Raw genomic sequence first — 69735 nt, 5'->3', positions numbered from 1 at the left:
CGGATGAATTTAGACATTCAAGTTTTTACATTGTAATGTAATGTAGGTCATCGTGTAGATATGTAATGTAGGTCAAAAACCCTTGCTACACGTACTGCGTTAGACTTCACTTAGACCAAGTCATTAGACTAAATTCATAAAAATATGAATTTATTCGAGACCTACTACAGCGCATGCGCTTAAAATATCCACTACGTAGTGGATATAGTCCAGTTACGTCATCGTGCTGCAGGCTGCAGCGAGGACAGACTCGAATAAACAGAAGATTTAAATGTTTTCGTTGATTCAGCGTGACTAATAAACACACGACTATGGCAATATATGGTTTATCTGAGTTCTTATTATTATAATTTTCATTATAATAAAGTATATCTATAATGCAATGCTAATCGACATAGCCTTTATCACGGCTTGGAATACTATGAAATATGTTGAGTGCCTTATTCTGTGTAAGAAGCCACATCATCTCACAGAAGGATTTATTTCAAACACTCGACTGACGTTATGAAGTGAGTTTGGAGTAAAAACATGTTATTAAATGTGGTATTTTAATTTACTACACAGAGCCGTAGTTCACTGAGAAGCTACGCAAACAGCTGTCATTATCGCAAACAATTTCATAATCGTACGATTATATCGTCTGCGATTTTTTTGTATAGCTTGTCAGAGATCTACGGCTCTGTGTAGTAAATGCTACTCCATCTAAAAGCAGGTGATGGAGATTTACTAATCACAGAACCGGCTTTACTGACAAGATGTGCATGACAATCGCATTCAATTAATCCTGCAGCCCTATGAGAAACATTTCTTCATAATACGTCTTCAGCACTCACTTGATATTTTCATCATGTTCACTGAACTCCTCATCATTAAAACCAAACTGATCCACAAAGTTGGCGGTCATCTGCTGAATCTGGTAATCAGAGAACGCCTGAAAGCAAAAAAAAAAAAAAAATCATGCTTAAATGTTAGCCAATCAGCTGTTAGGAGTTTAAAGCAGACTCATGCTGGCTATTTATTTGTTGCTTCTTACCTGTTGGATGGACAGATCATTGGGGAAAGGGCTCTCCATGTCATCATCTTCACTAGATGAGTGTAAGTTATGGGTGCTCACCTGGAACACAGGATGAGAACCAATCAGAAATCAGCATCAAACCATGTAACATGCTCTTAATGAAGGTGAAAGTGACAAAAATAAGATATATTAAAATAGTTCACAATGAACTGTGATAACTGGTTTCCTCGAAAGTAAAGGTTTTAAAGCCATTTTGACCAATTAGGGAGTGATGTTACATCTTTTTATTATGAAAATAAAGAAGCACTAAGCATCTCTGAAATATTTACTGTTATAATCTATTGCAGGGAACATATTTGTAACTCTCTCTAAACATATCTTAAAAGGAAAAAAATAACATGATCATTATATTAGCTATTTAAATATCTTATCCAATATTATTCATCGGTCCAATAAAATGAAATGTGTGTAAATGCTTTCCTCACCAAATCCACTGTGTTTCTCCTGTTGGTCTCTCTCAGAGTGTCACCCACAAAACTCTCCCAGCGGCCTCTGCAGTCTTCTGGCAGCTCTGTGGATATACAAGTGATTATGATCTCAGGTATCATCAGTTCATAAACTCTGTGGTTCTTTTGACATATTCCTGCACAACAAACCTTTAATTAGGTCATTCATTTGAGAGTGAGCCAGCCCTTTCTCCAGGTTTTGAACCACAGTGTTTGCAATTCTTGTCAGGTGTCCCATGTTTCCCCTTCGTCTTCCTCCTTCAGCCCTGGAGATTAAGGTAGAGAAAATACAATCAGCCAACAACAGAAACAAACAGACAGACAACAAACATACTGACGACATGACGGATTCAAGTTGAGCTTCATGGGACTATCACACATGCTTATAAATCAATGACAACAAAGAAATGAGAGGCTCTTACTGAATTTTATCATTTTCCTCCCAAGCATCCAGAATCCTTTGCACCAGCCGGCAATGCTGGAAGAGCTGAGGAAAGCAAACAGCCAGACATTGAGAATAATGAACAAAAAGGAAACACAAAAGAGCGTAGATTACAAAAAAGGCAGTCAAAAAAAGGATAACAAAGAATATGCAGAAAACAAAACTGACACACCTCTACTCAACAAACCACATGACTTGAGATATCATTCAAGGTGGGGGATGAACCAAAGGTAATTACTTAGGGTCAATGGTTTGTTCAAATCCCTGAACCAAAGTGTGTGCAATACATTACCGTTCAAAAGTTTTTTTCATGAAAAGAACAGCATTTATTAGATTTTTTTTTCATTATTTATGTCTTTACGGTCACTTTTGATCAATTTTATGCATTCTTGCTAAATAGTAAAAAAAAATCTATCTGACCCAAAATTTTGACTTTGGGGCTGTTTTTCTGCAAAGGGACCAGGACGACTGATCCGTGTAAACGAAAGAATGAATGGGGCCATGTATCGTGAGATTTTGAGTGAAAACCTCCTTCCATCAGCAGGGGCATTGAAGATGAAATGTGGCTGGGTCTTTCAGCATGACAATGATCCCAAACACACCGCCCGGGCAACGAAGGAGTGGCTTCGTAAGAAGCATTTCAAGGTCCTGGAGTGGCCTAGCCAGTCTCCAGATCTCAACCCCATAGAAAATCTTTGGAGGGGGTTGAAAATCTGTGTTGCCCAGCGACAGCCCCAAAACATTACTGCTCTTGAGGAATGGGCCAAAATACCAGCAACCGTGTGTGAAAACCTTGTGAAGACTTACAGAAAATGTTTGACCTCTGTCATTGCCAACAAAGTGTATATAACAAAGTATTGAGATGAAATTTTGTTATTGACCAAATACTTATTTTCCACCTTAATTTGCAAATAAATTCTTTAAAAATCCTACAATGTGATTTTCTGGATTTTTTTTTCTCATTTTGTCTCTCATAGTTGAGGTATACCTATGATGAAAATTACAGGCCTCTCTCATCTTTTTAAGTGGGAGAACTTGCACAATTGGTGGCTGACTAAATACTTTTTTTCCCCACTGTACGTGTTTAGTAGTGAAAATGATGCTTGCATTCATGAGCACCACTAACAAGGCCCACTACCCTGTTTCCTGTAAGTCAATATGAAAATAGGGACCAAAAGGAAGCAGTCATGAACGAAAACATATAAACTAAAGCTGATGACCTACATTGGCAACAAGAGCATCTTGAATGGGCGTGTTTGCTGGGTCTAAGGTGCTGTTCTGGTCAGGTGTTCCCTCTTCTGCTTGGTTGCCTGTGCCTGTAGCTGGTCTCTCCTCGTGGTTCTGCAGACCTGGGTTCTGGAGGTCTGCATGGGCAGAGTGGTTCAGGATGGATGCCACACACAGCTCCACTTGCAAGTGCAAGAAATTATTCCAGGTGTATTTAAAGAATAAATCCTGCAACCAGAGAGAGTTGAAGAAAAAAAAATTATGAAAAACAAGATCGCCCACTCACAGCCAGCTCATAGTATTGAGTCTGCGATATTCGATGTGTGTGCGTAAGTGATTTACCAACAGCAGGTCCATGGTGTTGAGTCTGCAGATCTCTTGGCAGATGCTGAGGTCGCAAGTCTGCAGCAGAGAAGCCACCAGTCTGGCCACATGAAGGCGGGCACTCCCCAGGGGCTGCTCCAGAACGCCCACTGTAGTGAGTATTGCACTTCTCTGTTCCACAGCAAGTGGCGGGAGATTGACACATTGTTAGAGGGCTGTCACTCTCAGGATTGCACAGTGATTGTTGAGACAGAAGCTCTGTTCCAGAACTTACTGTGCTGCCAACAAAGACTGACACATTTTACAGCATTAAAATTATGCTCCTGAAGGCTGTTCCACAAAATTCAGCAGCAATATTATGTTACCTTCAAAGACTTAATAAAGTCACAAGGAAAACGAAGTAGCTACTGATTGTTTCTTTCGTATTGCAATGTACATCCGAGTGCAACAGATTATCGAAAAAGAAAAAAAAATGTAGGGCAGGAACTTGGTTCTGCCCATCGGTTGCTGACTGGATTTTGAGATGTGGGCATTGCACCCAAAAATTAATGTGAGCTTGCAATCGATTGTGAAGAGGCGTGGTTTAGCTAGAGAAGTTTGTCATTTCACAGGAAGACTGAGTTAGGACATTTGGTTTAAATTTTCAAAAAATTATGAAAAAAATGACATGCATGAATGAATCATTTGAACTAAGATCAATAACATGCATTTTCATACCGACTTTCCTGAAAACTTGTGATTCCTTCAAATATTTGGGTGTGGCATGTATTTTGATGCATAATGAAGTAAATTAGCTTAAAAAAAAACACTAACTCATGCAAGTTTCTCAATGAGCTTCTTGTGAAGAGTGACACCAATGTAGATTTTTCCAAATCAGTCACTTATGAGGTTTTACTTTAGTTATGCATACAGCAAGGCAGCTTAAGTTTGGAAAAAGAGCAACAAACTTTAGCTTAACACACACAAAAGTGGTTCAAAAGCCCTGAGATGACATTTACGCCCAGATGGAGTTGCTTGTGAGTGTGTGTGTGCATGCTGGTACCATAGGAGGGTTCAGTAGGAGCTGCTGGAAGTCCTTTAGATGAGGCTCAATAGCACGTAAAATACTGCTGTTGACAGTGTAAGACCTTTCACATCCCTGAGAATACAGGTCCATCAGACCCTCCAGCCTAATAACATCAGATACAGAGATAAAAGAAGGTCAAAGAAAGATAAAAATAAAAAAAAAGAGGAAGAACAGCAAGCGTCCAAGCATGGCTGTTTATTTTAGGATTATTAGGCCCTGTAATGGATGAACTCACCCTGACCTTCGTGACTCCAGTAATGTAAGAAGCACTTGCGTTCCATTGACGACAGACGCTTCAGTCATTTCCCCTTCAAACATGTTCTTCAAAAGCTCCGCCACATTCTCTTGTCTACAAATACACAAACATAAACGGATGAGATACATAAACAGCCTTTTTGTACAAAAATAGCAGTCTTTACAGAGTGTGTAAATTCTTACACATGGCCCACTATGTTACAGGACTGAGATCTTAGCTAATCTGATTTGGCACTTACGACTCCAGGACAGCGAGTAAGGGGTCTGGTTCGGTGACCTCTGACAGCTGATTGGCCTGGTCTCGACTAAGTCGAATGATGTCACAAAGAGTCTGGGATGCATTAGATTGTCTCTGCAGAACAACAAGAATGTCCTTTTTTTTTTAAACTTCCATAACTGAAATCATGTGGGCTGGGGTTGAAAAGTTCAGCAAAGTGAGGGATATTTTGTACCTCTTCATCTCTCCCTGTGTGCATGAGCTCTGTGAGTCTCTGGATGAGTCTCTCCTCATTCAGCCACTGCAAATACATTCATTCACAGACTAGAATCACAGCCCCGTAATGATGAGTGAGGATTCAGCCACGGCTTGGAGGATAACAGTCAGGCTAAATGCAGGTCAATGTCTTATTTAGCAACTAAATCACTTATTAATGTTCCTTAAAGGCATAATTTCTACAAATGGTTCAGGCTCCAAGAGGTAGGGCAATGTAAAATGCTTTTGAACAAGATTAACTATCATATAACCCCCAAATTCACTTGTAGAGTCAACAACACATGGAAACATTCACACAGTGCATGTTACTGCTTTTAGATATAGCTGAACAGAACACAGTTTATAAGTGCCCCTTTAAATCGGTTCATTCTCATTTATATATAAATATTAGTGTGCTTACATTGAGGACCTCCATCCTCAAGGGGGCAGGCTCTACACAGCTGATGAGGCGCAGCAAAAGGTCCATCATGGCCGAGGCATCAATGTGATTCAGCACCAGACTGATAAAGTTGTGTTTTTTCCTTAGGAAAGAGATTACCTGCATGTGCAATGACAGACAACTTACTAACTAAACAAATCAAACAAATAACCCCCATATTTTCTTTATGCCATGTAGTGTGTGTTCATATTCGGAGTTGTATGGATCAGGTGTGCGTACCTGGTCTGTTTTACGTGCAATCAAGTTGCCGATGGTTTTGCTGAAGAAGGACGCCAGCAGGGGATTAAGGGGCGGCTCTTGCTCCAGAAAGTGGTAGAGCTTCTCCAAAAGGGATTCATCTCCACCCAGCTTATCATTGATAAGAGCCACATCAGAGGTCAGGAGCTCACAGGCTATGTTTGGACACCTATATAAACGAATCAAAATGTCTATATTAGTTACAAGTAACATGTGACGACACAATCAAACCGCAACAGGCCAAAAAAAGGTCTATGGTGACTTGGCCTTTAGCATTACAAACTAAGGCACTTTCTGAGGGTCCAATGAAGGCATTTCAAAACTAACAGAAAGTTGCTCAGTAGCACTACTTATCTTCTGTTACTCAGACAGCACTAAAGTAAATACTGGTCAACTCAGTGGTGCAGTGTCGTCTGAGCCACAAGAGAAAGTTATAAACTCTGCGGCAGTGCATTATATCCTATTGCAGGATTCTGCATTTGACAAAAATATCACCAAACAAAAAATCTGGATCAGTGCTGCTGACAACATATTTCACTCAACGTAATAACATTTCACAATACTTGGAGAGAAAAGACATTTTGAGTGAATCCGCTTGCTCATTTCAAGACAAATGATTCTGCCTCCTACACACAGAGAAGCAAATGATTAGTTTTAAATGAACTCTAATATCTTTCTCTCTCTCTAACCATATGGTCCCAACAGAGAGTGCTAAACCTGATAGATTTCAACCCTTCAGAACATGAGTTTTTTCATATATTTTGTTAAACAGCACACCCCTCACAAAGCAACTCTGATTTAAAACATAAAAGTAGCAGAACACAAGAGTTTACACATCACCTTTCAACTCACTAATTTCTATTTTCCTGTTCCTCTTCCTTCATTTGTCAATTTAACTCCACTTCTCTGCACTTCTACATCTTCACTGTCAGTTTTATAGCCCTCCCGTAACCAGGAGCTCCAGACATGCAGGGCTACCAGTGAACAACACGTATGTCCTACCATCATAATTTAGCAATTCTCAGTACCAGTTGGAATACTTTTACTGCCAGCCATATTTACATCTAGGCTACAAGTTAATTGCTGTGAATGAACATTTAAAGTGCAGTCACACTAGCTTAAAAAGTACACTGTTTACTGTCAAAAGTGTAGCAATGTATAAAGCCCAGCTCTTAAACCAAGCAGCTTTCTTTTGGTCAACACATTAAACACATGCAAAATCTGCACAGGGAACTTTTACCCTCTCGTGCAAAACTCTAAATTGTGCAGATTCCTATTTTGCTCATGAAATTTTGCCGGGCAACAGTAAATGTAGCTACAGACACCCTGTCCCAAACTCAAGCAATTGGCTGAGCCAATGCTGCAGTGTCTGGTTGGTCAAAACTAGCAAAATAAGGTGCAAAGCCGTGTCTCTGTCTTACTTGAAGCGAGTTTTCTCCTCCAGGTCAGAAGGGGGCTCCTCCGTAATAAGGGTGACCAGCTCCAGCATACAGTGATCCTTGGAGAGGAAGAGCAGGAGCTTGCGGTTCTGTGCTTTGCACTCCTGCAGGACATCCTCCTCTTCCATCAACTCTCTCAGAGTCACTCCCTCTCGATCCAGCAGCTGGTCGATATGGGAGGTGTTGTTCAGGTCAAACTTCCAGAACATGATGGCGGCGGCGGTGGCTGCTGCAGCAGGAAGCCCAGGCCTGAAGAGAAGACTTGAATGTGAGGAGAAATATCTATTGCAGAGAAGGTGATCCTAGACTGAGACGGCGATAAACACAATGAAAAAATCCAAAGTAGATATGCAGAATTGTCTAAACTTTTTGAGTCAAATGTCCCATTATATCTACATAAACATGTAATATTACGTTTTTCTGCATAATTATGACAAAGCTGCCTGGGTTTAAACTTTTTTATTAACAGAAACTAGGAGTATAAACAATGTTGTGTTTTCAGACATTTTTAAGAATGCTGTCAAACAACAGTTATTGTTACATTTTTATTCAGAGTTAGATTATTTTAAAATATTAGCAATAATTAATTAATTTAAATGCTTTTTAATGATCTTGAATGCCCCTTGGAGGTTTGCTGAAGCCCCCTAGTGGGCCACCGGCCCCGTGGTTGAGAACCACTGTGTTCAAAATCAGTCGCTTATGAAGTTCTATTATGGTTAGGGAGTTGTCTTAAAAAGCAGCTGTCTATGTAGGCACTAGGCAGCCTAATAGGTTTTGGAACAACGCTATAGAATGAGTGGGAGGGGGGGGAAGAATAGCGATGGAAAGCAGAACTAACAGATAAAAGAGAATCTGGAGAACAGACGAACAAGGAAGGGGACAGAAATAATTGATAGACCTTTAAAGCATCCAACTAACAAATCCCACTCAAAACAAAACATGAGGCAACTGGAACATGAAGAGCAACTTTCCTTCTTTCAGTACTGATTGAAATCACCTGGGCTGTGAAGATTTTCTAACAACTCTGGTCATGAACAAAGCAGACCTTTCCCACAAGATGACTGATACCCACGCATCACACCCTGGGCGATACATTTCACACAGCTTGATAGGCTTTGCTTGCGCAAAGAGATGTGATCTGTTAGTGAGCCTATATAAAAGACTCTTCAGGAATTCGAGCGCTGGAATCTGGAATATTAATAGCATTTGTTAAATAAATATATTTTTACCAGCTGATGAAACGTGTGAATCCTTAGTTACACCTCCTCCACAGGCAGACAGAACAAGGAAGGGGACAGAAATAATTGATAGACCTTTAAAGCATCCAACTAACAAATCCCACTCAAAACAAAACATGAGGCAACTGGAACATGAAGAGCAACTTTCCTTCTTTCAGTACTGATTGAAATCACCTGGGCTGTGAAGATTTTCTAACAACTCTGGTCATGAACAAAGCAGACCTTTCCCACAAGATGACTGATACCCACGCATCACACCCTGGGCGATACATTTCACACAGCCTGATAGGCTTTGCTTGCGCAAAGAGATGTGATCTGTTAGTGAGCCTATATAAAAGACTCTTCAGGAATTCGAGCGCTGGAACATTAATAGCATTTGTTAAATAAATATATTTTTACCAGCTGATGAAACGTGTGAATCCTTAGTTACACCTCCTCCACAGGCAGACAGGCATTTGAGTGGCAGAATGCAGACAGCACAGAATGACCTAGCATTAATCTGCATGAGGTCCACTTCCCACCAGGCCTTCCTCGAATACACGCACGCCTCAGACGGTCTGACACTGGGGAAAAGAAACGAGATAACGCAAACCTTCAAAAATAATGCAGGCAGAGGTGAAAAACACTTTAAACCAATGTAACAAATAATGCAAAGTGGGTATTATACATCAACAATGTATAAAAACACATTACATCATATAGTCTAGGAACCTTGGAGCTAGAAAACACACAACAGACTGTGCAAGACTAAAATCAGAACTATGGAAGGTCTCGTGAACTGAAAATGTTTTCTAACAACTCTGGTCATGAACAAAGCAGACCTTTCCCACAAGATGACTGATACCCACGCATCACACCCTGGGCGATACATTTCACACAGCCTGATAGGCTTTGCTTGCGCAAAGAGATGTGATCTGTTAGTGAGCCTATATAAAAGACTCTTCAGGAATTCGAGCGCTGGAACATTAATAGCATTTGTTAAATAAATATATTTTTACCAGCTGATGAAACGTGTGAATCCTTAGTTACACCTCCTCCACAGGCAGACAGGCATTTGAGTGGCAGAATGCAGACAGCACAGAATGACCTAGCATTAATCTGCATGAGGTCCACTTCCCACCAGGCCTTCCTCGAATACACGCACGCCTCAGACGGTCTGACACTGGGGAAAAGAAACGAGATAATGCAAACCCTTCAAAAATAATGCAGGCAGAGGTGAAAAACACTTTAAACCAATGTAAAAAATAATGCAAAGTGGGTATTATACATCAACAATGTATAAAAACACATTATATTATATAGTCTAGGAACCTTGGAGCTAGAAAACACACAACAGACTGTGCAAGACTAAAATCAGAACTATGGAAGGTCTCGTGAACTGAAAATTCAGTGTACAAACGTCATTTCCTTATCAACAGTGAACAAATGCACATAAACGCTCTCTTCCTCAAATTTACCCCTATACTGACTCTCTAGCAGACATGCAAACAGTTATTTTAAGAGATTGCTTAAATGGCACTACAGTGGTTTGTACAACAAATAAATATGAGTCTTGAGATCAGACTTCAAGCATTAAAGGAACAGTTCACCAAAAAATTTAAATATGCAGAAAATGTACTCGTCCTCAGACCATCCAAGATGTAGATGAGTTTGTTTCTTCATCAGAACAGATTTGTAGAAATGTAGCATCACATTACTTGCTCACTAGTGCATCCTCTGCAGTGAATGGGTGCCGTCAGAATGAGAGTCCAAACAGCTGATAAATAATCACAATAATCCACACCACTCCAGTCCATCAATTAACGTCTTGTAAAGCCAAAAGCTGCATGTTTGTAATTAACAAATACATCTTTAAAAAATGTTAAATTCCAACCATTTCTTCCACTATACATAATTTAGCTTTCTCCAGTCAAAAAGTGATCTTGTCTGAATCAAGAGAGAAATATGCACAGATAAGCACCGCTTACAATCGAAAACACTCCTAAACAAATATATGGGCATGGATTTTGATGTGAGAGGACAAGAGGGGATGGAGTTTTCCATTGGAAGAAGTGTTATTATGGATTATGGACTCGTATTTTTGGCCAAAAGTGACAGTTTAAAGTAAAAACGCCTGGAGAACAGACGAACAAGGAAGGGGACAGAAATAATTGATAGACCTTTAAAGCATCCAACTAACAAATCCCACTCAAAACAAAACATGAGGCAACTGGAACATGAAGAGCAACTTTCCTTCTTTCAGTACTAATTGAAATCACCTGGGCTGTGAAGATTTTCTAACAACTCTGGTCATGAACAAAGCAGACCTTTCCCACAAGATGACTGATACCCACGCATCACACCCTGGGCGATACATTTCACACAGCCTGATAGGCTTTGCTTGCGCAAAGAGATGTGATCTGTTAGTGAGCCTATATAAAAGACTCTTCAGGAATTCGAGCGCTGGAACATTAATAGCATTTGTTAAATAAATATATTTTTACCAGCTGATGAAACGTGTGAATCCTTAGTTACACCTCCTCCACAGGCAGACAGGCATTTGAGTGGCAGAATGCAGACAGCACAGAATGACCTAGCATTAATCTGCATGAGGTCCACTTCCCACCAGGCCTTCCTCGAATACACGCACGCCTCAGACGGTCTGACACTGGGGAAAAGAAACGAGATAATGCAAACCCTTCAAAAATAATGCAGGCAGAGGTGAAAAACACTTTAAACCAATGTAACAAATAATGCAAAGTGGGTATTATACATCAACAATGTATAAAAACACATTATATTATATAGTCTAGGAACCTTGGAGCTAGAAAACACACAACAGACTGTGCAAGACTAAAATCAGAACTATGGAAGGTCTCGTGAACTGAAAATTCAGTGTACAAACGTCATTTCCTTATCAACAGTGAACAAATGCACATAAACGCTCTCTTCCTCAAATTTACCCCTATACTGACTCTCTAGCAGACATGCAAACAGTTATTTTAAGAGATTGCTTAAATGGCACTACAGTGGTTTGTACAACAAATAAATATGAGTCTTGAGATCAGACTTCAAGCATTAAAGGAACAGTTCACCAAAAAATTTAAATATGCAGAAAATGTACTCGTCCTCAGACCATCCAAGATGTAGATGAGTTTGTTTCTTCATCAGAACAGATTTGTAGAAATGTAGCATCACATTACTTGCTCACTAGTGCATCCTCTGCAGTGAATGGGTGCCGTCAGAATGAGAGTCCAAACAGCTGATAAATAATCACAATAATCCACACCACTCCAGTCCATCAATTAACGTCTTGTAAAGCCAAAAGCTGCATGTTTGTAATTAACAAATACATCTTTAAAAAATGTTAAATTCCAACCATTTCTTCCACTATACATAATTTAGCTTTCTCCAGTCAAAAAGTGATCTTGTCTGAATCAAGAGAGAAATATGCACAGATAAGCACCGCTTACAATCGAAAACACTCCTAAACAAATATATGGGCATGGATTTTGATGTGAGAGGACAAGAGGGGATGGAGTTTTCCATTGGAAGAAGTGTTATTATGGATTATGGACTCGTATTTTTGGCCAAAAGTGACAGTTTAAAGTAAAAACGCCTGGAGAACAGACGAACAAGGAAGGGGACAGAAATAATTGATGGACCTTTAAAGCATCCAACTAACAAATCCCACTCAAAACAAAACATGAGGCAATTGGAACATGAAGAGCAAGTCACCTTAATGATGAATTTGTTTCTTACAAACACGCAGCTTTTCACTTCACCAGGCATTAATTAATCGACTGGACTTGCGTGGATTAGTGTGTTGTTTTTATCAGCTGTTTGGAATCATATTCTGATGGCACCCATCCACTACAAAGGATGCACTGGTGAACAATTGATGTAATACATTTCTCAAAATCCGTTCCAACAAAGAAACTCTTTTACATCTTGGATGGGCTGAGGGTGATACATTTTCAGCAAATTTTCATTTTTTGGGATGAACTTTTCCTTTAAGTGCAGTCATGTTTACTATTGTTCGGTGAATTTTTTTGCGGGCGAAATACAGTAATAATTCCATAAGGACGAACAATTCCCCCATGCAGTTTTCGCAAGAGGTTCAAGTTTAACATTTACCGCATTGACCAACACATAGTGAATTGAAAAAAAGCTTCATTCTACTTCATCACTACATTATTAACTAAAGACAATGGACCTTTTTTTGCCTGCAAAATTTCACTGAAATTTTGACGTTTAGAGCAAATTCTAGGAAGTTAAAACAAAAGGTGCTACTAGAAGCACTTTCTTCCTAAATGTAATGCGCACCTACTCCACATCTCGTGCGCATATGGCACACTCAAAACAGCAGCTGGTAACAGCTTCCTTGAGCACTACAGACTCATCTGATGACAAACGACACAGAGAACACATACCGGAAAGAATATCTATCATTGATCTGCAGCTGTGCAACCTGAAGCGCTTCTTTCATTAAAAAAAAAAAAGTGGCCAAAAATAGACAAGGGGACTTGTTTCCTTCTTTTCTGTGGACATGGCTGTGTGCACGTGCAGAGCTTACTGCGACAATAACAAGCAGAGAACTCCCCAGTGAACTCTACACAGGAAAGCAAATGTCTCTGCTCTACAATTCATCAAAAATAGTAACAGACAGCAGCATTTGCACACAATATAAGCTGCCGCACACAGCAGACACGAGCGGGGATGTTGCATGAGATCTCTGACAGCAGCTGAGATCAAATAAGCTGGCATTGATTGCACAACTGTCCAGAAGCTGCCTACTTAGGAAGTTGATCCAGCAACTTGTCCTGACCCCTGGACCCCCAGAGGGGGTCTTCCTGCATTACAAAACTACAAATGAGATTGCACTCGTCATACTGAACGATCGTGTTTTACAACTCAATAGTTAAATAGCTGAAGAGGATGAACTTATGAATTACTCGTGTGGCTGGCTGCTAATGACAACATGATTTGAATCAAATGGTTACAACAGACGTCAATAACATACCAGAGCAGTTTTCACACCTTTTAAAGCCAGGACGGGTAACGAAGACGTATTACTATTAAATTCACACATAGGACGATGATTTTAAATGCAGAATAACGGTTTCAGCAGAAAATCTCGGCGGTTGCATGTTTACAACTGGGCCCCGCAAGCAACCGTTAGCATAAGCGGCTAACATTAGCGACACAACTGATTTCCGTATTTTCAAAACAATCCCAAACTCGACCGAAACAACTCAATCAAACACTCATTTATAGCTCAAAATTGGTTGCTAGAGATGTAAAGTGTTATTTAACGCCAAAGAATGGGATGTTTTCGGTTTGTTTGCTAGCTCGCTCGTCTGGCTAACTTCAGCTGAACCTCTCTCTTACAGAAGTTTCTTCCGATCTGAAGAGGATAAAAACGACACAATTTCTAAGCGAAACATTTCAAAACAAGCATGGTTTGGCGTACGGCAGAGAGGGTCGGCCCCAGCAGTGCTATCTGCGCATGTAAACAGGCTATGCATGTACGCTTACCCCGCTGTGAGCGTAATAAGACGGGCTGCTGCTGCTGCTGCTGCTGCTGCTGCCCCGCGCGCGCTCTGTGAAACCCCGCAGCTGCCACGAGACCGTTTTCCTCTCAACTATCTGCCCAGAGCGCGAGCCATCGTCCTCACTAAAGTTGCTTTTCTGCTCCCTCTAATCGATAAATGAGTTTATTGGGGAAATTATTCTGCTCTTAGTCTCTACGCAGAGTTATCTCGGCCGCTCACGCGCAAGGCGAGGGAGAGGGGGGGTCGGAAAATAAAAATCGTTCATATGTTTGTGTTCAAAATGGCGAAACTCTGTCATAGACGCGCGCGTGCGCGTGCTGTCAGATCACTGTGCCTGCGAGTCGAGCGCGCGCTTCCCCGCGTTTATTTCCACAAGCCTTGATAAGATGAACGTAGATTAAAATAATAAATAATACTAATAATGATGATAACAACAACAACTGGAGTTTGTTGTCATATTATATTATTCAAATAAACTAGGCTAATGCGTTAAACAATTTATTATAATTAATGTCAAGATTTTTTTCGGGAATTTTTTCCAGGCACAGTCTATTTCAATAACCTTAAAATTCCCCTCAGATTCCAGATTTTCAAATAGTTGTATCTCAGCCAAATATTGTCCTATCCTAACAAACCCATACATCAACGGAAAGCGTATTTATTCAGCTTATTTATTTCAGCTTTCAGATGATGTATAAATCTCAATTTCAAAGAACTGAACCTTATGACTGGTGGTCCTGGGTCACATTTAAGAGTAAGTCATTCCTCCCCGCGGGAGGGCGCTGTTCAGCCTCAATGGCTCCTAAACGATGACCGAGGACGCGACCGTTCACTAAAGCAAGCGGTTCTCAAATGGATTTTTAGGTCACAATGGACCCATTTGACAGCTCCGATGCTCTGGAAGGGCCATCAAAGGCTGCGGCGACAAACACAGAGGTACCGGTGCCGTGGACACGCTTCTCTGCCTGGCTCGAGTGTGTGTGCGTCGTTACCTTCGACCTCGAGCTCGGACAAGCCATAGAGGTACACAAATTATGTGCACGTACCAACATCTGACATTGTTTGTTTAAGTGGTTGTTACAAGCGGGGGGAAATCTGATTGTGAGAAAACGCAGGGACAGTGCAAACGTTCTGATTGTAATATCGCCACACTGTAACCACAGCAACAGCAGCATCACTGTGTATCTCTAACATTCTTTCGGTTGTTATCAGCTCGTTTACCCTCATGATGTCAAACTCACAGAGAAAGAGGTAAGATGAATTTGACAGTATTATAAATGTATAGAGCGCAATGTGTTACGACGAAAACACTAATTTCTTTCTAAAGTGCCTCTAAAAGTACTTAAACCCTTCGCTTCCTTCTGTCTTTTAGAAAACAAGCATCTGTTACTTATCGTTTCCTGACTCATACTCAGGTAATGTGCTGGCACAGGCTGATCTGATCCGTGCTTTCATGATAAACCGCTGAAACATGAGCATTACAGTGCATGTCTATCCCAGGATGCCTCGGGGACACTCAGTTCAGCTTCAGACTGCGGCAGTCGGTGGGCCGCAGTAGCTCTTGGTTTGGACAGGAGGATGTGTACAACAAGGATGCACCTGTGACCCTGCAGGTTAGAAATAGAGTTGCTCTGAATTACTTTTCCCAGCATCACAACTGATTGGCATGTGCTTTGAACCAATAAATTCCATAAATAAGGTGTGCATGTAAATGACCGCACTGTTTTTTCAGAAGGAGCATGCACATTTGCACGGGTATGTGTATTTCAGGCAAGTGAAAGATGCGTCTGTCAAAAGGGGCTACTTTCAGAAGGTGTGTAACTGAAATGAAAGATACACATGCTTGTTCTGGTTTTTCACAATGAGCTTTTCCAGTCTATTTAGACTTTACACGTGAATTGAATGCGTTTAGTCAAGGTCCTTCTTGTTAAATAATATACTGGAAATAATGACTGTTTTGTGCCGTAAATGATTTCAGTATTTCTATATCCCTAGTCTCTGGTGGTGGTGTCCAGATTGCCGTTTGTGAACCTTTTCCATTCGCTGCTGAAGGTCATTGCTCCTGAGTACTTTGAAAAGCAAGAACCTTGTCTGGAGACTGGTGAGACCAGCTTAACTTGGAAAAAAAACACACTTTTGACCACTTTACATGTCCATATCACTTTGCCAAATGATTTCAGTTATTTCAAAGGTCCTTACAGTAACAATAGGATAAAGACAACAGATTATTTCCATCTTTTTGCCACAACAAAATTCTGTTTTATAATGTAAAGCACATACTCTATTTGTGACCCTGGACCACAAAACCGGTCTTAAGTCGCTGAGGTATATTTGTAGCAATAGCCAAAAACACATTGTATGGGTCAAAATTATAGATTTTTCTTTTATGCCAAAAATCATTAGGATGTAAAGATCATCTTCCATGAAAATATTTTGTACACTTCCTACTGTAAATATATTAAAACTGAATTTTTGATTAGTAATATACATTGCTAAGAACTTCATTTGGACAACTTTAAAGGTGGTTTTCTCGATATTTTCACTTTTTTGCACCCTCAGATTCCAGATTTTCAAATAGTTGTATCTCGGCCAAATATTGTCCTATCATAACAAACCACACATCAATGGAAAGCTTATTTATTCAGCTTTGATGATGATGATGTATAAATCTCAATTTCAAACACTTAAGACTGGTTTTGTGGTCCAGGGTCACATTTCTCCCACTCTCTCTCCCTTACAGACGCACACACATAGGCAACCCTTTGGAAGTTTGGGGTCAAGAGTTTTTTTTTAATGAAATTAATTCTTTTATTCAGCAAGAATGACAGTAAAATAAATGCTGTTCTTTTGAACTTTCTGTTCATCAGAAGTATATCTACAAAATATGAAGCACCACAATTATTTTTAACATTGCTAATAACAAAAATGTTTCTTGAGCACCAAATCAGCATATTAGAATGATTTCTGAAGGATCGTGTGACACTGAAGACTGGCTGCTGAAAACATCATAGGAAAAAATGACATTTTAAAATGTATTAGAAAACAGTTATTTTAAATTGTAATAATAGTTCACAGTAGTACTGTTTTTTAAATTGTATTTTTGATCCAATAAATGCAGCCTAAATGAGCATGAGAGACACTTTCTGAAAAAAATCTTACTCCAAATTGGGAATGGTAGTGTTTATATAATATATGTGTATGTGTATTTACATAAATCAACTGGGTAATGGTAATTCAGTAAAGATGTGCATAAACATGAAAGCCACCCAAATAAACAAACATTTGCATGCCAGCAATCATATACTGCTTTTAAAATATCAAACAGAAAGCTCAAGTTATTATGGAGTGTTAAATCTCAAATCTTCAGTCATATTGGTTAATATCTTTCAGTCTGTAATGAGATTGAGCAATGGCCCGCACCAGTACCAGGACAGACACTCAACCTACCTGTGATGGGTGTGGTGATGCAGGTGAGAAGATTTTGGATGGTAAAACTCTTTTCCAAACCCTTTTTAAATCCATTCAGTTTATCAAATGCTGATGTTGGATTTGCAGGTCAGAATTCCCTCAAAAGTCGAAACACCAGCAAGAAGCCCTGTAAGACAACCACAAACAGAGGTGCCTGTCTCATTTTACTATGACAATCATGCACATATGCTTTTATTTTAACATATGCTTAATACGTGGTTGTATTTTTGCAGAATCTGCTCCCTGCCCCCACGGTTCTTCCATCAGTTCACGAGTTGGATCTTTTCAAGTGAGTATTACACTGGTTGTACATGTTATCTGTAATTACTAAACCATCTGTTGATTTTACAGCACTCACTAATAGCAGCCCTAATTGACCTTCATGTAATCAGATGTTTCCAGTCAGTCCTGATTCACGTGCAGATGCTCTGGGAGCTCATGTTGCTAGGAGAGCCTGTGGTTGTTATGGCACCCTCTCCAACCGTCTCCTCAGAGACTGTGTTGACCCTGGTCAGGTATGGATATTGCGTTTTCAAAGCTCTCCTTCCAGAAGCACGTAAACAACATAAGTAATTGCTAGGAACTTATAATAATGACAATAAGAGCTGATAGCGTTTCTATTGGTCTGTTTCTATTAAAGTTTATGCCTATGTTTATTCATCAGCAAAGTCCAAACCCCACACCATTTCAGAACTGTTTGGATGTTTATTTAACATTATGGTTTTTGTGAAATTGCAAAAGCTTTATAAACACAAATAGTTTCTTCTTAACCAGTTTTTAACAGTTTTTGATAGGACATAGTGTAGTTTTGCATGTATTTGATATGTTTTATGCTCACTGTTTAGCACTATCGCCCCACTGCACTACTGTGGTGATTACAGACCATACTTCACCATTCATGACAGTGAATTCAAGGAGTACACGACCAGGACTCAGGCTCCGTAAGCAAAAACTCACATGCCACCTAAAGTCTCTCTTTAAAGGATCATTTCTTAAAAAATTCTGTAATTGTTAACTGACCATCATGTCTTTCCAAACTCATGATTTTCTTTAACAAAAGATGAATTTTTGAAGAATGATCTAAGCCATTCTTTCGTATAATGAAAATGAATGGGGACTGGAACTGTCAAACTGCAAAATGACACAAAGGCATTGTTCTGTTGCTCCGGCAAAGCTATCATGGCTTTAAAATATAGCACACAAATGTATAGACTGCTTTTTGTTATTTAGTAGTTGACAGCAGCCATGATATTCTTCAAAAATGCACCTTTAGGTTTGGTCTAAACGTGAGCTACATGTGCAAAACAACATTTGTGGGGCAGGATATGACTCTTCAGTCTATTTTCTGCTTTCAGGCCCAATGTGATACTTGGTGTCACAAACCCTTTCTTTATAAAGACCTTTCAGTGCTGGCCACACATTATTCGCCTCGGAGACCTGAAGATGTCTGGTAAATTATGCTCCATTTTAGCAGCAAGGCTCATCTGACAGCCCTTTTTTTTAACATATGATTTTGGTATATTGCACGAGCGAGGTCTGAATGGAGTTTCTTTGCAGGTGATTTACCAAAGCAAGTGAAGGTCAAGAAACTGGCAAAGTTAAAAACACTAGATACTAAAACAGGTACGCAAGTAATCTTATGTGCTGAATAAAACATGAGCGTGTGTGTGTATATATATATATACACAGTGACTAAATACTTTTTTGCCCCACTGTGTATATATATATATATATATATATATATATATATATATATATATAATTTTATTTTTCTCTTATACCATAAAGGTATATACACAGCATACAAGACCTTTCTACACAAAGATAAAGCCCTCATCAAGCAACTTTTAAAGGTAGGCTGCAAATGTTCATTCTTGAAAAATGACATTTAAGTTTAAAGTAAAATTACGTCTAACTCCTTCCTTTGGTTTTTCATTTTTACTTTTAGGGTATCCAGAAAAAAAGGCCATCAGAGGTGCAGAGCACCATTTTGAGGCGGCATCTGTTGGAGCAAACGCAGAGTTTCATTCTTCCGCTGGTAACCAGTTTAAAAACATTTTTGCACCTTTGTTCAGAGCTTAATGACAGCTTTACCATTTCATTTCATTCACTAAGCAGTATTGAGCGCCGCACCCATTCTTTTCTTTAGGAACGGTATCTGGAAAGCCTCATGCCGCCACAGAGATCTATGTCTCCGTGGAAGGTTGGTAAATCAGAATAAGGAGATGTGTATAAGCCATTTCCATTGATTGTTATGTTGGACCTCAAATATGAAGTGAAGTCTCGGAATTCCAAGTGGCAATGAAACAGTTGTGTATGTATGTGTCAGACCCCTCCTCAGATCCGGTCTTTCAGTCAGGATGAGTTCATGAAGACCCTGGAGCAAGCAGGGCCACAACTAAATCTGAAAGGAGATTGGACAGGCCTGTACAGGTAACATGCCAGGGCTGCGTTTCCCAAAAGCATCATGAACCCATTGGCATCAATAATCTGTACAATCTATCTAGGCTTATGCTCCTTTGATGAGAAACACAGCCCAGGACATTCGGGATCTAAAGACTGAAACTTCCTGTTAATCGTGCTTATAATAAATGTTTATATATGACATTCAGGCGTTTCTTCCGTTCACCAAACTTTGATGGCTGGTATCGGTTCAGGCACAGAGAGATGACTCAGAAAGTGGAATGTCTTCATTTAGAGGCCATCTGTGCGGCTGTGAGTATGATTTTGGATCTGGATTCGGTCATTGCTTATACCACTATACCTCTTAAATATTTGTTTGCAAATAAAAGAATGTTTAAAGGATTCATTCACCCAAAAATTATACGCTCTCAAATCGTTCCAAACCCTTATGATTTCTTCTGTTTAACACAAAAAGAGGATTTTTTTTTTTGAGGAACTGAACTGGTCGCTCTTTTTCATGCAATTGCCATGAATGTAAACAGAGGCTTTGAAGCTTCAAAAAGGACGCAAAAGCACCATCAAAAGCATCATAAAAGGATAATAATAGTATATGTTACTAACACTACCGTTCAAAAGTGTGGGGTCAGCCAGAATAGTTTTTCTTGAAAGAAATGAATGCTTTTATTTAGTAAGTATAGTTAAATAAATGAAAATGAAAGTACATACATTTTATAATGTTACAAAAAATCTATTCAGCCAAACAAAATAAAAATCCTAAACAAAATATATCATGGTTTTCACAAAAATATTAAGCACAGTTGTTTTTAATAATAATAATGTTTCCTGAGCACCAAATCAGCATATTAGAATGATTTCTGAAGAATCATGTGGAGTAATGATGCTGAAAATTCAGCTTTGCATCACAGGAATAAATTACATTTGAAAATTTGCATTAAAGCAGTTATTTTAAATTGTAATAGTATTTCATTTTTACTGTATTTTTTTTTTATCAAATAAATGCAGCTTTGTTGCACATAAGAGCATTAAAAAAATCTTATTGACCCCAAACTTTTTAACAAAAATGAGGAACAGACTAAAATTGAAGTTATTTACAATCTTCTCCCCCAGTCTGCTGTTAACTTCTGTGACTAGATTTTGTGAACGAATCATTCAATAATGTTTTTTTAAAAACTGGATTAACCAGTTATTAAAAAGAACACAAAGTAATGATTAAATAACATCTCCTTTTCTCTCATGAACTTTAATAAACACACCTAAGAAATCAAGACCTGAAGATTTTCAATGAATAACGACTTCAATTTCAGTCTGTTTTTAGTTGCATGGAAAAGCGCGGCCAGTACAATTCTTCAAAATCCTTCTTTTGTGTTCCACAGAAGAACGAAAACCCTACGAGTTCAGAACAACATGAGGGTGAGTTAATAATAAGTCATTTTAAATGTTGAATTACTCTTTTAATGGCTCATTTAATTTTTGTTTTCATTAATTCAGGATCTGCTGACATGGACCAAAGACAAATCAGAAGTAGAGATTGTTGACCTCATCCTGAAGCTTCGGGAGAAACTGGCGAGTTAAACCACTTTTTGAGTATGAAGCAGGTAAAAGTGAAGTATTTGTGTTTTACGTTAAAACATTTGCCTGAAGCTTCTATCTCTTCTTCTATATGTCCTACCCAGACAAGAGCTCGAAAACACCAGCTTCCAGTTAAAGAAGAACTCCTGGAGAGATTAGAGCAGTCCATCCAGACCATCATCAGCTCCTTGCCAGAGGATCTACAGACATTATTACACAGACAATGACAATCAGACCCACGTGAACAACACTGACCAGCAGATCCACTGATGCATACACAGAGACTGTCTTTCCAGTATATACCAGCTATATTTGAACTCATAACACCTGTCCTGCACAGGTATCAGCCCACATCTCTTCTTCTGGTAAACCCATACACTACCTGAGAGGCCTTTCATTTTGGATGTACAGTAACAACAGATACTGCTGCTATACAGGGTCCAAGATGACACATGAAGAACACAGAAAACATTGATACTTGGATTAAAATCATTTGAAGTCCTCCGCTAGACTTCACACTAGATTTTAGATGTCTGCTAAATTACATTTTAATGTGCACCAAGTATTTAAAGCCTGCAGTCAGTTAGCACTGCATGAACAAGGCATTTATTTTATAAATCAACATTTAGTCAAATAGATTAATGAAAGGATCAACAAATTGACTTTTAATTAGCATATGCAGCATTTATTTAGCATATGCAGTGAAGTTCATAAATATGGATGACTTGTTAGTTTAAGATGCTTTTATGATTATTTATTAAGTATCAATGCTTTTATTTCAGTGATGTTGTTTGTTATTATTTAGGGACATTAATAAGCACATTAGTAAATACACAGCAGTGCTTTTGGCTATTATTTATTTACACCTTACCTGACCTTTAACCTTTGCACAGGAGCACCTCTACTGCATTGTTTAGCTTGTTTTTACTATTTTTATGTTAGAAGCTGATTGTCTAGGTGTTTTTTTTTTTACAATTTAGATTCAATCTTATTTAGAGTTGGATTAACAAACTCTGGATTAAGATATATCTAAAACTAAACAGAATTGTCGAGCTCAATGTCATTAATATGCAATACAATCATGTATAAGCTAGTCAGTCTGTATATATATATTTTTTTGATCCAACCTGAACCTTACTTGAAAAAGGAAATGGTTGTTCTTTCTTTATTTGTGCCATTTACAGTTTTGAACCTCGCACTGCACTTTGCCCATTTTTACTTTTTCATTTGTAGTTTGTGTAGCTGCTTTTTCTGTGTTTTTTGTTTAATTATTTTTTTGAAATGGTTGTAAGTTTTACTTTAAAGTTTGCCGCTTCTGCAGTATTTTAAAATGTTTATTTGAAAGAGCCATACTATGTTTTTATGGTTGGGACTGTATTATTAAAATGTTTTAACAAACCAGCAGTAATACTTCTGCTCATCTGCCTGTTAGTAGAGAGCTCATAAACTGAACCGAGTGTATCAATGGAGCCACATACAAAATGTGCAGGTGGGAAACTCCAAGACCACTTTTGAATAGCATACTATTCTTATTTTTTTCATATTTTTAAATGGCAGAAATATAAAGAGTAGTATCTTCTCTCAAATTCAGCCACTGTCTTAAATTATGCAAGAAGCACCTATCTTTCTAATAACAAGTCCTCACATTGCAGATTCTTTAACATACTGTAGTTTTCATAATAATTATCTGAACATGAACTATTAGAGAAAACAATTTGCCAAGTTTTCTTTTTTTATTATAGTTGCCATATAATTATTCCAAACAATATTTTTATTGTTAAAAATTTGCTTATGCAGTGGAGTGATGGATTTTACAAATCATAATCTGAAGATGAAATGTTTTTAAATATATCATAATATATCAAATAAAATGCTAAAGAGAGCAAAATAGTTTGTTTTGGTCAAGATTGAAAATATACATTTACCTGACTGACTGATAAAATGTACTTACAAGACAACTGTGAAAATGATCTGTAATTAGTTCTCAAAAAAGCATAATGTATATTCAGCTTAGATAAAGGAATAACGGTGTAGCCATCAAATGTCAGGGAACAATAGAGCCAACCAAAATCTATCCAAAAAAACTATAATAAAGTCGCTCACATCCTTCTTAAGTTAAATACAAACTGCTATACGTTTACAAACTCAAAGCAACTAATGATTTTTACATTTATTTTTTAATTGATAATATATTCCCATTAAAAACCCTGGAATTAGTTGTGTGTGTTAAATATATACATAGATTTCATCATGACAATACATGAAAAGTGCTGCTGTCTGATGGCATTACTTGCTGGATTCCCTCTAAAAAACCTGTTGGAGCTTTTTAAGAGCATTTTCTTTGGTATAATCCATTCTGTAAATGTCAACCTTTCAACTAAACCAAATAGTGTTACGTTACGTCTCCAGTTATTATACAAAATCAATAGCAACAGTTTGGTGCACTGTCAATATCTAATATTATGTTGCACACACAGAAGAGAAGTTTGGGATGATAGGTCAGCTGTGTTACGTGATCCAACACTGGATTCAAACCATTCATAAACTGTTTAGTATCCTGTCATGCAAAAGCTGGAGTATATATGTCATTATCGGAAACATATCCAACATTGTTGCTCCTGTTATTTGGTACCTTCTCACACTGCACACAAAAAGTGGTCAATAAAAATAAAGGAATATTTATCTCAGCACAGTAGAACCGTAAAGTCACTCTTCTTAACTCATTTGCATCATCTCATCCCTGCCATCCACCAGCCGTGTTGTTGCTGCTTTAGCACAGCCTGTTTCTCTTGAGGACTAAAGTGCAAAATGGTCAAAATGGCCGTGAGTGTCTGCTGGCGCCCTCTGGTGTCGTGGAGCGTGAGAAACCTATAAATGACGTTTTTGAGATACTCAAGGTTGGCCCCATCTCTCCCCTGGTCCCGATTACGTTTGTCCAACTGGCACCGTAGCTCAGCGACCTCTTCTTCATGCCTCTCCCCATTAGCAATCAGCTTTCCTTGTAGCTGATGCAAGTCCTCCTCTAAACGATGCTTTTGTTTGCGCAAGGCGGCCACTTCCACCTCCTTGCGCGCCAGTTGTTCGGCGTACAACAATAAAGTCGGCTCATTGGGCCCAGCTAGTTTTAGAGCTTGAGCGATAATGTCACTTTCTTCTTGTTCTGGATCAGCTTCCTCTGGGTCACCTCCTTCCATCGCTGTGCTGTTATTTGTAGCGTGTTTCTGATGGCTACCAAAGCCGATCACCGTGGCCGCCCGGAGTCGCTCCAGCTCAAGGTCTTTTTCTGCAAGAAGAGCCATGGTGCGATCTCTCTGTTTGTGCAACTCTTCCTCAAGCCGCAAGAAGTTCTCCCTGTGTTGAGCCTCCAGCCTCTCGACTTCCTGTTTGTGGGTCTGCTGGAGCACTACAAGCGCTTGTTGCCGCTTCTCCAGGTCTCGTTTGTGCTGGACTTCCGCTTCGTCTGAAATGATACGAAGGTTGATGTACTTCTCCTTCAGCTCGGCCAGCTGGTCACGTGCTTCTTCTAACTCTTTGGCCTGGTTGCCATCTTTCGTGTTCTTGTTTTTCAGAACACCCTGCACCCTCATTTTGTAGCGCTCAAACTCCTCCCTAAGCTGCCGGAGCTCTTGTTGGTAGTGAAGCACTGAAGCCTTCTCGCTCTCTGAGACTTCCTGGTTCTTTTCTCCTTCCAGTAGCCTTTCGATGTCCAGACTCTGGTCTTGAGATCTTTGCGCAGCCAGGAGGAGTAACTTCTTCACCTTGTCGAGTTTGTCCTTTAACACGTCCACGTTCAAGTTGGTGTCATCGAGGTTTAGATCGGAAGTCGTTGACCTGTTGACTGCTGCGATGGCGAGGGTTTTGTTCTCGGTGTCGAGTTGAAGGATACGTTCTCGTAGCCTCTGAGCGTTTTGTTGGTCCTTCTGCCTGGCCTTCTCACAGGCACCCAGTAGTTCGGAGAGCTCAGACACTCGCTCCTCAAGGCTGGCAACTCGTGCTTCCTCCATCTGTGCCTGTTCTCGGAGACGCTCATCTGCTTGTGCCACCTGCAAAAAAAAAAAAAAGGAAATTAGAATAAATGTTTAGATTAGCAAGAGACCAGGGGTGTCCTATCCTGCTCCTGGAGGGTGAGTATCCTTCAGAGTTTAGCTTTCAAATCTGCCTCAACAACCAATGGACTGAACCAAGTCTCCTCCCAACACTTCACTCACATGCAAGTACGTCACAATACGGAAGAAAGATCTATTCTTCTGCTACATGTGCTACTTGCATTACATTGCAAAACAAAACAGCCTGTTAAATTAAGTGAGGAGACATGAATTAATGTTATAAACCTAATATGTGGATTTCAAGACAAAACTGTAAGATACGTCATATTCAAAATAGGGTTGGGCCGATAGACGATGCTGTCGTCCATCGCCGATGGCTGATAGACATCACGATGTTGAGCCAGCATCGTACACCTCGTATCCACCGCAACCCTATACCATGTTCGGAAAGAAAATGACGTGTACTACGGAACCCCTAAAGAGAATAAATACGAGATGGGAGGAATATATATATTTCAATATTTTCTCTCGCAGTTAGAGAGAGTTAGCTGCCAATCTCCACAATCTCTTTTTAGTTTCACTTTTACTTTGGAGATTCGCGATCGCACGTACTGTTAGCGGCAGTACTTACCACACATTTTGCAAATCATTCGTCATCGTCCTCAGTCATCTCTCCTTACTCTGTTTATGTGGTGAAATAAACAGAAAGTGAAATTTTATGTAGCTACTGTAATTTAACAGGCAACCGTTAGCAATCCTTATTTGTTTTCTGTGCCTTTCTGAATACGGATTCACGCTTCGGGCCCCCCCCCAATGTCATCGTCCATCGCGATGTTTCACTGTAGACATCGTCCGATGCCAATTTTATAGACATCGCCCAACCCCAATTCAAAACATACCTTTCTGATTTCCTGCTGAAGCTGCTGGTTGAAGTGAGCTTTGAGCTCTGCCATCTCTTGCTGGAGCTCCTCCACACGTGGATCAGGTTTGCTCTTCTCCGCCGCTGCAGCCTTCAGGCTTTTCCTCAGCTCCTCCCGTTCTTGAGTGATTTCTTTCAGCTGCGTTTCATAATCTATCCCTCGGTCTGCCACCTGCATGGCTTCAGCCAACGCCTCTCGCGAATCCTCCAGTTTGAGTTCGGCGTCCTGTCTCAGTCCCCTCTCCTCCTGCAGGAGTTTCTGGAGCTCTCGGAGCATGAGCGCATGATCGCCCTGCTCCTGCTCCCGTTCATGTTGCTGGGTTATGACACGGGCTTTGCTCTCCGCCAGCTGCTCCAGCAGGCTCTGATGCTCCAGCTGGTGCTGCTTCTGCTCTTCCTCCATCCTGGCCTGCAGCTGTTCCAGCTCCTGCTTCATCTTGCGCTTGTCCGCCTGGAATGAAGCTTCCATTCTGGACTTTTCTTGAGTGACGGTGGCTAAGGAACTGGTCAGAGTGGAGAGCTGCGTCTTTAGTTGGAAGATACGGCGGTCTGTGTCCGCTGCAGGTGGCGGCGGCTCCATACATCCACCGCTGCTGCTGCTGCTGCTGCTGATGCCACTTTCAGACCCACTTGCCTCCTCAGATTGCTGAGGCAATGCGTTTGCGACAGTCCCAGCGGTGGCTCCATCTACAGCACAGCTTTGGTCCTCCTCTATTTGGTCTCCTTTCGTGCTGTTGCTGGTCACGCTAGTGGCCGTTTCAGCAGAGGCCGCTGTATCCAGGCTGTCTTCGCTGTGAAGTGAAGATCGGTCATCCCCAAGGTCAGAGGGCAAAGGTCGTTCAGCGTTTTCTGTACCTCCACCAAATGACAGGTTATGACCACACTGGCTTAAATCGACCTCCTGCGAAATGGTCAGCACCTTCAGGCTGGCTTCCAAGGCCTCTTTTTCCTTGAGTAGGCTTTGGTACGCTCTGACAACATCTTTAAAGCGCGTCTGATACTTCACAAGCTGTTTCTTCTGCACTTCGATGGTTTCCAGCAGCTCCTTCTTGCCTGGGCCTCCACCAAAGCTCATACCGAACTTCTCCATGGTGTATCAGTGTCAGTCAGTTTGCATACTCTCTGATGTGATCTCCACCTGTGAAGTAAACACAGATTTATGACTGTGAAATACAAGAAGAGCAACGAAGAAAATCATTTAGCAGCATTTCACAATATTTGGAGTTTGCTTAAACCTAAACATTTCCAAAAAGCTTTTGTGAGTAATGTTTGTTTCACACTTTAGTACTATCAGTGGAAAGCACAAATAATAAAATGAAAATAAAACAAACTTTAAACTTTTTCGTGTTTTGTTGTTAGTCTTTGAGACTGCTTTTGCCCGGTATTTTAAGATAATACTGACTATATTTACAGCTCATATCGGTGATAGCTGTCTTTAGCTAATTAGTTAGCAAGTTGTAAAGGTGTAAGAAAACATACATTACATGAAATCCCACATTATGATATTTATGTCTAAAGCACTGTGCAAAACACGTTAACCGAATGTGCTCTTAATAACGCTTGTTGTTCATATAAGCGTTTTTAACAGCAGAAATATCGCATTACCGGAGTACGTGTCCTGTTCACTTGCAGCCGTCGCTTCCTGGTTGGGAAGTGACGTTTGACTTCAAATTAAACGTTAAAGTTTAATTTAAAAAACATCTTACAAGTGCATTACAAATCGGTTTTATATGCCAGATTATTCGATTTTTAAATATCATCTATAAGAATACGCATATAACAAATACGAATCGTTATATTAGCTGGAAAAATATATCGTCTATTGATTTCACTTCTTTGTTTGTTGTGGTTAATGTTGTTCTCAAACGTAAACAGTGACTACCGCCATCTATAGTTAATGTAGAATAAGACTGAAAAGAGTAGGCTACATTACTTTCAAAATCATTTGATATACACTCGAAATTATGTACTCTTACACCACAACAAAATTGCATACTTTTATGGCATAGTATACTATTCGGCTGTGGCATATTAGCCATGTTCAATAGTAGTATTTTTTTCTTTTGTAATGGAAGTTTATCAAACCTTTAGACAAAATATAAAACCTTGCTTTTTTGTATCATATTTGATAGATATCCGGCTTTTCTGACCCATGTACTGTGAGAATATAGTGATATACTTGAGATCCCACTCAAGGAGAAAAAAAAAAAAAAACCTACATTTTGTTCAGAGACCCAAGCCAGTATCATTTTTGTAACATTTAGATGGTATTTTAGTTTTTATAAAAATTTTGAAATAGCTTTCATTTTTAGGTTTTGCTTTCAATTGAACTTTAGTTTAAATTTGAGTCATTTTGTCTTGTGTTTTTGACATTTGTACTATATTTTTAGTTATTCTACATCAGCTACACAACAATAAGAAATGTTTCCAGCAAGCTTTTGTATAGTTTATTTTATTTAGTTAATGTTTATTTTATTTCAAGTAACGAAAATGTCTATTAGTTTTTCATTTAACTATAATAACCCTTGCTAAAATGAGCAAAAATATGCAATTTGGTGCAGTTGTTGTTATTTATATGGTGAAAATGTAATAAATTCTGATAGTTTGTAATGTAAATTACTGATATCTTTGTAACCGCACACATAAAATGCATATCAATGTCAGTTGTCACTCTATATCTCCCAATATGTCCTAATATTTTAATGTTTAGTTAAGTTTTATGATCAAAGTTCTGCTATTTTCATTATAAGTTGAATAATGCAATGCAATGCAATACAAATGATTGAGAGATGCACAAATAAATGTTCCTTAAAAGCCTGTTGTATCATTTTATACTCGCACTTTAACATTTTTCTAAACCATGATATGTTTACTTTATAAAAATAATAAAGTAAATATTTTTTTACACTATTTTTCTGTGGACAACCTTGCACTCTCGTGCGCCCTCTCAAAAACCCATGACACAGGCCATGTAAACTCTCTAAAACTTCAGGAGTGATGTGTTATAACGTCTGATACATTCTAGTTTCGAAAAGCATCTCCCTTTGGTTTTATTCAGCTACAGGAGGTTGAACTGAGAGAGGCAGTGTTGCTAGTGTTTGCTAACAAACAGGTCCTTCCCAATGCCATGACAGTGAGTGACCTGACAGACAAACTAGGCCTCTGGATTGGTTATCTAAAAAAACTATCAAACTATTAAGAACAGAGAATTGCTAAAAAGTGCTCGAGCAGAAATCAGATGCAAATAAATAACATATGAGATGCCAGACATGTGTTGCAGTACAGGACATGTCGAAATGCTCTTTGCTTGTTTCAACTTCATATTCAGGATTTTGTAATCAGTTCCTGTTCTAACGGACTTTTCCGTATTTTCCATCCCAATTTCTTCTCCTTTGTCACCCATTCCATATATTCTTTTTTTAAAGCTTCCTCATTTTATTAGTCATTTAACCCTGTATAGTATAAGTATGTTTTGCAATAAAACAAAGATGAAAGATGAAGGTAAATATTGTATTTTTTTAGGGGTAGACAGGGATAAAAGCATAAAGGAATTGTGAAACAATGAGTAAGATTAGTAATTTCCAAAATTACTCTCATAAAGCATATCATTCCAGACTACGAACAGGAAAACCAGTTTTCTTCTAGTGTATGAATGACTATTACATTTTAATATGCAGTAACAGTCATTCAGTCAAGATTGACAGACAAAAGCACTTTTGTCAATTCAGTAAAATTTGTAAAAGAAAAACTAATCTTGTTCTACATTATGCTCATGAGTGGAATCATTTAAACATATATATATTATTTTAAGAATTCAGGAATTCAGTATAAAATGTAAAAATAGTTTTTGACAGTATATATATATATATATATATTTTTTTTTTTTACTTTATGCATGGTAAGACCATGGCCGACATACAGTTTAAGCTCCAAAAAAAAAAGGTTATAGTACAATATTTTATTATTAAACATTTATTGTATGTATCCACAATTCAATGCTTATTTTCTACAACCAAAGAAGAAAGTAAAATATGCATAGTACTTTATTTAATATATTATTGTTAATGCAATTATTCAAAGATGCGATTTCAAGCCTGTTTGGAAATAGACTGCAAGACGCATTCAGTGCACTTAAATTTCTGCTTTCACAGATCCCAGGGAAAATAACTTCATATTATAACACCTTACTACAAGGTTTCACACTTTACGTTAAGACTGGAATATGAAATTTATAATGAAATTATAACACCCAGTGTAACATTGTTGAAGAAAAACTGCTTCCGTGGCTAATGCATGTGTTTGTATACATAATTCGAGTCTATTACAATTCCTGCATAAAAATAGGATGTTATAAGCAGGTCCTTAAGGTCATGTATTTGTATGAGGAAATCATATGTTAATGGACTGTATGGATTAAATGTAAATACACACACATAATGAACTCCAGTAATACCTTAAATGTGACCACTCAAGCATAAATGGGGGCAAAAAAATATCGATAGCATTTACTCTTGCATTAAAAGACATAAGATAAATCCCTTAACCAGTTTGTAACATTATAATCATAAAAGAAAAACACATTAACTTACTCTGGTTCAGGTCAAATACACCTGACACCACCCCCAAATCGGCGTAATAAAGTCTTTACAAAAGAAATTGATTGTGATTGTGCTAAACATCAGATAGTTGTAATGGCTGGGTCATTTCAATGTGAGGGCACCATTTTGAGCTTGTAATAATGGGTAAGATCAGTCCATACTGTCCTCTTTACTACACAATAACAGGTTCTCGCTGGTTGTTCTGCCTTTTGACTACAAAAACTTTCTGTCCAGAGATGGTCACAGCATAAACGTAGTCTTCGAACATCACTGTAAACAAAAAAACACAAAATAACATTAGGATATTTACTAAGTGATAGATTTAGGGCTGCAACAACTAATCGATAAAATCGATTATTATCGATAATGAAAATAATCGACAACGATTCTCGATATCGATTAATCGGGTCTGCCCACAGTGCACGTCCAGCTTCAGCCGGTCGTGTCAAATTACAGCACTGAATTACAAAATGCATCTAAAAATAGTGGAGGAAACAGAATGAGATGCTGCGGGAGAAGTAGGTGAACCAAGCTGCCCAAAACATGAGAATTATTTATTTTAAGCTTTAAATTAACTTAATGCATTAGCGTATGGCTTGACAGGCTGTCAGGCAGTTTGACAGATGCGTGTGCGTATGCTTAACTGTTAATGTCACAAATTCACGCAAGCATTTCCATTTTTGCATAAAGTCCCGCCCTGACAATCTGCGTTAAGTTTAAATCTGAATGACAGAGGACAGAGGGATACAATTAATATTCAGCGCAAAACATTCATTGTGCTGACATATCTGCTGTTGAACGTTACATTTAGGTTTAAAAGTCAACATGAAGTGCACACATTTTATGAGAGTAGGAACTGATAACAGCGTGCAATTGTCTGATTATAAATATCAGACGCTTCATAACCGTCTTTTATAGGATAAAGAAATGACAGTAAGACATGACTGTGATCAAAGTGAACGTGTGTTCCTGCAGAACATTACTCTTACATATTGGTTACCACTGAGTTTGTGATTTTACTTGTCTTTATTATCTTTACTATTATTTGAATTTTTAATGTAGAGATTTAAACTATATTCACTATACAGTGCTTAAATTTATTTTAAAAATATGTATGTAAGGTTTTTAACAAATTAGGTAAGGTTTGTGCCACTGCTACTCTAAACTAACTGTATTGGTGATTACCAAAATCATTTTTTAGCTTTCTGTATAAGTTAGTCCTCCAATTTGTGTAAGCTCTTTAGTAACAGTAGTAGGTTATTTCTAATTATTGCTGTTGTCTGTGAATGAAAGGCAGTATAGTGTTTTTCCAGATGCCCAATTACAGTGTAAAAGTGGCTAAACAATGGCAGCAAGAATGCAAGCTGTTATGAAAGGCATATTAGGCTATTTTTGTTATTATGTGAATGAATACTATTTATTTGTTTCAGTTTGTTATTTGCCTAATAAATGACATTAACATTTTTAGATTTAAACTATTTTTTGACAGATTCCGAAAATATTTGTGTTTTCTCTTATGACAGGTGGTCTAATAAATTAAGCACTGTATGTTTTCATAGCATTCAGTTGGCACATTCATTTGAAGGACATTGGACAGAATGTGGAATAGTGTTTTTTGTCAATAAAACAAACAAAAAAAGAAAATTGGGCTTTTTAAAAATCTGATTAATCGGAAAAAATAATCGGCCAACTAATCGATTATCAGAATAATCGTTAGTTGCAGCCCAAGATAGATTTACATAGATTTTTGAAAACAATTTACTGTAGTATAAAAATCCAGACACCATTGTTTTAATTACAATTAAGCAAGCATAATTTTGTTAATATAAAAATAGTTGAGATATATATATATATATACACATACACACAAACCGATTCCAAAAAAGTTGGGACACTGTACAAATCTACTAAATACTGAGCAAAGGGTCTGAATACTTAGGACCATGTGATATTTCAGTTTTTCTTTTTTAATAAATCTGCAAAAATGTCAACAATTCTGTGTTTTTCTGTCAATATGGGGTGCTGTGTGTACATTGAGGAAAAAAAAATAACTTAAATAATTTTAGCAAATGGCTGCAATATAACAAAGAGTGAAAAATTTAAGGGGGTCTGAATACTTTCCGTACCCACTGTATATATACACACATACATACACACACACACTATAGTAATGACAGTTGAGGGGAAATTGTATAATAAAAATAATGCTAAATATATAATTTCTTAATTTTCTCTTGAAATTAGGGTGAAATATTCTAAACAAACATTTCTGACAGGCTTTAATAGATTCATCTAGGTGGAAATATGCATGTTTCTTACCTGACATGCGTTTGAAAGGGGGCTCAGCTGTCCCATGCAATCTGAAACGACAAGCTGTTCTGACCATCTGCATGATCACTCCTGCTGTGTGCTCGTCATTCTCCAGCTCTCCTGCGGACTGTAACAGGACAGGATTTATCATCTGTATATCTATCCATCTACGAAGAGTTCAGAGGCAAAAGCCTCTAAGTGCCGTCTGAAATTTTCTTCTAAAATGAGCATTTTTATCAGGCTCCTATATTTATATTCAGTTATTTCACTTTAATTGCATAGAAAAGGACCTAAACATTGCCATTAAAGTAAAATTACCAAACCTAAACATCAGAGCCTGATAAAAATGCTCATTTTAGATGAAAATTTCAGACGGCACTTGGAGGCTTTTACATCTGAACTCATCACACACACACACACACACACACACACACACACACACACACACACACACACACACACACACACACACACACACACACACTTGTACTTTTATTTGACATAAGTATATTATATTAAATGAATTGTTTGGAATTGGAATTTCCTCTTCAAAACTCAAGATTCTTTTTCCAACACATTTCATCTCATTATGTCAATAGGTTGCAATATATAATGAACTTTACTGCATGTTAAGTGTTTAATAACTTACCGCAAGTACACCTTCCTCACTAATAACCAAATACCCAATCTGATCGGGTATTCTCTCTAAACCTTGGGTCAGAGCGGTGGTCTGCAATTCAACACAAGACAATGCAGCAAATAAACATTAGCAGAGCTCATCTAGCTAACAGTTTCTTATAGCCTACTGCTTTTTATCACATGATTTATAATCTGTATCACTTTTCCATACGCATACGCACACCACATCAAACCCTTTTCATCACAAGAAACATTAAGCTCGACAAATGCCCCCCAAAGTGGAAATTAAATGTAACTTTAACGTACCATTTCTAGGCAGTGCAGATGAATTAACACTGTTGTCTTCCTTCACACCACGCCTCACGTGACCGAGCAAGCGTCGCGTGTTTATAACGTCATATCACAAGGTCGATGGATTTATCAATTTGACATCACTTAGGTTCTTATGCCACAACACGTGATAAAATCCGCAAAATGATTCGCATATGTGTTATAGTTACAGAATTCTGCCAGTGTTTAGGCGGTCACAATCACCACATGAACACGAGCAGCACAGACTCCAGATCAGCTGTCTACACGAAGCGCTTACGGTTTAGTCAAAGCGGAAGTGCAGTAGTCAGCTGATTAAAGCATATGATCCAGCAGGACGGAAAAACATTTCATCCATTCTGTCTGTCATTTGAGCAAATATAAGCAAACGCCAAAATGCCTGGACGGGGGAAATTAATCGCCGTTATAGGGGACGAAGACACATGTACCGGATTCCTCCTCGGAGGGATCGGAGAACTGAACAAAAACCGAAAACCGAATTTCTTGGTGGTGGAAAAGGACACTAGCATCACAGAGATAGAGGAGACCTTCAAGTAAGAGACAGGATTTGAAACGCCTGAATGATTTAAGATCATATATTACAATCCAAATAATTGTGCAATAATAAATATATGAAATCTTAAGGTTATATTAAGGTTTATCATTGTGATAACGTGTATCACTCTTAAATATGCAAATGCAATATCTATCTATCTATCTATCTATCTATCTATCTATCTATCTATCTATTACTTTAGCATTTTATAGTTTTCAAATAATCCCATTTTTACTCAGAATAGACGTTTGCATAATTTATAATACACTGTGTCATTTTGGTTACTTGAATTTTAACATCAGTTATATCTGTTCTTCATTTCCAGGAGTTTCCTGGCTCGCAGTGACATTGGCATCATCCTCATCAACCAGTTCATCGCAGAGATGATTCGCCATGCTATAGATGCCCACATGGAGTCAATCCCGGCCGTTCTGGAGATTCCGTCAAAAGAGCATCCTTATGACGCCTCCAAAGATTCCATCCTGAGACGGGCCAAGGGCATGTTTTCAGCAGAGGACTTCCGATAAGCCGATACACCTGTGGGGTCACGGTCTGGCCTGGTCAGGGCAGGTGTGAGAGTAAACGAGTTTTACTTCTTGATCTCATCCATCTTGTTGAAGCTGGAACCCGTATTATAAAGATTAAATAATGATGTGTTGTTAATGTGATGTTCTGTGATTTTTGCCATTCCCAAGTTTGAAGAAGAGGAAATAGTTTGTCAGTGCTCCTAATAATAATTGTTTAAATGTATATAATATAATATCATTAATTATATTATATATAAAAATGACAAAAAAAAGGATACGTGTTATTTTACCCCTTGTGCAACAGACATTATATACCACAAGAAATTAAGTTAAAAGAATTTATTATATTGTACTGTCTCTATACCGTTAATATTTAAGTTCTTTCATCTCAAAGCTGACAATATTGGACTGCAAAGCCACTGTTCCCCATTTAAATCGGTATCAAATAACTTAAAATGCTATCTGTAACTGTATTTTCTGTCACTTTGAGCACTGGATGTGGTTTAATTCCAGGTTTCAACAAAAGTCAGACTGTGCAAACAAAGTCTGGTGCACTGAAACAAAGATTCTTACAGCTAATAATTGTACAAAAATGTAAATATTTATTTTCAATTAATTTTAACTTTGAACGATAATATATATATATATATATATATATATATATATATATATATATATAAATAATTATACCACATGGATTAGAAGAAACCAAGGTGAAAAATTCAATCAAGGTGAAATATATTTAGTTTGGCTTAATATATTAAATACATGCTCTTGCAAAAAAGTAAGATACACATTAGGATAATCAACCATGCGTAAAAACAACATGAGGTAAATCATTGTATTTTCTGTCACTTTGAGCACTGCAAAGAGCTTTAGGCTACATGATGTGATGTAATTAAATGTGTTAACTTATGTCTTCAGAACTGTGACTTGCAGTTTATTAAAAGAAATGGAGTCTGACACTCTTGCTTTTGTGTGATGACTATCTGATGTCTAAAAAAAATATATATATTTTACATTAAATTAGTATACAATAACAAATATTTAAAAAGCCAAAAAGTACATCAAAATACTTATAATAAATATTAAACGATAATATATATATATATATATATATATATATATATTTAGGCCTAAATTCAGTAAAATTTCAGTGTCACCTTTAACTTCATCAAGTTTTTTTTCTTGTTCCTGTGTTTCCTTCAGTTTAGTTCCTGTTTCTTTAATTACTAATTATATGTGTATAAGTACTCCTGGTTTTTTTTCCATTTTTGCAGTTGGTTATTGTGTTTGAGTATGTGTTCCTGCGTATTGTGGATTAAAGACTATTTAGATTAAATTTCTTTGTCTTTCGTTTTGGATTGCAAAACCATATGACAAATCCATAAGTGAAAACATATATGCTAAGTTTTATTCATGCATGTTTATAGGATATGTTTATAATTTTTTTTTAACCTATAGTGTCTTTCCTTTATTTTCTTAAGGAACATGTATTTTATTGACATGTTTCTTTTCTAAATATTTGTTATTAATAATGAATTTACACAATATTTCAACTCAGCTCAGAAAAAAAGAAAGATCCTCTCACATTCAACAGCTTTTATTTCCAGCAAATTACTTAACATGCATAAATATAAACATAAAAAGTTAAACAACTGAGACATAAAAAACAGTTTACTCTTGTTTCACAGGTGCATATGCAATAATTGCTTATGGCTCATTGAACAAGCATGAAAAAAAAACGTTATTTAAACCCTTGCCAATAAAGATCTGTAAAGCTTATTTGGATTTTACAAGATTACTTTAGTACAGTACAGTACCCCACACACCACTAAGCTCATAATTTCCAGCAAATTACTTAACATGCATAAATATAAACATAAAAAGTTAAACAACTGAGACACAAAAAACAGTTTACTCTTGTTTCACAGGTGCATATGCAATAATTGCTTATGGCTCATTGAACAAGCATGAAAAAAAAACGTTATTTAAACCCTTGCCAATAAAGATCTGTAAAGCTTATTTGGATTTTACAAGATTACTTTAGTACAGTACAGTACCCCACACACCACTAAGCTCATGATAATGGGTTGCAGAAGCTAACATACATTCCTCATTGAATCTGTAAATAACTATAAATTATAACTGGACATCTAATTGTAATACTGTATAATGTGCTATAAATGCACTTTTTGTCATTGTCATATGTCGTCTAAAAGGTTCAACCTTTCGAAGCTGTTTTCAAATATCATCTAATTTTTTGATTACGTGAAGTAACATTATGTTGTCCAGTAATCATAGGAGATATATGAGAACTGATTATGAAAACATCACATCCCCAGTGCTGTAAAAAGGGTCATTCATATATAAAAGGCTATTGAAACTCATACAATCTCATGTATCTACAGCCCTGAAACAACTGATAATAGATCGATTAAGCCAGTTATAGCTTGGTTTGATGTTAACAAAAGATATGGCTGACACAATGTTCTTTCTCAATATAAAATGTTAAAAACTAACTTTGTTGATAGAGCTGTTAAGTAAAAGAATATCCACACACACGTCAGACACAAATCAGACATTTTCCCATGATTATTGTCCAACATTGTGACTTTTGGAATTGATTTATTTGTGGTAAATTATTGTCTCTCTTTACTACAAAACATTGATAAGGTCTCATCAATCGTCTTTTAAATGTGTGTCCCTGTCTTATTCAAGGACTGTAATGTTGGTGTTGAAACAAGTTCAAATTCTCAAATTCTCATTGTAAATGTGATGCTGCAGTCTTTCTTTTTTTAAAGTAAACCAATGTCACAATGCTTAAAATATAAAATACTTTTGTGCCTATATTATCTTTTTTATTTTTTTTTAGATTTTTGACATGTACAACATTGTCTCACATTCTCAGATCGAAAAAGTACCTAGATGCACGTTTGTTTACTTATATTATTTCATGCTGAATCATTAAAACAACATGCGATTAAAGAATTCAACATACTAAACAATTCTGAGTGCATCCCAATGATAGTAAAACACATTTTTGTGTTTTGGATGTTTGTTATGCTTTTAATATTGACCTGTTTTTGTTTGTTTGTTTCTTTTTCGATCAATTGATGAGTTAATCAACTGAGAATTTATAATTAACATTATAACATTCAAATATGAATTTGCCTGTTCATAAACGCGTTAATGAGTAGCCCAATTTTTTCTAGGAATAACTATGGCATCCAAACTGTGAGCTAATTTTCATCTGTACTTCACAGGGGATCAGGTCCAGGATGCTTTTTGTCTACCTGTGCCACACAAAATCTGGTCCACAGGATGTAGACTGGGGATGAGAAAGCAGGGGAGAGCGCAAGTGATGCATGGGGGTCTGGGAAAAAATAAGATATGTATAGGAGAATAAAGTTTACTTTTATTTGATTGCTTTTATGACACATTTACTTGTAAGATATATTTCCATTGATCATTTATTTTACCATACATTTATTCCTTTCTTTATTTTGGTGAAGAAACATACAAAACTCACATAGTTTCATTAATGTTTCAATTACTCACAGTGTCAACAGTAGGAAATAAAAAGATTGTGGGGGAGATAAATAAATAAACGCTTCTGATAACTGGAGATCAGCCTTTCACGGCTCTGTGGTTTAATTTTGACCCCAAAACAAACACATTACAACACCCAAATGCATTGTTGTCCATGTTTGCACACAAATTGTATATTCAATCAGGAAGTATGTACAGTAGGTGCACCTTCTCCTGTCTAACAGAGAGCCTCAGCTGCAGGCCTCAGTAGCCCAAAAAGGAAGAAACCCCTAATTTACAATTTCTTCCTGCTCTCTCTCCCACACCTTATTAAGAATAAAAAGAAATAAGTCTGCCTTTGTTGAATCCCTGTCTTGTGGACCTTTGACATTAAATACCATTGAAACCGAAAAACGGATGTATCTACAGCCCTGAAACAACTGATGATAGATAAATTAAGGCAGTTATGTAGCGTGGTTTGACTTTAACAAAAAATAGGCTGTCCATGGACCTAATGTTCCTTATCAATATACAACGTTAAAAACAAACTTTGTTGATAGACCTTTTAAGTAAACTGAAACCGAATATCCACACACACTTCAGACAAAAATCAGACGTGTTCCCATGATTATTGTCCAACATTGTGACTCTTGGAATTTATTTATTTAATATTTATTATACATGGTGACTTATTTTCTCTCTTTATACTGCAAAACATTGATAAGGTCTCATCAATCATCCCTGTCTTATTCGAGGACAAAACCAACCTGCCTGTGGGAATCACACACATATACAGATCACTAAAAGACTAATGTGCTTTTGCATAGTCAGGGAATTGTATATAAGCTTAAATCAGTTTGGATCTGCTTCATTCACTGTGTTGTTCAGTAAGCCAGTGCTGGTGATGAACATCATGATTCTTGTCTGGACTCTCAGCTCTCTCATCCTCAGCTATGCTTTTGGGTTCCCCTTTCTTAATAGCACAAGGTAAGATATTTTCAAGCATATTTGAAACATTGTCCATAAAAATGACCACATTCTACTTCATAACTGTGATATATTTGTTTTCAGCCATGGATCTTACATGTTTCCCAATGTCACAGAGAGGAACATCACTTGGTATAATAATAATACCAATCAGACCAGGTATATACACGCACGTGTTTGACAGAACAGAAACTGTGTGAATGATGAGTTTTGCTGGGAAAGAAATACTTACTTGGACCTTAGTAAAATGGCCAAAAGTTGCCCATTTTACAAATTTTTGGCAGTTGATTACTTAAGTTCTTAAATGATTGTTTAAAACAGTATAATGGATACTTTTTTCGCTCTGATAGGCTTTTCATATACAGTGTTTTTGTGTTTCGTATACAGAATTTCTTAATATAAGCAGGTTTATATGTGTGTGTGTGTTTGTGTAATAAAACAGAATTTTAGGTTTATAATAAAATAGCTCTTCTTTTCTCACAGAGATATCATTGAGAGAGTAAATTACAACATTCAAGCAATTTTCTTATACATATATTCCTAATAGCTTTTCTTTTTTTACAGTCACCAATTCCAGTTAGAACGGTTTCCCACGTAAGTCTTTTCCTTTTCAAATTCTCTTTATTGGAATTCCTAATTTGCTGAGTAATGCATGCTTATGACATGCCAAACAAACCTCTACGCATCCTGTGTCATTCTCTGTCTTTAAGCCACTCTCTCTCTCTTTGATATCGGACAACAGCTTGTTCAATCACAATTCAAACTCTAGCAAATATATTTCAAATGATTAAGAGCTAAAAGTCAGAAACCCATAATAGCCTCTGGAATTATAAGCTTGTTTTCCTTGGTCATTTCAGCCTAACAAATCATATACACATATTATCATGTTTTTGTGTATAGATTTATGTGGATAGGTTGTTTTTAGGTGGTGTTGACTTGTTTTTGACTATGAATTTCAGTGGGTTTATGAAATGTACATGAGTACAATAAGTTTAAGCAAACAAGATTCTCTGTAGCCCAATTTCTTCTAGGAAAAACTATGACATCCAAATGTAAGCTAATATTCATCTGTACTTCACAGGGGAGGAAAACCAGGATGTTCTTTGGCTACCTGTGCCACCCAAAATCTGGTCGACCGCATACAGACTGGGGATGAGAAGGCAGGGAAGAGCGCAAGTGACCCATGGGGGCCTGGGAAAAAATAAGAGATGAAGAGGAGAAAGAGGGTTACTTTTATTTGATTGCTTTCATGTAATTTTAAAATGTCTTTACTTTGAACCTTGCTTTGATTCAAAAGCGCTAACTTTCATTAAAGAAAGGTGTTATCAACACTTTGCTAATGTCATCTCACCAATGAAGAATAAAATAATTTTTATTACTATCCATAGACTCCTTTTCTTTCTTTCTATTTTTGTTTTATCATATGTAAACAAATGTAAAATAAATAGTCGTTTTTGTATATAACAGGAAAGGTATCCATGCAAATAAATGTTCAGCAAAATTTATGAATTAAATCTGTCAAACATAACTAGGCATCATATTTTCATAAATATATCAGTTACTCACTGTAAAACATGTCACTCCCAGTACAGTGAAAAAAAAAAAACTGGTCTAGGATTTACTTTGAAACAATCTACACTTTAGAAATAGCTTGAAACTTTCACAAATAAATACAAAGAAATGGCAAGCAACACACTGAATTGAACACAAAACTAGAAAGACTTAAATAGTATTTTCTTGTAAAACATACTCCAATAATCTTTGTTTCATTTACAGGGAAGGAACGAAAGATTGTGGCAAAATACATTTCTAACTGCAACGGCATGTGATTACCAAAAGAGGGCCCCATAATATTAGAAGCATGTCTGTGCAACTGTGAAGGTGTTCTAATGGGCTCATCATGAGAAATTCATTAAGATGTAAAACAATAAACCTCATTTTATTATTGAACACTGTATTAAATACTTAAACTTTATTTCTCATATTTCCACCTATATTTATTGTAAATATTCTGCTCAATTTTATATTTTATACTTGAGTTTATATCTCACATTTGCATCTAAAAAATGCAGCATTATGTCTCCTTAGTCCTAACTGCAATTTTATATCTCACAAAAAAAATCCCCAATATGACAATTTACAGTTGCGACTTTACTGTTTGAAATCACAACCCCCCCCCCTCAGAATTATGCCTTTATTTTTTTGGGATTGTCACTTGTATTTTACATGTTGTGGAATATTTAAAATATTAAAATAATATTTGAGCAAGGTTCTAAAAAAAGAAACATGGTCTATGATCAAAATATTGTTATACCACCCTCAAAAACAAAACAGCGTATACAATACAATATCATGTTTGGGCATATATATATATCAGTCACATAAAAATATTTTGATAATGCACATTTAATCTAACAATTCAATTTTAATTTGAGACTTTAATTTTTTAAAGTCTTTAATGACCAGGTATTAGTCACTAATTTCAAAGACACAAGATCCCAGAGCATCATACTGTTTTTGAACTATCATCGGACTCCAGATTTACGACAAAGAGCGCTGTGGAAGAATGAGTTGTGACCGATTAGTTCCACCCCTTTCCAACCTTCTGAACGATTCCAATAATTCTTTGGAATCCAGCAGATTTACTGAATATTGAGTTCTCAGAAGGGAAAGACCCAATTAACTGTGATTACTTTGAGTTAATCAGGGTCTTCATCATCAGATCCACTCGTCAATCAAAGCTGAACGTGACACGTCAAGTTGCTTGTGATTATCAGCTTGCTATAAACTAAAGAAAAGGGGCCTCAAATGGTTTATGTGTGTCCCCGGAAGACTTATGTATTCCACCTACATGTTCGTCCTCGGCAAAGGGCAACACACACACACACACACACACATACTGGTATCCATTTTTTTGTGGGGACATTCCATACGTGTAATGGTTTTTATACTGTCCAAACTGTATTTTCTATCCCCTTACCCTAGCCCTAAACCTACCCCTCACACAAAACTTTCTGCTATTTTAGATTTTCAAAACATTTCATGCTATATGATTTTTAAGCTGTTTTTCTCATGGGGACCAAAAAACAATGTCCCCACAAGGTCAGAATTGACTAGTATTACTATCCTCGTGGGGACATTTGGTCCCCATAACGTGATAAATACAGGTACACACACACACACACACACACACACACACACACACACACACACACAATGATATGGATGCTGTACTGCATTCTTGGGAGTCAACCTGATGGTCCTCTGGCATTTCTGCAAATAAACATATTAAAAATAATAATAAATCAGCCTAAGGTGGTTTTCTGGTCTTAGCTGGTTTAAGATGGTTTAGCTGGTCTCCTAGCCTAAGTTCAAACAGTTAGTTTTTGGGATTGACAGATTTATTTAAGAGGTGCGATACTCTTCCCAAACACACTTAATGTTTAGTAATATTATCAATTTAACTGCACTGACACTATCGGATGAGAGCTGAATTCAGCTGAATAATGACACTATTGTAGAGCTGCTGTATAGCTAAATTGAATTGGTTTCATAATTGACCAATTTTGCAACACTGACACTATTACTGAACTGATTCTACAGCTGAATAACCACACTACAGCTGATAGAGCTGATTATAGATGAATTAAACTGGTTTCATAATTCATTAACTTTTCATTGAACTGAACTGAATGAACACTGAAGCAGAATAAGACACTATTGTCTTTTCAGAGCATGCTTCAGAGCAGAATTGGAATTTGTCTCATAGTTGATGACATTTGCATAATTGATTGTTTATTACTCTTAAGCTGCTTTAAAACAATTTGTATTTTATAAAGCACTATATAAATGAAGGTGATTTGACCTGAATCTCAAACTGTCCTGCTCACACAACAGTTTACATACAGTATTCAAAACAAGGCTAACTAAGGCTAACCAAAAGGCCAGTGTTAATCCCTTTTCTGTTCTCACCATAACTATGAATATCACCTGACCAATTACTAATATGGCAATATCCATAACACTGGAAAGTCTTATAACAGTTGGCGTGCAACAAGTCCAATTAAATTTTTTTTCTCTCCATGTTCCTGGTTTCTAGACTGGTGCTTGCAGGGTAAATGTATTTCCGGTAACAGCAATTGCAGAGCCTAACAAGAATAAGATTTGGATAGCATTTAATTTTCTCACAGAATGAGTTAGTGTTACGCAAACTCTCTCTGGTGATGTTTAATCTCCTGCATTTTATCACCTAGAAAACATTTTGGTCTAATGTGAACAGTTGCAGACATCTGTTACTTAGGTTTCCTTCCATGTACCTTTTCTTGTATGCCTTTCATTCTCTTCTTTAATCGTTTCTTTCAGTAAACCTAAGGGTAGTCTGCTAGATTTTAATGGTTTGGATTACTTTCCTCTGTGGCAAACAACAGCTTTTCATGCCACAGTGAGGTCAGCACAAAGTGGATTAAGACAAAGTGAAGCTCTCATGCTGTGCTACGAAAGTGGACGACTGCCACAAACACGCACCTACTCACACATAATAACTGCTGAATTTTGGAGTCGCACTTCACAGCCGGGCCAATTTCACGTCATTACTAAAAATGCAGATGAAAAGTATCTTAGTTTTTTTAATCCTGCCATAAGGCACTCTCAAAAGAGAAAGAAAAATGGGTAAGCAGAACTTTCTAGAAGTTTCTTTCACTAACCCACTCCCACACACAACATTTCCTCTTCATGTTTTTTTTAATGTAATCAAGGATTGTTAGTTTCAGACTGAAATGCCTATCACTGCCTCATTGCAATCTCTTATTGGCCATTCACTTGAGTTGCCCAAGTCCTTCCTCTCTTTTAAAAAATAACCCTGGTCGAGTCCATATCAGTCCATCTTTCTCCCCTTATCTTCATCAATCACTTCCTGATGGAGCAGTCAATGTAGGCTGATCATTAGGGGTTATAATGAGAGTGTACCTGTCTCTGCTGAGATCTGAAACAGCCACTGACCTGCCTCTATCCACTGTGACTCATTGGAGGCCTCCTCATTTTCTAAAGAACAAGCCAGACCTCACTACACCCACACAATCCCTGTTATTATTGATGTGTGTTGGATTGTAATTTGTCATTGAGCAGATGCTTCTAATTCCAAAGCGACTTATATTACACTTAAACCTATTGAGAAGCATGTGGATAAGTGTCAGATAAATACAGTGATGATGGTTCATATAGCTCATCTCATTTAATTTAATTTAATCTCAATCTTATCTCATCTCATCTCAACTAATCTCATTTCATCTCATCTCATCTCATCATCTTATCTCATCTCATCATCTCATCTCATCTCATCTCAACTAATCTCATTTCATCTCATCATCTCATCTCAACTAATCTCATTTCATCTAATCTCATCTCAACTAAATTAATTTCATCTCATCTAATCTCATCATCTCATCTCAACTAATCTCATTTCATCTCATCTCATCATCTCATCTCATCTCATCTCATCATCTCATCTCATCTCATCTCATCTCATCTCATCTCATCTAATCTAATCTAATCTAATCTCAAATAATTTAAACTCCATTTTACCTAATTCTCAGTCTCATCTAGATGCCATTTAAAAAAATCACCTCATCTCCACTAAACTCCACCTTGTCTCATCCTTAATCTTATCTCAATCTAAATCTCAATCTGATCTAATTCTCAGTCTCAACCCATCTTCAGTCTTATCTCAATTGTTATATCATCCAACTCTCCATCTAAACTAATCTCTGTTTCTATCTAATGTAATCTCATCTCATCTCATTCCACCTCATCTCATCCTCAGTCTCACATCTTTTTCAAGATCATCTCATTTTAATCTCAAACTGAACTAATTTAACCTCCATCTAATCTCACACCATCTCATCTGTAGTCTTTGTCAGCATTTATCTCATCTCATTTGATCTCATCTCATATAATCATCTAATTTTATCTAATTTCATCTTATCTCATCTCAACTCATCTCACACCATTTTAACACCATCTCATCTCACCCTTCACCTCAATCAATGTCTTAATGTCATTTTTGTCAGCATTTATCTAATCTCATCTAATCTCATCTTCACCTTATCTTATCTCATCTCATCTCATCTCATCTTCACCTTATTTTATCTCATCCTTAATCTCATACCAATCTAAATCTCAGTCTAAAATCATACTCAATCTCATCTAAATTGTTATGTCATTCAACTCTCCATCTCAACTCATCTCTCTCTCTCCATCTCATCTTAATCTCATCTCAGTCTCCACCTGATCTCACCTTCAGTCTCAAATCATCCTCAGTTTTAATCACATCTTCAACTCCTCCTTAATATCATAACATCTCCTCAACTGAAGCTCATCTTCATGACTTTAATTGCATGTACCCCCTTTGTTCGGTCTTAAACCTGGCCTATCAGTGGGGTAATTATGTGAAAGATGGAAACAAATTACAGTTCATTTCTGCAAATGAATCTCACAGGCAGCTGGCTGACAGCCACCCTGGCAATGATTTCACACGGCTCACAATCAAAAGACCAAATGCCTTCACACTCCCTACAGGCACATCCATGCCAACTGAGCCTCCTTGGTATTTGTAGTCTCTCCCACATATGAAATATGGCAAACATTATACAGTGATACAGAGGAGCCATATGCCCACAGAGATTGTTGGAGTGTTAAATCCTCCGCCAACATGTGAGCAAGTTAACATGAGAACTTACCATAAAGGTTATTAATGATTAGAAACTCAAAAGAAAAAAAGTCAGATGAACTTGAATCCTATTACAGGCCTCACTGTTAATTTAATACACAAATCAGATTGTAAAGTGCAAGCTTATAAAAAGGATAGAACAAATACTGGATCATGTCACCTTGTTGTTACCTTCAGAGTACAAGAGCTTACGTACAGCGACTGCAAATTAGAAATCCTTGATAAAGTAAAATTGACATGTTTTTATGCACATAGTCAGGCCATCAACTCCATAATACATAATCCTGTTTTCATTTTCCCTGCATCTCTTCATTTATTTTCCTCCCATTCATCTGTTTTTCACACGTTATTGACTCATCTGCTTTAATACTCTGTTACTCTCCCCGGGCTACGGCTGTGGCCTCTCTCCCAAACTCTATCTTTTGTGTAATGTCCCTGTAGAGCCCAGATGAATATAAATGTGAAATGTCAGGGTGTCGCCTCTCAGCTGTGTTGGATGACTTTTGTCACTCTGCTCTGCCAGAGAGCAACGTTTGCCTGCTTTCAGCTAGATATCTGCCCCGCCTCAGGTGTTTACAGTCCTGCCCACAGACGTGCTGGAACCGGAGCCAACAAGTGAACGTGGGCGCCACATGTTGTTGGTGGCCTGGCCGCCAGTCACATCCTTCAAAACACGAAAGCAGTTAATCCATCCAAATGTCAAGAAAAGTGCTACGTTGTATGATTATAGGCTTCTAGATGAAATTTATCCATCTTCACCTTGAACTAGGAATAACATGCTTTACATAAACACTTAACATTAACTACAAAGATATTCAGAATTGAATTGTGTTTTAAAAATGTAGCTTTGTAGTAGGTAGTTCCAGTCTTTGATTTTGATTGGCTGAGTGGCCTATACATTAATGTGTGTATTTTTGTATTTATGTAAGAGCACTAAGACTTTTCACTCTTCCTGTTAGCTAGCTACTTGGCTTGTCTGTATCGCGCTTTTCAGACAGACTGTTAGTTTGGGCATTAGTAGTAGTGCTAACTTTCAGCAAGTTACATCGATACGCCAGTAGGTGGCAATGGAGCAATAGTGAGTCACTGAATCATTCATTCAACCGATTCATTTAAAACACTGATCCAATGAGGAATGAAACTCCCCTGCTGTGTTTTGTTTGGAGACTCAAGAGAGTCAGGACATTTGATTCTGCTGCAGTTTGTTTGGAACTGTTACTGACCAAAAATAGAGGTTATCTGACAAGTCTCTAAAAGGTAAGCCACTCAATATCTTGTTTATTTAACAGTTGTTTAAAATCAGTATCACAATCACAGATATGCAGATGGTATGAATAGGCTATCTAAACAAAATGACTCTTATGCATGGTATAGGCTATACTGCTTAATTAAAAAAATGTAGAGTATGAATAAATTAATACTGTTACATCAGGTTACATATTCTAAGGAGTAATTTCAGGTATTCATGTAGTGTTCTTATATAAGTACAACTCAACTCACCGACTAAGTTCCAGCCATTTATTTGTTTGTTTATTTATTTGGTATGAAAAGTAGGTCATAGGGCGCTGATGGGCATTGTTCTCTACAAATACATCTTTGAATAACATTTTATATGAAGCACATGTTGAAATTTTATGAGCTACGAAAGGTGCATTGTCCATTATAAATTATGTAGAGAAGCATGAAAACTCAAGAGGTTACTTACAAATTAAGTAGATTTATTCACCAATGCAGCAGATTCGAATGGTCAGTTAAACAAATTTCAATCCTATGCTAAATCTGCATGGAGACATTTTTCAAAATTCCATATAGCACAGATACCTACTGAGATAACTGTACTTTCCCCACAGAATTTCACTTGACAAAGGTATAGTCGGTCACATTAATGAAATTTCAGCAAAACCATTGTCACTAGTGTAGCGATGTATGGAATCCTACTGAAATGACTGGAATTCGCCCACAAAATTTTGCAGATAAATGACAAATGTGACTTCTCCCCAAAATGTCTGCCCACATTACCGCTGCTCGATGAAATTTCACTGATGAAATCCAGCAATTTTAACAGGAGTCTGTACAATAAGGAGTTTTAAGTTTCAAGTTGGTAATGCAGCTTCACTGCATTGACCAACAGAAAGCTGGTGCTTCTGCAGCATTTATAATGATTTTAAAAGACCAGAAAAAAAAAATAGGGAGCTGTCATGGGAGTGCTCAATGGCTGTTTAAGAAAGTTGTAGATGACCTCAAATTAAATTAATACAAAAATCACAAACAATGCAATGCCTTTAAGCAGTAATATGAACAATTTCCCAGCATCATAAGACTTTCCAGCTGTCTTATCATCACTCCTCATACACAGTCATGGTCTTCCTGTTTTAATTAATGGTGCTGATGGCAGCTGAACTGGGTACCTTCAGAACAGTGAGTGAATCAGGGTGAAGGAGGGTTAACTGATTGGAAAAGCAATCACAACCCACCGTAGCTGCCTGATTAGATGATTATCTGCAGGGGTTGGGAGCTCCAGGAGCAATCAGCCGTGGCTGAGGGGGAGACAGGAGCAGGTGCGAGGGAGCTGCTTTCATGGGGAGATGTGAACATGGAAGCTGACGAAGCCTGGAATACCAAACATCAAATATGTAGCGTGATCCAGGGAACTGCCTCCAACTGGCAGTGTGATGTAACAAGTTGTTGGATTAGGACAGTAATGGGAGGCAAACAGGCAGGAGAGGGTAACGTGAATGCACGCACAAAAGACCAGATGGCATCAGACAGCAAACACCTAGAAACAACCCAACAATTTTAGTTAAACTATATTACATTATACAAGTTAACTACATTTTTAGCAGCGGTACAGCAGCTGTTTTGATGTTGTTTAGCTTTTTCAGCAGCAAGCTATCTTTAGCATCACTGTTTTTAAGCCACATTATTAGGCACACAGCCGAACAACCTGAGGAGTTTAGATAATGAAACACACTCTCCTAGAATGTCTCAATAGCTTCAGCTCATTTAAGGGAATTGGCTCAATCAGATGGTTCATTTCAATGAAACCATGGTAAGGTTATATATATGTACGCTGACAGGAGTGTGTTTCGATTATAAACCTGCATCACAGTATACAATTTCAAAGACAAAATACACGATGACAATAATATACCCAATGACCTGAAGGATCATGTGTGTTCATTCAAAGAAAGGTTTTCCTATTAATTAATTAGCAAAGAAAAGTCCTTCCCTTGTGGATTTTCCTTATGGGCAAGGAAGCGATTTTCTTCACCTAAATTCCAGGAGGTCGTAAATGTATCGGGTGTCAGCATTGCTATGGAACCAGGGGCCTGTTCAGCTTCCTGGGGTGTTACAGAGTATTTGTTAAATCTAGCTAACAAAATATATATTGTGTGTTTGAGTGGTCCAGACGCTACACTGTTTAAAAAATACCTAGAACACAATGTTTTTCAGTAGTATTTCAGACCCAATCTTCTGTACACCAATATAATAAAAGGTCCCTGCATTTATTTTGGTAGGAAATACCAAAATAAATACCTTTTTTTTTTTTTAAATAAACAGTTTAATGATGGTGGTTCTGTTAGACTTTGCACTTCTTAGGATAATACGGCCTATTACTATAATTATTCATTTGATTTATCGTTTGACAATTTACATAATTAGTTGAAATGGTTTGTGTCTAACTAATTTGTTAGTAAAGAACACTAAGAACATACACTTATACACACACAGATTATATATATATATATATATATATATATATATGTGTGTGTGTGTGTGTGTGTGTGTGTGTGTGTGTGTAGGTGGACTGCAGTTTAACTACTTTAATTTTAGCACTGAAATGGAGACACCAGTAATCTGTGTCGCTCCTGAGAAACACTACACTTATACACTTATACACACACAGATTATATATATATATATATATATATATATATATGTGTGTGTGTGTGTGTGTGTGTGTGTGTGTGTGTGTGTAGGTGGACTGCAGTTTAACTACTTTAATTTTAGCACTGAAATGGAGACACCAGTAAACTGTGTCGCTCCTGAGAAATACGAGGAAATGTGAGGTCCCATCAGTCACTGCTAAATGAATTAGCTGACTGACACCAGGGGATTTTTAAATGGCTGTCGATATGTCCACCACAGGAGGATGACTAATGGACATTGTGGGGTGCAAACACCATTTGGAAACTCATAAAAGGTTCTGCCACAGTAATGATTGGCCAAAGAAAAAAAAAACATTCCTGCACGTTAATGACCAAACTGCCATGATTGACATTTTTTTGTGCTAGTAATGAATGGACTAACTGCTAAACCCTGTGGATCGCTGAGGGTCATCTAGCCCCTTATTAGAGGCATCACTGAATAGCAAGAAACAAGTAGATACAATAATATGCCTAACTGAAAGGTACTCTCATGGGACTAACAACAATTATCATTCAGATAGATGCCTTGCCCTTGTGAAAAAGTAAAAGTTTAGCCTTAGTTAGTAAGGGTAGCAACATATTTAATTGTTGACAGGAATGAAGACAAACATCTAATCATTCGAAGCTGCTGTGCATAGTTCACGTGTGTGCAAATACTGCAATGATCCTCATTAAATGACATGTAAAGCCATTATACTCTTATTTCACACATGCTGAGTTTATAGGATGTTGATTGCTTGCACAGCTAGGTGAATTTCCTGAAAGGTAGAGTCAAGCTTATTAAAGTCCCTCCTGCTGCTTGAGTTGGCCTGCGATGCAGTCTGCTTAGAGCTTTGGTTCTCTAGAAGGAGCTATGACAGCATCTGTCAGATAGATCTTTCTCTCTGTCTCTGCTTCTTTCATCTGCATTTATTCATCTTTTTGTGACATTTTATGAATAGTATATTCAGTTTCAGTGTTGAAAATGTACAATTGTTTGTGTGATGTTTCAGCAGACAGTTCCTTTGACATATGAAAGCTGATCAAATTTTGGACTAATTTATGCAGTAAATTCACAGAGGTTCAGATACTTTTTCCTGCGATTGTTTATTTGGCAGATGATTTTATCCAAAGCACTTTTAAGGTAATTTTATCATCACATGCTTTTCCTGCATCAAGTTTATAACTTTAAGTGCCAGTAATTAGACTAAAACCAATTTTTAAAAAAAGTAAGTCCCATAAATTATTATAATACTGTACATTGATAAAGCAAAATAAGAAATGGTGGCAGTTGTGATACCATATGCAAACACCTTTTTGATATAGCAAGTAAAATTTAAGTACATATTTAAGTACATTATTAAATAAATCATAAACACATACTTGGAAAGGCTATATAACCTGCAACATATTAACACGCAACATTCTGTCTTGTGTTTTTTCTTAACATGTATGTGTTTAAGAACATACTGCTGCTATTTAGTGCTTTGGAAGAAAATCAATTGGACTTTTTTCCCCGGGGCTTTTAACCCTGTACCATATATAATTTATTGGACTTATTTTTTTTTGAAGGAAGGATGAGATTTAGCTCAGGAAATTACAGCTGTCCCTTCTGTCTGTGCTCTAAAATTCCATTTCACAGTCCGAGTCTAATCCAGATGCCCTCATCCAGGGCCTAGTCAGGGTCTGAGTCACCGTGTTTTGAGCTATTACCAGTGTGTGAGTCTCTACTTGAAACCCCCACAAAAACCACCTACTCTGAGAGCAGAGCTTTAGCGGGAACAGTGCTGTATACAGGGCAAAAAGGCACCAGCTTCAGTTACAAAGCCATTAAACATCTTCGCTGCCAAAGTTCAGAGCAGTCAGTAAGTTTGTGAAGTAGTTTTTTGATCCATGGAGAGGTTGTGACATTTCTCCATTAACCTCTCTCTCGCTCTTTATCACCTTCACCGAAGCCGTTTTTAATGTCACGCTGTCACACCAATTTTGGATGACGGCATTTTTTCTTTCCTTCACTTCACACACGCTCGGCTTGAAAGTGTGCTAATTATTGCTCACACACCCTATTCCTTGCAGGAGAATCAAATAAGCCCATCTGTCGGGTTTAACTGTATGGGAGCCCAGTTTTATATGAATGCAGCACGCAAAGTGTGTTTTATTCATCCGTTTGACAAATTCACAGCTGAAGGTTGCACACAAAAATTATGCTGTGATTGCCTTATGGCATGAAAAAGGAAACTAAACAAACCCGCTGTGTATTGGCAGAGATCAGTAAATGTCAAACATCTGTGGATATGTGTCAGGCTCACACACTCTAAAATAGAAACCACACTGGCTTTAAATAAAAGACCAAAGAGCACAAAAAAAGAGAACTGCAAAGTGTGGAAACCTGAATCTTTAACTGCATTAGTCCACCAAGTGGGATGGATGATGCCACTTATTTTTTTTATTCAATCTTATACTAAAAGTATTATCAAAGCCAATGTTGCTGATATAGTCTTAGTTAGTAAGGGTAGCAACATATTTAATTGTTGACAGGAATGAAGATGAAGCTGTGATGGATAGAAGTAAAGTGCATTCAATAATATACTGATTGTTCAACTTATGCCTAAAAAATACTTTTTGTAGATAAAAATGCCATGAAACCGTTTTGAGAGTATTTTGAGATTTGTGAAAATAATGCAATCTAGATTTTTTTTACAGTAAGTCTGTCTCTCACAGGTCTACTCATACCAAAACCTCTAAAACAAAATGTAAAAAGAATTTTTTCCCCCTCAATTATTTGTCAAAACTAGCGACAATGTTGACACTTGCAAATCTATCTGCTGTCTATTTTTACTGCCACTTTCCTTAAATATCACCCTTGTTTTAAGGTTAAAATACCTAGGAGGTTTATTTTTTATTATCTGTTTTAACCTCCCTCATCTCTACCCGGTGTTGTAGTTAAGTGCAAAATTTATGATGTTTTTTTTCCTTTTTCATATCGGTGTAGGTGTTTTTTTTAGATCCTGTTTTGTGATTGCACTGTTTATGTGTCTGAAAATCCTAAAATACCTCAATGAATATAATATTTAAAATGAAAATCAAATTATAATTCATAATATATTTTATTATTATTTATCAAGGATAAAATAATTAAACTGCATTAAACTGATCAAAAGTGACAGTAAAGCCATGTATATTGTTGCAAGCCATGCACTGTATTTAAATATATCTTAAATAAAGTCCTGAAAAATAAATGTGTCATGGTTTCCACAAAAATAATAAGTAGCACAAATGTTTTCTGAAGGATCATGTGACACTGAAGACTGGAGTAATGGCTGCGGAAAAAGCATTTTTGCCATCAGGAATAAATCACCAAAATTAATCAATTTTAAAATAATTTAAATAGTCAAGCGTTTTTGTTTAATTTGAAGTAATATTTTATTATATTACCGTTTTTAATGTATTTTTTATGAGATAAATGTAGCCTTGGTGAGCATAAGAGACTTCTTTCAAAACCAATACAGATTTTACCAACCCAAACTTTTGAACCATAGTGTATGTATTTTTCTATAAATTTTTCACGTCACCAGATGGTTTCTTAAGTGGCAGGTTTTCAGCCAGAATAAGCTCAAATCAAAGGAAAAGTCTCTTTCAAACAGCACAAAAGCCTATCTTACATCTAGCTTCACCAATATTTAGATGAGTGAAATAACTCAACTTGATTGTTCTTTTCTATGTGTTGACCTGTGGCCAGCAGTGTTTTCTCTGTTTGAATGCATGCTGTGATTGTTGTTGACTGCTGAGTTTCTGAGTGTCAAGATGAGCGCAAATAGAAATAGTTGCTATCGTAACTAATAGTTGAGGATCGATTTTCTTGACAGTCGGTCCACCAGCACTTTTGATCCATGGAGAGGTTGTGACATTTCTCCATTAACCTCTCTCTCGCTCTTTACCACCTTCACTGAAGCCGTTTTCACAGCATTGTCTTTTTGAGATAAAGGAATATTTCAGGTACAGTACAAGTTAAGCTTAATAAACGGCACTTGTGACATAATGCTGATTACCACAAAAATGATTTTGATGTGTCCCTACATTGTAACATGAGGCACTTAGAATGGAAGTGAATGGGGCAAATCTGTAAATGTTAAACTGTTAAATGTTTAAATAGTATTTGAGTTTAGTGTGAAAAAGAGCACTTGGCAACCTTTCTGTGTACTGTTATATCCATCTGCCATCACAATGTAAAACACACAAAACTCTAAAATAACTGACTTAAAAATGACGAGAACAAATTCACAAGTTAATGTAAATGCTTTTATAAAATTATGCACTTCACATTTATGCATTTAAATCGTCCAACAATTGGCCCCATTTGCTTACATGGTACTTTTTCTTTTTTTTTTATGAAAAGAAAACATATTTTGACTTACTATTTATGTTCAAATGAAAACCCATAAAAAAAATTAAAAAAAGCCAATTGCCTTTTTTCATCTCAAAATTAATAGCCTTTTTCCCCCTCACAATTCTGAGTTTATATCTCACAATTTTGTGTTTTCTGAAACAAAAAACTGAATTGTGAGATGGAAATTTAGAATTCTGTTTTTAAAAAAAAGGTCAGGATTGTGAGATATAAACTCGGAATTGCAAATAAAAACTCTGAATTCTGAGTTTAAAATAACTTTTAATTTTTTTTAAATTTTATTTATTATAAACTGGATTCCATATATTACCATGCTGCTGAGTGAGCTTAACTTGAACTGAACCTGGAATATTCCTTTAAATATACATCTAAAATTCAGATGAGAAAGTTCAGAATCATGTAATGTCCTCTTCTGGTCATGGTACACATAATCATATTAATATGATGAAATGGGAAGATAGGAGTTATGGTCAACCATTAGCGGATGGTCTTTATGAGGGTCATGCTATTAAACGTGAATGTTGTTTACAACCTATTGCTGAGGGCAGTTAAACCCGCTGTTTGTGTGTTCAGTGCCAGATGTTCCTACTTAACGATGACTAAAGTGGCAACCTGTTTTTGACTGAATGTGCATCTTGTCTACGCACTTTATGGCTTGTCTGTATGCGTGAATGTGTGTGTTCACAGATGACATTTTGTGTCCTCGATGTGTGTGTGTCTCAAACTTGACTGGAGCTGCTCTCCGTGTTGCCAGAGCCACCTGCTCCTCTACTCTCCCCCTCGGTGCTGCTGATAGTCTTGGCTGGGTGGCCTGAAGGCATAAGTACATTTCCTGTCCACAGTTTCTAAATCTTTCCATTTACTCTCTCCATTTCTCACCGTCACAGGTGCAGTATCAGTCCAAATGTGCTGTTTCGAAAACAATAAAGGACAACTAGAGCTACAGTGATGCATTAATATGTTTGGCAATGTTATGACAGCCTGATCTCAAGAATTTGCAACTATTCGTACATAAACGCATACAATTTTGGGCAGTTTGATACTCTGAAACAGTACGGTAATGTGTATCACTTAAATGTATGAGTATTTATGTATATTTATAAGTATTTATGTATACAGTGCACAGTTTTACAACCATAAAAATCTTCACAAATTCTTTATTTTAATATTATAAATTTTGTATTCACGGTTTTAGAAACACATTATGGTATAAAATTATATTCAAATTATTAATGTTTTTATGTGGAGATTTGTAAAAAAAAATGAAAAATTAACAATAACTTCTTTATATTGTATTAATATTCCAAATATAGTTTTACTGTAGGTACATTTATATTTTACAATATAAAAATCTATGATTAATAGGCAGATAAATGTACAATGAAAAATTATTTTAGCTACAATATAGATATTTTTCATATCTCATAGCAAATAAAAATAATTAAATAAAAATGAAAATTTCAACTTGAATAAAGTGATTGGATACTTTGAAACAAGTTCAAATCAAATAGAAATGAGCAAAAATTTCAAATTAGGTATAGTAAACTTGAAGCCATTGGACATATTTAATACAATCAAGTTATTGATTCCAAGAATTAACATTCTATGAGCCTAAAAGGGAGCATAAACTTATAATCTTCATATGTAAAATATATAATTTGTTTCTCCTAGATAGATAACACTGAGATTAAGAGCTTTTCAGGTTGTTTTTTTTAGAGTGTCTCCTCAAGTTTTAGAAGAGATGCAACAATGTCAGAAACTCAAATTTGGCGTCATAATATACCAATTCAGAAACTATTAAGTAGTGATAAAATTTCACGCTGAGCATGTCATGAACGCCATGTTTTCGGACATGCCTTAAAAGCCATACTCTAAAAACCTGTCTTTTCCTAAGAGTGCTTGAAAATCCATAATAGATCAATTAATTCTGGAATCAACTCTCCAGCCACACCGCTCATGCACATAATATCAAAGAAATCAATTTGCCTGCTTTGCAGTCATTCCTGGTGTTTTCAACTTCAGTCTGACTGTGGCATTTCCAAGATCAATGTGGAGGACTGAGAAGATTTTGTTAGAGTGTTTCATGCCTGCTCTGTGATCTTCAGGAGGGCTGTTAGTTCGCCTCACAGAGAGAGAGAGAGAGAAACGTCCCACCGAGCGTTCTCATCATCTTCATTTAATGTGCAGGGGAACCACAAAGAGCTCTCAGGCTTCCAGGCTGAATGAAGTTAAAAGGCTGGAAGAGGCCGTTCGGAACAGATGTGAAGGATAATAATGCGATTACCATTGAATGCTTCTTAGAAATGACTCACACACTTATTGTCTTAACGTTTGTGTGTAACCTTTTATCTTTTATTGAAGCGGTAAATCTTGTGTTGTCTGTTCTACTTTGCTGGAACGGCTTGTAGACTGGCTTAAGGAATAGACGATACAACTCAATCAGCAGCATTTGTGGCATAATGCTGATCACCACAAAAAAAAAAAATAAATCCTCAATTATTTTCTTTAACAAACTGAGGTTACGGTGAGGCCCATACAATGGAAATAAATGTGGTCAATTTTTGTTGCAGATATTTACATTTTATAACTTAAAAGCGTATTTGTTAATTTTTCTCTTAAAGCTTGTGCATTATTTGGGCTGTCAATTTTTTTTTTGTCATTTTTATGGTCCTTTTAGGGTTTACAGTAAGCAACCCATTTAGAGTTTAGAACAATGGGGTGGCAAAATTTTAAAATCAAAGATAACCCAGAAAAGTAATTTACTTTTTCACACTAAAAATCACAAAATCTTGTGGCTATAATATTAGTGTTTATTTGAATGGTAATGAATTGACCCCATTCACTTGCATTGTAAGTGCCTTATAACCCAGATTTAAAAAATGCAGTAATGAGTGAAAATTATTATTATTATTATTGTTATTATTATTTTGGTAATAATCAACATTCAAGTGTCCTTGACTGAGCCTAACATGAACCTGGAATTTTCTTTTGTCAAGTGTAATCTTGTTATAAAATATTCATATGACTTCTTTCTATAAAATGTTTGCTTCAAAAGAAGTGGTTAAAAGGACTGTCCATTCAAAAACTACAATTCTGTTATCATTTACTCACCCTCATGCCATTCCAAACTTGTATGGTTTTAAGTTTTCTGTAAAATAAAGAGGAAAGATGATGCAAGGATAATAAATGATAACAAAATGTTAATTTTTTTCACCTCAGCTTTTGGAAGTTGTTTGTAGTACATGTCTCAAGATGAACACTGCGCATTATTATGCTTCCTGTAGAACCAACAACCTCTTTCCTGAAAGGCTCAGAAGTGCAATAAACAAAACTTGACATGGCTTAAACACCCTACAGACATTATAAAAATTTCAGCTGAAAACTTTTATCTCGACACTCGTGAAGACTGTTAGTGCCTTCATTAAAGGTTTTATGAGTTAGCCTGCTGTTTTGGCACTAGACCCAATCTCAGACGGGTTTTTCCTTCCACATCAGAGCAGATATGCCAGTTAACCCCCCCTTGTGCATTGTGCATTTCTTCCAAAACACTCTTAAGAAAGTGAAAAATATGTCTTTTCCATTTTAGGTATTTTATCCACCAAACTTTTATCCTTTTTAATGATGTTTACCTGAGCCCTAGAGCAGCCGTTTAATCAGAAATCGTTTTCATCATGAGACGAGTTTGCTTTGGGGATCCTAGCAGGCTGAACAGTTTAGCTCAGAAGTCTACTTAAGAGCACTTGCTCATAAACACCTGCACAGAAATCATTAATAGACTTTGTGCACGACAGAGTGAGTTTTGCACAAACTTTCAGTATTGTAACTAGCATTGAATTATTTTGTTTTGCTGAAACAAATTGGGCAGAATGGCAAATAGAAAACTGTAGCATCCTTTTTAAATGTTTCTTTTCTGAAATGAATGTACAAGTCATAATAAATAGGAAATAAGAGAGTAGAAGACATGGCCTAGCAGTTGGCGCCCATGCTACAACGCATTGAGTTTTTAATTTGGAATTATTGGGTCGAATTATTCATGTGTTTTGTTTCATATTGCACTTCATGTGATAGATATATTTCATGTGATTACTGGTTGATTGTTTGTAGAATGTTTTAAGAAACATTCTGGTTTTTTTTGTACGGCTGGAAAATCTGACGCTATCATGAGTTAGCATACAGCTAGCAACTAGCTAGATTGTCACTAGTACTGCGTAATTGGTTGTTCAATCTTATCATAATTATAGGCTAAAATTATTATGATAAAAGCTGGAAAAATATTTTTACATTATTATATAACGACATCTGGATATGTTTTTACAGCATAGTTGTTGTTAACTAAAGAAATGTTTACAGAACATCGTTTTCATCTAAAAATGGAAAAGTTTTTGTGTGGAGGCTTGAAAATGCAAACTTTTAAAAATGGGTTTAAAAAGTGGATGATTTTGAAAACTATACTATTATAATCTCTATGTAAACTAAAATTATGCGAATTAGTGAAACACCATGCGCATGCGTTTTACGTGTTCTGTGTATATGTATGTGTAGGAGCGTAGTGTTTCTTTATTGCCAACTACTGGCCTGGCATACAGCCTTTTTTGTCATTTTTGTGGACAAAGTTGTTGTCTGTACACAAAAAATTCAAAAACAAAAAGTAAAAACTTTTCCAGTTGTAGTATGGAAAATGTAGGCTAAATGTAATTAAATGTAGACCTACCCTAAATCTATTAAAATAATTGTAGTTAATTAAAATCTGAATATATATAAAAAAAGATAAGTTGAAAACTATAAAACTAAAAATAAATAAATAAACTGAATTGTTGCCTTGGCTAGTTTTAAGTACTAACATTACTAAAAATTAAAACTGAAATATAAATAAAATATCTATCATAAGTAAATCTAAATAGAACTGTATGCAAATAAATACTGTATACAAATGAAAACTGAAAATATAAAAATAAAAGCTAAATATGAATAAATACTAGTAATCAATAGTTAAAATAATAATAATAATAGTTATAATAATTCATAAAAAAAAGAAATCTCTTTTATGTGTTGATTTGGATTACATGGTAATAGTGTGACTTTGATTCAGAAGTAATTCTACAGTACATTTTTGTGAGGATAATAATTAGTTGCCCCAGTATATAATATGATGTGGTTTCAATCACAGACATTATTTCATTACTCTCACACTGAGTGTCATTAGATCGTATGAAGGCCCTGATGAACCTCATTAACTAATTGTCTTCTTCAGGAGACTGCATGTTGTTTTAAATAGCACAAGTGCCCTCTCACACATCCCGAAAAGACAATTTAATGCATTTGTCAATACTTTCAATACATTCAATCTGCTGCTCAATTAAAATAAAGGGCAGTTTTATAGCTGTTTACAAATGATGTTTTATCTACAGCTGTTTTTAAATGCTGACATTAGGGAAGCCCTTAACTGTCACAGTTGATTTCATCATATAAAATATAGATAGTCAACCACTATTGGCCAGATGTCAAATCAGAAAACAACTTGAAATGTTGCTAACCTCTTAATTTTTTTTCACCAGGTGCAGCATGAAAGGGCAGATATGAATTCTGAATCATCTTTGTGATGGATGCCAACATCCTTTACTGCTGTCCGTCTCATTGTTACATCTTTAGAGGGTTGTGATTCAAAACGCCCCTTGAGGTAGGTTTTTGTTCCCCAACCTGGAGTAAACCAAAGGCACTAAGCATTCTGGGAAATGTTTCGCTTTCAAACTCAGAATGTATTGTATGCTGAGCAACAATGTATCTTCAGGTGCAAATCATCCTCTGAAATGTCTGTTTTGCATTGATATTGGAAGGCAGGGTGGAAAATTATCACAGCAAGCACACTGAATAAAATGGAATAGCGTGCCAGTTGCCATTAACGTTATTATTACATTAAATCAATTATATATATTAGTGATAAAATTATGCTCGCTGGTGTAAGTAACAAGCATGATTAAGCTAAAACAGCAACAAAGCATTTACATGTCTTCAACTGAAAATTAGGGAAAACAATTAAGTCAGTGTAAATTTCATTTATTCTGAGGCTAGAATCAGAAGAGAGCATATGTGAATTTGAATTCTAAATGCCAATTCAATGCACAAGCCAATTCAAGACATTATAAAGGACATTAGTTCTGATGGCTGTATATGAATGACATCTGGCAGCATATGAACCCTTTAGCAATGTACACAGAGGATGGCATAACTATGTCACTCATGTTGGTGTTCATGCACTACATGGAACTGACTGTGGTTGGAGATCAAGGCTATCAATTCCCTGCAGATATCTTGCGACATATATGCAGGTGAGAGATGAGCTCAGACTCGCTGAATTCCTCACTCTTTGGATGAGTATGTCAGAAGGGCTGACAGCTGATGTGAGCAATGCCACATTGAACATGCAAGTGACTTTCAAACCTCAGATGTCGTCTGCAGCCTGCTGTTGTACAGGTTTTTATCTCAGTATATTAAAAAAGAATTAATATTATTTATATAATAAATTAATAAAGTATTTGTACGCTGGCTAACAAAAGTTTGGAACAATTAAGATTTTAAATTTTTTTTTAAACTAGAATCTCACTGCATTTATTTGATCATTAATATTGTGAAATATTTTTACAATTTAAAATAAACACCAAATCAGAATGGTTTAGAATGATTTCTGAAGGATCATGTAACACTGAAGACTGGAGTAATGGCCACTGAAAATTCAGATTTGCATTTACAGGCTTAAATTACATTTTGAAATCAAGCCAATTCAAGACATTATAAAGGACATTAGTTCTGATGGCTGTATATGAATGACATCTGGCAGCATATGAACCCTTTAGCAATGTACACAGAGGATGGCATAACTATGTCACTCATGTTGGTGTTCATGCACTACATGGAACTGACTGTGGTTGGAGATCAAGGCTATCAATTCCCTGCAGATATCTTGCGACATATATGCAGGTGAGAGATGAGCTCAGACTCGCTGAATTCCTCACTCTTTGGATGAGTATGTCAGAAGGGCTGACAGCTGATGTGAGCAATGCCACATATGACAGCAAGTGACTTTCAAACCTCAGATGTCGTCTGCAGCCTGCTGTTGTACAGGTTTTTATCTCAGTATATTAAAAAAGAATTAATATTATTTATATAATAAATTAATAAAGTATTTGTACGCTGGCTAACAAAAGTTTGGAACAATTAAGATTTTAAATTTTTTTTAAACTAGAATCTCACTGCATTTATTTGATCATTAATATTGTGAAATATTTTTACAATTTAAAATAAACACCAAATCAGAATGGTTTAGAATGATTTCTGAAGGATCATGTAACACTGAAGACTGGAGTAATGGCCACTGAAAATTCAGATTTGCATTTACAGGCTTAAATTACATTTTGAAATACATTAAAATAGAAAAAAATGAAATAATACTTCTGATTTTACTGTATTTTTGATTAAATACACCAGCTTTGCTGAGCCTTAGAGGCTTGTTTTCAAAGACATTAAATCTTACTTACCCAGACTATATATTTTTTAAATGTCTCACAGTAGGACAGAGAACAAAATATTCAGGAGAAAGCACAAAAGACTCCGTGTCACTATGATCAGCACTAAAAAGGTGATATTAATGTGTAAAACTTAGTTCAGGTTCTAACTACCAGATGGTGCATGTACGCTGTTAAATCACATTGAATGATTTCATTCAGCTTTGCATGGAAGACGTCATTAGCAGGACTATTTTTAACTCTCCCATCTGAAGTTTAAGCTCTCACATCTGAAGTTTTGTCAGAAACAAAGACAGCACGAGGCGGGAACATCTATTCCTGTGTGCCAGAGGGAACCGCTGTTTCATCCACACTGTGTGGTGTCCAATGACGCTGGTTTCCTTATAACATCACGTACAGCTCAAGATCAACAGAATTAAAAAGACTGGACAAGAAAAGGCTAAATTATTATATTTATATGTTAAGTGTATAGTTTTGATGCCGGGAACTTTAGTAGCAAATCATATATGCACCGATATAGCAATACAAATTATTTACCTGATTTTATTTTTGCATTTTAAAGCATATGAATGTCATTAATGGACTTGCATGATTAATTGAAACAGACTGCTTGGAAGAAATGATTCACATAAATCAATCAAACTTCACAAACCTTGCTAACACGAGTTCAAATCTGGCCCTCTTTTATCTCTTTCATTTTTCTACCTTCTCTCTTGTTGTTCCATAGTTCATTGTCAAAAAAGTCAAAAAGAACTATATAAAAAAAGAAATGATGTAACCCTATCTTCAGCCAAACCATGATGAAACACAGGTCGCCGCATGAGCCTCTCTTCGTCTCTCTCTATATATATTTCTGTGTTTCTCAGTCAGTTTTTGTATCTGTACGGGTCTCCATCCAGCCCAGAATGGGATGGTACATGAGCACTTGTCATGTCCTCCAGGGCTCCAACAGTTCTTTTCTCTCCCCTTACAACTATTTTTTCTAGCGCTGCTATATGATGAAATCTCTTGTATATTAGCAAGTGCAGCCTGGGGATTTTTTTTCTTCTTCTTTTCTTCAAGTGATGAAAAAATTTTAAGCAATGAGATCATGACAACTTCAAACTTAAAGTGAAACATCTACAACTTGTGCAATATGTGCTAGATAATGATTTTTCATACACATCCAGTCTAAACAAATCTTAAGAAAGTCATTAAAAATTTTGCGTCAGTAAGTTTTTTTTTTTTATTTAAAGAAATTAATACTTTTATTCGGCAAGAACAGGTTAAATTGATCAAAAGTGACAGTAAAGACATTTATATTACAACATGTATCATGGTTTTCAACATTGATAATAAGAAATGTTTCTTAAACGCTAAATCAGCATATTGTCACACTAAAGACTGAAGTAATGGCTGCTGAAAATTCAGCTTTGCCATTACAAGAAAAAAAAACATTTTAAAATATATTAACATAGAAAACACTTATTTTACATTCCAATAATATTTCTGTTTTTATTCTATTTTTGATAAAGTAATTGCAGCCTTGATGAACAGAAGACAAACATTAAAAAAATCTCACTCCTTCTGTTTGCGACTTAAAGATTGAGATATTTCTGCCAGTTTCTAGCAACACAAGTGACAGAAACAGTTAATAATACAACAAAGTTAAGAATGAGGCCGATGAACAGTGAACTACAAAGCATCTTAACACCCTGATTGGGTTTAATGTTGTATGTAATGAAGTGCCTGAAAGGTTTTTGTCTTCCGGCATTTTTTTGGCCTCTCCCTCTCTCCAGAGTGCAAAATCGTAGCAAAAGAGACGTTTAAACACCAGAAACGTGCTCGATGGATGGCTGGATATTAAACATTAAGACAGTTATTCTGCCTGAGTGAAATATTGACACGCTGGGGCCACTTAAAATGCTTAAGCACCTTTCAGTTTGTCGTGAGGTCTGCCTGCCAAATCCAGAGGAGCTGAGCTCCTTAATGCTTCGCCTTTCTCACTGCTCTCTCTGCGACTGCAGCCAACACATGCTCTGCATGCAGAGCCTGCAAGCATTGCAAAAGATAAAAGCTTCCATGGAGACGTGACACTCCTTTAGTAGACAAACATGCAGTCATCATTGCCGGAGAAGGAAGGTAAAAATGACTTTTTGCGTATGTTGCAGACTTGAAAGATTAAATGGTGACAGTACTGTCTGGTAGCGTGCTTGCCTAGATATAGTTCACCAAAAAAATTAAAATTTGCTGAAACTCCCAGGTCATCCAAGATGTAGATGAGCTTGTTTCTTTATCAGAACAGATTTGGAGAAATTTAGCATTACGTCACTTGCTCACCAATCGATCCTCTTCAGTGGGTGGGTGCCGTCAGAACGAGAATCCAAACAGCTGATAAAAACAACACAATAATACACATGACTCATCAATTAGAGTAGTGTGAAGCAAAACGTTAAGTGTTTGTAAGAAACAAATCCATCATTAAGATTAAGTATTTATCTTCAAAGCATTGCTTCTGGTTAAAATGCAAGTCCTCTATCCATAATGTTGCTTTCTCCAGTGAAACATTCATCTGGTCTTGGTAGGAATGGACTATGCACAGATCAAACACTGTTAACAAGCAAAAACAGTTCTAAACAAATATAGATGAACGCATGGAATGGACTTGAGAGAAAGTATTATTATGGAATATGGACTCATATTTTGATACATTTGATACATGGACTCATACATTAATTATTCTTTAAATTGGTGCATCATTTGTGTAAATTTGTTCTTGTCCCATCATTCATTGTAAATGTGTTCTCTTCATTTTTACGGACATTTCATTACATTATCATGGCATAGTTGTTGTAAAATTGGATATAACTTTTTGCAAAGCTTAGTAAGTGATTTTCAAGATCAGGTTTTTTTTTTTGAAAGGCCCCATTCCCTTCTATTGTAAGTGCTTCACTATAACCCAAATTTACTCAAGTAGAAAAGGACAAGTAGAAATTAATTTTGTGGTAATCAATGAACCCAGTATTGGACCCAGAATATTCCTCAACACATCTGCAGTCCGCTTTCAGCTCTTCTTCTTGTGAAGGACTGTTAAAATCTTACTATCCAATTTGTGCACCTCTTAAGAGGCTGTTGCTCAGGGAACGAAATGTGAGAAAACTTACAGATAAAGCTTTGATAACTCCCATAAGAAATCATTTTCACAGTAGATTATCATGGCTTTCTCAAAAATAACTCCTCACAAGAGCCGTGCTGAACAAGAAGCGTGCGAGGCATAAAATCGGTCAAATCAAGAAAATACAGTTAAGAGCTGTTCAGCCTGGCGCAATTACTAATGCCAATAACCATGAGCATAGGAACGAACTGAAAACCTCAGGTCGAAAGGTAAAAATAGGATTGCTTAGTAAAGTAATAGTCCATCTCTCCTCAACAAGCCACACATTTTGAGCTATTACTCATGTCTGTAGTATTTAAATTATTAAGAATATTAAAAGGAATTTTTTAGAGTTGAGTGCAGATTTGCCCCTCATCATTCAGTTATATAGTTCCGCTACTTTTATAAAGAAAAAAAAGAATTAAAAATAAAAGAAAATAATTATTAAAAATAAGTAATTGCAAATATATAGTTTTTAAATGTTATAGATTTGACCTCCTTTTATTGTTTTAAGGCCTTTAAAAATAAAACCGCCCTTTTGTCTTTTTAGTGCCCGCAGCAGTTATTTCTATTTCAAGTGCAAATAAAGCAAAATGAGCTTGACAGGAAGCAGACATTTGAGCAGAGAGTGTGCCTCTGGCCTGTATTAGGTCAGTATCCTACTATGAAAATGGCAACAAGGTTTTAACCTTTAGCTCTGCTGGGTTTTGCTGCAGCATATTGAATTATAGCAGTCAGATGGATATGGCCAAGCAGATGCACTGCACTTCCTGTCTGTTTGAGTGGCACCTCACTGGCAGAAAACTCTCATGGGGAGCTCACATCACACTGGGAAAAATCTTTCACACACACACAAATTTTGTATTCTTTTTTTTTTATCAGAGGGCTTGTCGGAGGAATCAAAATAGGCTCTGCCTTCTCAAAAAAAAAAAAAATATATATAATAAATAAATGCAAATAAAATAAATATATAGATATTGTAGGAATAAAATATTTTAACAAATAAAAACTTGATATAAACATGAAGTTAATAAAAACTGTACATAAAATAAAATTAATTAATAATCTGTAAAGCACTTTTTTAATGGCATTGCTTCCACGTTTCTATGATTGGTTGATTAACCTGTTAATAATTTTTCATAGCAGGTCTGCAAATCTACATGAATGGGTCAAACTGGTATGAATGGATTCTGGCTAGCATTCAGTAACTACTTAAAAAAAAAAAAGACTCAAATATCCGAATTGTTAATTCAGAGTAGACAACCTTTCAAAGATGATGGCAACTAGCAAGCATAGTGCGGCATTACATTTATAATGTAATATTTTAAGAAACATTATTATTTGTGTTTCATTGGCTGTTTTTAAAGTGACCATGAACATTTTATTATTCATTACTTTTTTGCCATAATTGGCATAAGAAAATGGTGTTCTCATTGAGTCATGACATCCTCTTGCAGTGTAAATATGTCAGCATGACATATGTCAACATGACTAAATACCATGTAAATCCACCACCTTTGGTCATGTCTGAATCTAAATGAACTTGAAACCAAAACCATGATGTTAGTGAGTCGATTTTTTTTAGTGCCTACTTAAATGGTCAAATTAAATTTGTATCTCCAACCGTCATGAAAGATTTGTTCGCTGATGGTGCAAAAAATACAACTATTAATAAGATCCAAACAACAGTTATTGTCCTTATTTTTTAAGCAGTGTTTAAATTTTGATAAAATGACTTGGTTTTAACAAATAAATAGTATGTTAATAAAAATGATAATATAAATATTAGTTGCTTCTTGAGAGTGTGTAGGTAGGTATGTATCATCTGTGTGTGTGTGTGTGTGTGTGTGTGTGTGTGCAATGACGCAGTCACCAGTAATCGTATCCATCACATGGTCTCCATACCATGTTTATCTCGGAGCACCAGCCTTGAAGTCTGGATTAATCTGCTTTGCTTGCGCCTGAAAACGGGAGAGAAAATTGGAAAAAATGGGAATGGAGAGAGTATGTGTGCATGTGTGACCGAGTGGATGTATACAGAAGGGTCATATGTGTTTTGAATCTCTTATTCACTCATGGAGTACAAAATAGATGGCACTTAAATACCATTAAGTGCCCCCCGCCGCACTGCCTTTCGAACGCCCTCGCCATGCTCACAAGGAACTCTGGAGGTCAGTCAAACCTTGCTGTGTTTGACAGCGAATGACAACCCAAATATCAGGCTCTCACTCACATGCTGATCTCCTCTCGTGTACAGGATTATGGGACTAAGGCGTCTATTTTTTTGAGTCATGTGGCAAATGAAACTGTGCCATTTCCAGATGGCTTGAAGAAGGAGGGAGGCCACGTCAGCATAGACGGAGCCATGTGTTTCACGAGGGCCATTGATTGAAACATAATATTCGGAGGGAGGTCAAACACTCACATACAAAGCTACAGGGACAATAGAGATGCAGGTTTATCTGCAGTGTCCTTCAGCTACGGGGACTGAGTGATAGATGACATACAGACAGATGTGTGTTCAAATGTTTGTGTGTTTTTGACCTCTCCCAACCTGTTGTGTCCTTCAATGGTCCTCTCATCAGTGAAAACATGTGTGTGTGTGTGTGTGTGTGTGTGTGTGTGTGCATGTGCGCGCGCGCAATCTCAGACGGATCGAACAAGCTTAAACACCCTTTCATAACTATGAAAGTCCTAACAGAAAAACAGAAAAATATAAGTATTTTGTCAGTTGTTAGTTGAGTTAACTTGTAATAAGTTGCCTTATTTTTTTAAATTAGAATGATGTCCCCTATACTAATCAAACAGAGAGCAAATTGCAACTGTTTTAAGTGTAATTAACAGTTTAATTAACATCTGTGTGATGATAATGGGGACTGAGAGGCAGCAAAAATCAAAGCAGGTATGCGCCTCTGTCACTCTCTTCACCAGCCTTTTTCTCACTGTTTCTCTTTTCATAGAGATCCCATCACTCTACGTCAGTGGCCATCTGACCGGTATTGTGTGGCAGTTACAGTGATTTCATCCATGAAGTGAGAGAAATGGGAGCATAATTGGATTTTTGAGCTAAGTTTTTTTTTTTTAAATCCAACTTTAAAAAAGTATATATTTAAATATATATTGATATATATATATATATATCAATATATATTAAGTGGATCTGAGCTAAGTAGACTTTTAATGCAACTTCCAAAACAAAAAACTAGAGTGAAAGGTGAAGTGACTGAACCCTCCTCTCCCCTCCTTTACCCTCCTCTTCTTCTCTGTCGTCTTGTCTCTCCTCCTCCACTCCTCTCATTGTTTTGCCTCCTTTCATAATCTCATCTTCATTTATCTCTTCTCTTAGTCTTTTGTCTTCTTTTTCTTCTCAGCTCTTTGCCTCTTCTCATCTCCCCGTCTTTCCTCTACTCGTAATATCTCCTCTATCTTTCATTGTCTCTCCTCTCTCTTCTTATCTCGTTTTCTCACCTTCTTTTCTCTCATCATTGCTCCTTTCATCATCTCCCCTTATTTATTCTCTCATCTTTTTGTCTTTCCTTTCCTCATCTATCCTCATTTCTCCTTTACTTTTTCATTTATTGTCAGCGTGTGAGACTACAACAGTTGTTTGCTTAAATAGAGGAATGGTGTCAAACTTTGGGGAAGGTTTTTTCTATGATGTTTTCTATTTATGGACCCAAATATAGCTGGAATAGAAAACAAGTTCATGTTTTAATAAATATTTTCTTTGGACAAACTAAAACGTCACGTAAAAGTAAACTCATAGAGGATTAATCCACAGAAGACAGGCACACACACGTAATCCACAAAAGACATCTACAATACAATACAAGGGAACACAGGACAGACTAGAACTAAATACACAGGCAAATGAAGATAATTAACAAGACACACCTGAACATAATGACATAATCAAACACAATATGTTTGAATGTACACTTCCCCCC

At 36.7% G+C, this 69735-nt stretch overlaps 5 protein-coding genes across 8 annotated transcripts in view; 2 read left to right on the top strand and 3 right to left on the bottom strand.

Moving 5' to 3' along the window:
* The window catches only part of LOC107590524 (serine/threonine-protein phosphatase 6 regulatory subunit 2-like), a 14491-nt gene extending 5251 nt beyond the window's left edge, over positions 1-9240 (bottom strand). The window contains exons 1-15 of one of the 3 annotated variants that reach the window (XM_016279308.1): positions 9081-9240; positions 7426-7692; positions 5987-6173; positions 5729-5866; positions 5288-5353; positions 5075-5187; positions 4816-4929; positions 4557-4683; positions 3533-3685; positions 3188-3418; positions 1944-2008; positions 1672-1787; positions 1501-1586; positions 1034-1114; positions 834-931 (exon numbers count right to left, since the gene is read on the bottom strand). In XM_016279308.1, coding sequence (XP_016134794.1) covers positions 834-931; positions 1034-1114; positions 1501-1586; positions 1672-1787; positions 1944-2008; positions 3188-3418; positions 3533-3685; positions 4557-4683; positions 4816-4929; positions 5075-5187; positions 5288-5353; positions 5729-5866; positions 5987-6173; positions 7426-7652 — 1802 coding nt within the window. In that variant the 5' untranslated portion in view covers positions 7653-7692; positions 9081-9240. Of the gene's footprint in view, positions 1-833; positions 932-1033; positions 1115-1500; positions 1587-1671; positions 1788-1943; positions 2009-3187; positions 3419-3532; positions 3686-4556; positions 4684-4815; positions 4930-5074; positions 5188-5287; positions 5354-5728; positions 5867-5986; positions 6174-7425; positions 7693-8672; positions 8726-9080 lie in introns of those variants that run through there. The other 2 variants (XM_016279299.1, XM_016279319.1) reach the window with 2 other exon arrangements.
* A 5698-nt stretch (positions 9241-14938) lies between these two features.
* On the top strand, positions 14939-22923 carry LOC107590515 (protein DENND6B-like). The gene is made up of 21 exons (XM_016279288.1): positions 14939-14969; positions 15080-15238; positions 15428-15466; positions 15588-15630; positions 15716-15828; positions 15948-16028; positions 16211-16316; positions 17606-17685; positions 17771-17833; positions 17917-17972; positions 18076-18198; positions 18529-18624; positions 19039-19133; positions 19241-19306; positions 19472-19536; positions 19632-19721; positions 19833-19886; positions 20013-20116; positions 20296-20398; positions 21596-21670; positions 21781-22923. The coding sequence occupies exons 1-21, from the start codon at positions 14940-14942 to the stop codon at positions 21901-21903; spliced, it is 1764 nt and encodes a 587-aa protein (XP_016134774.1). The 5' UTR covers position 14939; the 3' UTR covers positions 21904-22923.
* A 558-nt stretch (positions 22924-23481) lies between these two features.
* On the bottom strand, positions 23482-28347 carry LOC107590505 (GRIP and coiled-coil domain-containing protein 1-like). Of its 2 annotated transcripts, none has more exons than XM_016279268.1 (3): positions 28247-28347; positions 26622-27779; positions 23482-25719 (listed from the first exon to the last, which is right to left on the bottom strand). In XM_016279268.1, the coding sequence occupies exons 2-3, from the start codon at positions 27729-27731 to the stop codon at positions 24406-24408; spliced, it is 2424 nt and encodes an 807-aa protein (XP_016134754.1). In that variant the 5' UTR covers positions 27732-27779; positions 28247-28347; the 3' UTR covers positions 23482-24405. The 2 variants fall into 2 exon arrangements, with proteins under 2 accessions (XP_016134754.1, XP_016134763.1); XM_016279277.1 differs by lacking the exon at positions 28247-28347 and adding an exon at positions 28121-28190.
* Positions 28348-31016: 2669 nt separating this feature from the next.
* lamtor4 (late endosomal/lysosomal adaptor, MAPK and MTOR activator 4) lies at positions 31017-34582 on the bottom strand. Its single transcript, XM_016279253.1, has 4 exons — positions 34495-34582; positions 34199-34279; positions 33559-33676; positions 31017-31509 (listed from the first exon to the last, which is right to left on the bottom strand). The coding sequence occupies exons 1-4, from the start codon at positions 34495-34497 to the stop codon at positions 31412-31414; spliced, it is 300 nt and encodes a 99-aa protein (XP_016134739.1). The 5' UTR covers positions 34498-34582; the 3' UTR covers positions 31017-31411.
* A 221-nt stretch (positions 34583-34803) lies between these two features.
* On the top strand, positions 34804-36051 carry atp6v1f (ATPase H+ transporting V1 subunit F). The gene is made up of 2 exons (XM_016279235.1): positions 34804-35051; positions 35379-36051. Exons 1-2 carry the CDS (start codon positions 34894-34896, stop codon positions 35578-35580), a joined length of 360 nt encoding a protein of 119 aa, XP_016134721.1. The 5' UTR covers positions 34804-34893; the 3' UTR covers positions 35581-36051.
* Positions 36052-69735: the final 33684 nt, after the last annotated feature.

The sequence above is a fragment of the Sinocyclocheilus grahami genome, unplaced genomic scaffold, assembly GCF_001515645.1.
Source record: "Sinocyclocheilus grahami isolate Dianchi unplaced genomic scaffold, SAMN03320097.WGS_v1.1 scaffold8.1, whole genome shotgun sequence".
Taxonomy (NCBI): domain Eukaryota; kingdom Metazoa; phylum Chordata; class Actinopteri; order Cypriniformes; family Cyprinidae; genus Sinocyclocheilus; species Sinocyclocheilus grahami.
Note: the sequence above shows the minus strand (reverse complement) of the source record. Positions and strands in the feature narration are given on the sequence as shown.

What these genes read in the sequence shown, in the direction of transcription:
- lamtor4 (XM_016279253.1), bottom strand. An exon ending in GTGAGGAAGGTGTACTTGCG is followed by an intron (nt 33,677 to 34,198) that starts GTAAGTTATTAA and finishes GTCCTGTTACAG; the next exon opens with TCCGCAGGAGAGCTGGAGAA. An exon ending in CCCTTTCAAACGCATGTCAG is followed by an intron (nt 31,510 to 33,558) that starts GTAAGAAACATG and finishes TTTTGTTTACAG; the next exon opens with TGATGTTCGAAGACTACGTT.
- LOC107590505 (XM_016279268.1), bottom strand. Translation starts at nt 27,731, where the DNA reads ATGGAGAAGTTCGGTATGAGCTTTGGTGGAGGCCCAGGCAAGAAGGAG. An exon ending in TTCAGCAGGAAATCAGAAAG is followed by an intron (nt 25,720 to 26,621) that starts GTATGTTTTGAA and finishes TTTTTTTTGCAG; the next exon opens with GTGGCACAAGCAGATGAGCG.
- LOC107590515 (XM_016279288.1), top strand. Translation starts at nt 14,940, where the DNA reads ATGACTGGTGGTCCTGGGTCACATTTAAGA. An exon ending in GTTTCCTGACTCATACTCAG is followed by an intron (nt 15,631 to 15,715) that starts GTAATGTGCTGG and finishes TGTCTATCCCAG; the next exon opens with GATGCCTCGGGGACACTCAG. An exon ending in AACACTAGATACTAAAACAG is followed by an intron (nt 19,307 to 19,471) that starts GTACGCAAGTAA and finishes TATACCATAAAG; the next exon opens with GTATATACACAGCATACAAG.
- atp6v1f (XM_016279235.1), top strand. Translation starts at nt 34,894, where the DNA reads ATGCCTGGACGGGGGAAATTAATCGCCGTTATAGGGGACGAAGACACA. An exon ending in GAGATAGAGGAGACCTTCAA is followed by an intron (nt 35,052 to 35,378) that starts GTAAGAGACAGG and finishes CTTCATTTCCAG; the next exon opens with GAGTTTCCTGGCTCGCAGTG.